The sequence below is a fragment of the Papaver somniferum genome, chromosome 10 (genome assembly GCF_003573695.1).
Source record: "Papaver somniferum cultivar HN1 chromosome 10, ASM357369v1, whole genome shotgun sequence".
Taxonomy (NCBI): domain Eukaryota; kingdom Viridiplantae; phylum Streptophyta; class Magnoliopsida; order Ranunculales; family Papaveraceae; genus Papaver; species Papaver somniferum.
Window position 1 is genome coordinate 147,140,418 of NC_039367.1, and position 72,089 is coordinate 147,212,506.

The 72,089-nt window shown below is 36.5% G+C and overlaps 3 protein-coding genes, 1 long non-coding RNA gene and 1 pseudogene across 9 annotated transcripts in view; 2 read left to right on the plus strand and 3 right to left on the minus strand.

Moving 5' to 3' along the window:
• LOC113316451 overlaps positions 1-782 on the minus strand; it is a 7,743-nt gene extending 6,961 nt beyond the window's left edge. The window contains exon 1 of the mRNA XM_026564628.1: positions 722-782. Within this exon, the coding sequence (XP_026420413.1) occupies positions 722-782 (61 nt within the window). The remainder of the gene's footprint in view (positions 1-721) is intronic.
• A 9,456-nt stretch (positions 783-10,238) lies between these two features.
• On the plus strand, positions 10,239-11,761 carry LOC113319645 (peroxidase 11-like). The gene is made up of 4 exons (XM_026567891.1): positions 10,239-10,539; positions 10,644-10,835; positions 10,928-11,093; positions 11,181-11,761. The coding sequence occupies exons 1-4, from the start codon at positions 10,303-10,305 to the stop codon at positions 11,612-11,614; spliced, it is 1,029 nt and encodes a 342-aa protein (XP_026423676.1). The 5' UTR covers positions 10,239-10,302; the 3' UTR covers positions 11,615-11,761.
• A 9,746-nt stretch (positions 11,762-21,507) lies between these two features.
• LOC113318874 lies at positions 21,508-28,299 on the minus strand (annotated as a pseudogene).
• A 10,928-nt stretch (positions 28,300-39,227) lies between these two features.
• LOC113316452 lies at positions 39,228-39,785 on the plus strand. The gene has a single exon (XM_026564629.1). It carries the CDS (start codon positions 39,228-39,230, stop codon positions 39,783-39,785), a length of 558 nt encoding a protein of 185 aa, XP_026420414.1.
• Positions 39,786-50,639: 10,854 nt separating this feature from the next.
• Positions 50,640-55,120, minus strand: LOC113317171. Of its 6 annotated transcripts, none has more exons than XR_003343303.1 (8): positions 54,850-55,120; positions 53,562-53,655; positions 53,418-53,468; positions 52,740-53,270; positions 52,380-52,638; positions 51,938-52,265; positions 51,322-51,851; positions 50,640-51,226 (listed from the first exon to the last, which is right to left on the minus strand). It is a non-coding gene; the product is annotated as an uncharacterized LOC113317171 (long non-coding RNA). The 6 variants fall into 6 exon arrangements; XR_003343306.1 differs by having other exon boundaries at positions 51,322-51,652; positions 51,758-51,851; positions 51,938-52,638; XR_003343304.1 differs by having other exon boundaries at positions 51,322-51,652; positions 51,743-51,851; positions 51,938-52,638.
• Positions 55,121-72,089: the final 16,969 nt, after the last annotated feature.

The window sequence follows — 72,089 nt, forward strand, 5'->3', positions numbered from 1 at the left end:
CTCAGTCAAACACCGGTTCCAGGGGAACACTGCAAGGGGCATATAAATTTCCTATCCATATTTATACTATATTCCCTTAATATTACTGCATCAAAGTACATAGTTCATCTTCGTTTAGATGTTTTACATTCTCACACAATCCAGAATTATGTCAAATGAAAAAAAGAGCACAAAATAATTGAATGCTGAGAAGGTACCAGCAGCAACACTGTTTTTCTTTTCCCGAGTTTGCAAATTCAGGGCAACAACAATCACATATCCCTGTTACCTGCTCAGCATATGTATAATCACAACAACCATTGAATGAAATGAAGTAAAAAAGAATTGCAAACTCTAGCACAAGTCTACATGTTAGAGCTAGTACATATAAATATGTACTGAGTGAAAACCTAGGACATATTAATATGTACCGAGTTAGATCATTTCCCTGCATCGTCAAATGTAAATGTTACCCATGGCCTCCAAATAGGAAAAGTGAATCCAACCTCAATACCATTTTTCATCAGATTGGTGAATTATAAATTTACTATGGAGTGTTTTATATAAGATAAATCATGAAAGAAAAATGTGTTGAATTCCTATTCATATTTATATACGCGTCATATTACTGCCTCAAAGTACATAGTGCAACTTCATTTAGATGTTTTACTTTCTCACACAGAATCCAGAATTACGTCAAATAAAAAAAACACCACATAATAATAGATCGCTTCGAAGGTACCTGCAGCAACAATGCTTTTCCTTTCCCGAGGTTGCAAAGTTAGGACAATGTATGTATCCATGTTACTTGCTCGACAAACAGTTAAATCTTATAACCACAACAACCATTGAATGATAAATGAAGTACAAAAAATTACAATACAAATCTACATGTTAGAGCTAGTGAAAACCTAGGACATATTAATATGTACTGAATCAAAGCCTAGTACATAACGATATATCTTACTTAACCATTGGTCTCAACTCGCATAATTAGCAAAAAATCACTTCACACACACAGTAGGTTCAACATACAAATAAAGAAAAAAAATAATTCAATAACATCATATAGTATATACCTTGAGAAACTTCTGCATTTTACACATGCATGGTGTAACAACTTGATTTCACACGTATTGACACTAAAAATGTTACTTACATCTAAGAATACAAAAACAACATAAACATCTATAAAACTTAAAAGATCTTAAACCAAAATCAGTTCAACCCAATTTATAACGAACTAAATTCCGAATATTCAATCAAATCAACAATTAATAATAGTACCTGAACAATTTTACCCAATTCTAAATCCCTTACTAATCCATGGCTAATTAGTTGTCTACGGACTCATATTCTTCACATTTCATATGTTTGTTACTATCAGATTATAAAAATGATGAAAAACCTAGTTCTCGCGTCATGAAAAGAAAAATCAGGAAAATCAATCAATAAGAAATCGACGAGGAGCCGCCAATTAAACCTAAAAATATAAAATTAAAGATGAGGAAAACAAACATTCACAATTATCATCGTCACTGATTTTGGTTTGCAGAGAATTAGATTTCCTTGGCTTTTCTCCATCAATCGCCATGACAAAGCTCTTCGTCGGAGAAGAAACTGAAAAAATGAACTAGATCCAGAATGTTATCATCGTACGAGGGCACTTTAGGCATTTAGGAAAAAACGCTTCATAACTCTCACACGTATTTGGACTGGGGGTTAATTCTTTTGGTCCAAAAACTTAAAATCGGACTACCGCTTAAAAGATATCTAATGATGGACTACACATTAAGCGGGTTCTAGTAAACAGGATTAACCAGTAATTCCTAGATTCCATTTTCGTCTCGGAAAGGAAGCCGTTTGTATTAAATAATTATTTTCAAATTGAAGGGTATTTTTGGAATCATCATAATACTTATTAACAGAAATTATTTAATATAAAATTATTCTAATCCTAAGGAAAAGATTGGCAACCCAAAATAAAAGGACATAATTAATGTTGTTGTGTAAAGATATTGGTGGCTGATCCACTGACAAGAAGATAAACATTAACTGACCTTAACCATTAAGGATCATTTGTAATAATGACACATAAGATTATGACGTGTCATCAAACTATTCTCAATGAATGACTATAAATAGTCATCATACATTTTGTAAAATTCAATTAAGAGAAAGTAACAAAACACCCTTCCCATTTCTCTTTAGTTGTACGACATGAAGTACTATACATGCAATACTTTAACCCAAGTTAGTTAATTAGCCGTAGTCAATTAAGCAAGATCTTATTATTACATAAAACGTTATCAGCACGAATAGCTGGATGCCGCCAATTGATAAACCAGTGTTCGACGATGTTTATACCAAGCTGCCGGGGACGATACCCACAAAGCCATATAATCAACTTCATAATTTAAATTTGTGTTTTGAGTTGAATTTGTGTTTTTGATTATATATGTGGATAGTAGTACTGACTTTGTTGCTTCTATTGATCAGGGTAGTAACACTATTAATGGAGGCAAGTTGTTCTACAAGTATTGCAAACTTGTACGAATGTTTTTGGGTAAGTGCGGGATGGTGAGAACCACGACTCTGTAAACTTTAATAATTTTCCGCTATATTATTTTTGTTATGGTACTTACGGTTTTAATACCGGCGAAGCGAGAAATTGTTGTATCCCTAAAGGATAACATAAATTTAATTTCTCTTGCTCTAAATAATCTCCAGAGATTTTGAAACAATTCCACCAGAAGCTGGACTTTCGTTTAGCATAGTATGGATGCATAAGGCACGGTCTGCTAGCCCTTCGGTCCCAGAAGTGACCCGTTATAAAAGTGTTAGTCGTTCCTATTTGCGGTCCCTGAAGTGACCAAGTAGGAAACTTTTCCATAAAAGAGTGTATCCATTTGTACACTTGTAAATTAATATTCCGTTGACTATGAAAGTGACGAAGTTGGAGATTTATTGTTATTGTATTAGTACCATATGTGTTTTGATGTTTATCCTTTGTTTTAAGTTTTGGTTGTTTTCTTTGCTTATTTTTTGTAAGTAATGGATTCCAGAAGCAATCCATGAGATGTTGCCGACTCCAGAAGCAGTCCAACATGTAATTTGTGGTTTCCTGTAAAAATCATATTAGACTCCAGAAGTGGTCTTTGGGTTCCCGAAGTAGCCCATGGTTACATAATGATATTGTTAATGACTTATTAATGTATGTCTCTCGTCCAACTGTGACATCGGATATGGATTCCTGAAACAATCTATCCATTTTAAATAGACGATAGAGATATTTGTCTCTAAACAAGGGAACAACAATACAAATTTTTCGAACAATTTCTGTAACCTTGTAGAGGTTTTGGGAAATGTGAAATGTCATTTCGGGTTCGAATAATATGATAAACGGCTCCGGAAGAGCGTGTATCATTTTGGTGGTATAACAGTCATCTTTATTAACGCCTTATAATATTCCGGATTCCTGAAGAATCTGTTGAGTTTTTGAGAATATTTGGCGTTACCACCTTGAAACGACAAACGAGCATTTTTACGGAGTATTTTGTTACTTCATTTGTTTTTGTGCCAGAAACACATCTTAAAGAAACATAAGGCTTTCTTTTATGGGGTGTGCCATAGGAGAATTCGAATAGTCGAGTTCCATGTTGTCATTAGCCAGAAGTTTAATGACCCTTGAATTATTCATGCTCAGGCATGATCAGTATGGACACCAAAGTTCTACCAAGATGAGTAGACGATTCAAAATGCTCATGGACATCCTTTACAGAATCTGAAGCTTCTATTAGATAAGGATGTAAATTGTGTTATTGGTCCCTGAGACAATTGGTTGTTAAATTGCATTAACATTAACATTATGTAACCCATTACTGAATCACCAACATTAACTCCTAGAAAGGATTCAAGGTGGAAATTGCAGGACTTATTCACCCTGCAATATGGACAATTATTTCAATACTTTAATGTATTGATAGACACGTCTACTAAATGGTCTCTTGTTATATTAACACGTAATGTTAGATTTTGCCGAACTGTTTGTGCAAATTTTGTGGTTGCGTATCCATTTTGGACTTTCCACTTAAGTCCGTTTATCTTGGTGGTAAATTGATAGGCTTTGATGCTTTGCCTTCAGTTGGTGTTATATCGAGCATATAGTTAGCACATGTGTGCACTCGACATGATCTAGTTGAGTTCTTTATTAAAAGCATCTTTAGTTTATTGCTCGACCAACTATTTACCATCAATTATATCTTTGGAAGCAACCTTACAACTCACTTATTTGTTCCATAGCGTCACCTAGCTATATATGTTGGTTTCGATTCAGAAGACATTTAAAACCATGTGCTAGTAATGTCTTATTGAAGATGAGACTGTATTCCCGCCGTTAGGGGGAGGAAGTAAGCCGTTACAAGGAACGGCGTGAAATGGATCATCTTTTGCCGAGCCTGCAGTTGTTTTTGGGACACTTATTGTGTGGTTTAATTAACACCCAAAATCTATCATGAGCAGAATTTCCTTTGAAAATCAGGCAATTATGGAGCCAGAAGTTACCAGAAATGAGATAGTAATGTTTCCGCCATGATCAGGAAAACTAAAATGCCACCAGAAGTTGGCATGACAACCCGCCACCAGAAGTTCGGCAAGAGTAGGTTTGATAACCTTTAAGGTTCTCCCACTTTAGTCAGGGGGAGAAACATCACCATAAAAGGATGGTGCAAATTATGATAACCTAAAAGGTTTTCCCTCCCTAACCAGGGGAGAAAGAATTCCACCTGAAGATGGCAAGTATTGTGTCGACAAATTTAAGGGCTTTCCCTTGAAGTCATGGAGATAACATGAACCACCTAAAGGTTGCAGTAAGCAATGTCGACATTTAAATAGGTTATCCGATTAAGTTTTTATCCTGATCAAAGAAAGTTCGGCTGCCACTAGAATTGGCGTGAAACATCTCATTTGTTTTCTCACACCAAGATATTGGATGTAATTGAGGTGTTAGATATTACTCATGATTAAAACAAATAACTGCAGTAGCCCTTGGAAACTTTTGTTTGTCACTTGCTTGAGGATGAAGACACAAGAAGTTGTCACAGCAGGTTAAATCATGCATCTCCCAATGACCAAGTCGTGTATTCAAACACGCTTGAGGCCTGAATAACTGCCTCATATATATGCCTCTCAAAAGAGAGTCCAATCACTTTTCTAATATGTAGTACTCTTGAAGAGAGACTACAGATAGTTCTCGTGGAGACTATTAAAATACGATCCGCATTCTCTAAGTTTGAAATCCCTCATTGAAAATGAGGAGATGATAATGCCCCTGAAGTGGCGCTGGTACCAGTCTGTGAAACTTTTATTAAGTGTGCATGCACTAGAGAATGTGTTAGATTGTATATGATTGTCGATTATCTATTTACAATGGTGGTTATGTACCCCTCTGCAGAGGAACATCGACGTCGTGATTGGTAGGCATATAGTCTATTCCCCTCAAAATAAGGTAGAGGATGGAATCTCTCCAAAAAGCGCAAAAGATCGGATCCGACTCACACCGTAAAAATCATGAGGCCTGAATATTACAGGTTGGTGTTTGAGATGAAGCGCATAGAGAGTAATACAATCGCTCAAGGTGCGATTTAAGGGTTTTTCCTGCTGAACCCCCCAGGATTGATTCTGTAAAACAAACAGTATTCTCCTAATATAGATGCACTTTAGCGTGGTATTCCATGAAGGACTCATATTGCATCTTGTTATGACTAGTGAATGTAATGAATCCCTGAAGGATTCGAGTTTCCAACTCAGGCAGCCACCTGACTTTATGAACTATGTGAGGCTTGAAATCAAGTCATAATCACCAGTTAGAAGAGGAGAATTTTGTGAACAACCATTTGTGTGTTTTGAGTTGTTGAAAAATGACTAAAGTCCGGATAAGTTGATGGTATCATCCTTGGCCTCTTAACGAGCACCTAATAGCGCTAAAATCCACGCTTGAACTAAATTTTGAGATCTCGTTGAAATTAAAATATTTCTCGGCCAGAAGTTCGAGAGTATGTTAGCACAGACTAAAGTATCTAATTTTTGATACTAGTAATACTTATTGTGCTACTAACATTAGCACCATTACAATGTGATTCCCAAAATTGGGAAGTGATTGATCAATCTGATACGTACGTAGAAATAATACTTTATGGTCCAGAAGTGCCATATACAAATATAATGCATGCATTATCTTGTTATGTTTCTAACTTTTGTTTTGCAGGTTATACTTTTTGAGGCTGAAATTGATTCTACGGTATTTATGAGTTTACAAAAGGCCTTTCATTGTTATGCCTGAAGTTGAAGCGGAAAAATGAATTTGGTGTGCAACGATGGAGGATTTATATGCGAGGTGTACAATGGCGATTGTTCACCCGGCGCAAAATCTGGCAGTCAATCCTCCATAAACTGAACTTAGTAAAGCAGATTTTCTAAAGGCTGTAAAATGTCCACACCACCAACCGCTTTAAGAAGTCATGCTTCAGGGGGAGTAGACTCGTAGAATCATAGGCTGGACTTAAACGCGCTGTACTCTTTTTCCTTCACCAAGGTTTTGTCCCCAGAGGTTTTTCTTGTCAAGGTTTTAACGAGGCAGCATATGCGTATCCAGCACTGTCATTGGGCGACGTCCGTTGTACTCTTTTCCTTTGGTCTGGTTTTGTCCCACGTGATTTTCCAGACAAGGTTTTTAACGAGGCAACATGCTCTTCGACGTCGGCATTATTCTGAATTTTGGTGGTCAGGTTTTGTCCCAAGCGGTTTTCCTGGCACAAGCATTCAGGTTTTGTCCCCAAGTGTTTTTCCTGACGCAGGCGTTCAGGTTTTGTCCCAAGTGGTTTTCCTAACGCAATTTTTGATGATGGAAGTATTTCTCGGCGCTAAGGTTTTATCCCAAGTGGTTTTCCTGGTGTCGGTGTTCAGGTTTTGTCCTAAATGGTTTTCCTGACGCAACTTTGACAGAGGAAGCACTTCATGACGGTGACCAACCTCACTCTAAGTTCAGGTTTTTCCTAAATGGTTTTCCTGACGCGATTTCGACGACGGGAGAAAATGTGCAACTAGCATCATCACTTTGAAGATACCGATGTCGTACTCTTCGAATGAATTTTGTCCCAATGGGTTTTACCGACAAGGTTTTTAATGAGGCAACGTTCTAGAAGGCGGATCATCCAAGGGGGAGTGTTGTGTAAAGATATTGGTGGCTGATCCACTGACAAGAAGATAAACATTAACTGACCTTAACCATTAAGGATCATTTGTAATAATGACACATAAGATTATGACGTGTCATCAAACTATTCTCAATGAATGACTATAAATAGTCATCATACATTTTGTAAAATTCAATTAAGAGAAAGTAACAGAACACTCTCCCCATTTCTCTTTAGTTGTACGACATGAAGTACTATACATACAGTACTTTAACCCAAGTTAGTTAATTAGCCTTAGTCAATTAAGCAAGATCTTATTATTACATAAATTATCCTCTCCATGGAATATGGATGCATAGGATTACAAGACCCTAAAAATTTAGTCCCCAAACAAACTACAACATTAGTAGAAGCCAATAATAAAACATGGGTCCTCTTAACTTGTATACCCAATATTAAAAACAACAAATCATGTTCCCAATGCAAAGAATTTTTTTTTTCATTGCAATAAAACAAACAAATCTTATTTCCAATGCAAAAAGAATGTTAATTTAATGCACCTTAACATGTATACGGGTATACAAGTTAAGAGGACCACAAAAAAAAAATATGAATATAATTAAGTATGGTCTGAGCACCCACTAAAATACATCCTCTCTATTTTAGATATGGACAACGCTGTGTAACATGTTTTTTTTTTTAGTAATGACGGAAATATGTACCAGCTTGGGTTATGATGTATATTAGAATGAAAGAATAAGAAGGATTACAAGTTGTTGGATACACCACCAATGCAGCCAAAGAAAAAGAAAGGGAGCACTATCTTCGCACAAGTTCTGCCCGTTTTAAGACCAAATTATATACGTCTAAGAGCAACCACAGTGGACGATCAAAACCAATTTTTGGTCTAGAAATAAACCACAGTCGAACGGACTAAAGACCAAATACCAGAATAAAATTAAAAATTAGACTATATTATGGGGTTCCTTAAAAAAATTACACCAGAATATAGTACTCAAATGGAGAGGTTCCTCAAAAAAAAAATTGCATCTTTTTCTTGGATGAGACTTAGGAAAAATAAGGATGAAAAAAAATAAAACCTTAAGAAAAGTAATTATTCTCCTATATTGTTAATTATGTTATTCCTTAGTCGGTATATTTATTGATTGGCAAAATCAAATCATTTTCGTTTTCATATTATTTTTTTATTTTTACACCAGCACAACTAAAATTACATTTACACTTTTTTTTTAGAAAAAGAAAATTACGTTTACACTAAAATTACATTTACAAAAAGAACAAATACAGGCATGGAAAATGTAACATGAGGTGCAACATTTCACAGGCCACACGCAAACTTTCAACAGCTAATATAACTTTAACATGATAAATGTTTTAGCAAATAGAATAATGATGGTGATGAAGATCTTTGTTTATAGTTTCCTCCGACACCCTAATTTTCAGGTGACAGAGTACAAAAGAAAATACATAAGCTCCAAATAACTATCCTTCGTAGATACGAAACCAAGACGCACTTGTATTGTATTTATAGGGCGATCACTGAACATAACTATAGCAAAATAAGATAATAAACAATATATCACGTCTTTTAGACGTTTGTCGAAGTAAACAAAGGATTACGCACGAGTGTTTTAATGCATTGGCCATTGGATCATGCCTACTGTACCTTGTGCACAGTGTAGTATGTTCATCCATAGGCCGCTGTAATGACCATACCGGGGAATCTAACTCATGCATCTACTACTCTAGTGTCTAGAACGCAAACACATCTTAGCAACTTTAGGCTGTGTGGTTTGATGCCTCTCCCATTCTGCTCGGTCACCTATGTAGAAGTAAATGCCTATTATCAGATAGTCAAATAGATGGAGCCTAAGAAACCATGGCTACACTTTGGGAGGCGTGTCCCACTCCATCGAAACCAGATCATACGAGTGGGATGGTTTCAATGGGGCTAAAAAATTTGCATTTCTTAACTTGGTAAATGTGTTTTCTTATGGGTCTGACGCATATGGTTGTTGGTCTCGTAATGGGCCTGTCACAATTTTTATCATCACCGACATACGAGCCATCCACGAGAAACTTGGTCCAATTTCTAGAGAGAATTGTCAAATTATAATAGTTAGCAGTACTGTGGATGCTCATGAATTACTCTAATTTTTCAAATGTTTGAGACCTAGGAGATTAGGAAACGTGTAGTACTCCTCATTTTCATTACTGGGATTTCTCATTTTCCTTTGGAGTTTGACATAATAAGCCATGCAATTTCCAAAATCAGTACAAGAAATTAACCAAATATGCTTGGAAGAAACTTTGAAAAGTCATGCAAACGTATATTTTCTTTAATATGGGTAAACAAATTCAGACTAACCAAGTATATGTCCAAAGTGATACATGGTATTTACCCATGTTTTCATTGTTGATTCTTCTTTTCGTTCCAAAAAATATAATAAAAATCTTGATTCTTTTTTCTCTTAATTAAGATACTTAAATGGTGATTATGCATGCATTACAGTAGTCGAGATGAATGTTCAGACGAAACTAGATTAAATGTAATTCATATTTAAGATGACCGGTTGTGAATGCTGCTAGATAAAAAGTGTTCGAATATGATTAGTCCAAGTTTGAGTATGATTAGTCAATTATTGACTCGGTCCAGCTTCCCTGGTTCATGTCATGTTCCCCTCTATTCAAACTATCTTAAAGTCCCCATGAGAAAAGGTAGTAATCTAGCTAATTCATCAACTAATCTTGCAAAAAACAAAGCAAATGAAAACAAAGTGAAACATAAATAAAACAAATAAAGTATCTTATTGATTGATTGATTCATATTTCAACTGATGCATGGAGTGTAAAGTTGTGTTAATTAGGTTTGGTAACTTAGTTAGCTAGATGGGAGCAACCCACCAAAGTCTAAACCAAACAATATTAGTTGCATCCTCTATTGACAAAAATCCTTACCTTCTTACATAGTACAACTTACAATCTTATTCTTGCTTGTATAAAAATACATCAACTCCATTTAGAATCTCATCCAATTCAGCTACCTATCATCATCACTCTCTTTCTCTTTTAAGAATAGCTCTCTATCTTCGTCAAGAGGAGATTCATTATGGCAAAACCCCATAGTATGGAGAATCCTCTATTCTTTCCGTTGGCTTTGCTTATTAACATTTTCACCATTGGCATAACTGCAAATGCGAACCCGTCATTAACGTTAGACTATTATTTGACGTCGTGTCCTAATGCTTTAGACATCGTGAGGAAAGAGATGGAATGTATTGTACAATCCGAACCACGTATGGCTGCTTCCATATTGAGGTTACATTTTCATGATTGTTTTGTTCAGGTAAGTTCTTTATCCATGGTACTTAAGCTTATTGACTAATTACATTTCCTAAGGTAGTAAATGTATTAATACTATATCACCGTAATTTATATGTGTACCTATAGGGATGTGATGCTTCGATTTTGCTCGACGAAACAATTACACTACAAGGTGAAAAGAAAGCACCACAAAGCAAGAACTCTCTGAGAGGATTCGACGTTATCGACAGGATAAAAAACAAGCTAGAATCTGAGTGCCCGGGAATTGTATCGTGTGCAGATTTATTAACCATTGCTGCTAGAGATGCTGTAATCCTGGTATATCTACTATTTACTAACCTTTGAAAACATAACATCTCCTAAATAACACAATGCAAACATTATCTGACATCTCAAATGTTTTGTTGTAGGTTGGTGGACCATACTGGCATGTGCCATTGGGAAGAAAAGATTCAATATCTGCAAGTTATATTAAAGCCAAAACTAATCTTCCTACCTCCGATCAAAACCTAGTCCCTCTCATGGCCAAGTTCATGTTTCACGGTTTCTCGGTCACAGATATGATTGCTCTTATTGGTATATACAAAATGAAGCTCTAAACTTTAAACTATACTAGGATTTTTAAATAATCACTAAACTTGATGAATGTTTAATAACATGCAGGTGCCCATACAATTGGCTTAGCGCGATGCAAAAACTTCCGTGAAAGAATTTATGGAGATTTTGAAGGAACTATAGACCAGAGTAATCCCATAAGTCAGATCTACCTTGAAAAACTACAATCTGGTTGCTCAGTAGTTCCAACAGCAATAGATGAAAATAATACAACTGCAATGGATTATGTTACACCATATATTTTTGACAATTCTTTTTATCAAATACTACTAAGAGGAGAAGGATTACTGAACTCGGACCAAGAAATGTATTCAAGTCTTTTCGGGATTCAAACAAAGAAGATCGTTCGTAAATTCGCAGAAGATGGGATTGCTTTCTTTAATCAGTTCTCTGATTCTATGGTGAAGATGGGAAATATCATTAATCCTGATACTATTGAGACTGGGGAAGTAAGAAAGAACTGTAGATTTGTCAATACTTGATTGGGATGATTATATTCAGTATATTGATCAAATTGGGATACCATTTTTATTTATAATATTATATACTGTATGTATGAGATTATTTATTATTATTATTAAAATTTGTAATACAGTTACCAAGAATTTATATAAGTACATTTATATGAACGAAAAATGATAACTTTCTGTGGTCATTTCAGTAATCTATTTTTGTTATTTCAAAATTCAAACATTGTTCATAAGAAAATGAAAATTAGAGCTCAAGCAGTGAAAGCATGTGAGAGAGGTTGCACCTACTCTGCAAATAATTATTAACTGCAATCTTGATAGTCAATTAAGTCTAGTTTTCTGAGCGTTTATGATAAAGAAATAAAGAATATTCAACAGCTAAATTTACCAGAGCCTTGCTTAATTAAGATTGACGCAAATTTAGAAAACTATAGTCGTGATGCTTTTTTTAGGCCATACAATGAATTATTGAAACGGCATACATGATGCTCCCGCTGTAGAGGGAAACTTGGAGGCGAAGAGACAGGGACGGACCCAGGAAAAATAAATTTTCTTTTAAGATCCGGGTTAGAAACTTTGATCGAGCAAAAAAAAGAAAAAAATTGGCTTGTGGACTGGGAAGCCTACCCGGACTAAAGCCCCCTTTAACCCAGTTGTAGGTCCGTCGTTGCGAAGAGATATAAACTTCTTCATCTAAGTCATTCTTGACATCGACTCCCATGAAAGCTCCAAGCCTCAAGTACAACAAGCAATAAAAAGTAGTGAAGGAACAATTAATAATTTAGCGGCAAGGGCAAAGGTGGCATGGTATTTAATCCTTCAGTTTGCATGTATTCCTTTGCAACAAGTCGTGCTTTGTAGCACTCTATTAATAATTTAGCGGCAAGAGCAAAGGTGGCATCGTATTTAATCCTTCAGTTTGCATGTATTCCTTTGCAACAAGTCGTGCTTTGTAGCACTCTATTAATAATTTAGCGGCAAGAGCAAAGGTGGCATGGTATTTAATCCTTCAGTTTGCATGTATTCCTTTGCAACAAGTCGCGCTTCGTAGCACTCTATTGAGTAATCAGGGTGATATATATTTTGTTGGAAACAATTTTTATTAATTATTATTTTAAGGTTTTTAACTAAGTAAAATTAATTTATTGTTTTCTTTGTGAATGAAACTTATTAGACTCACATTATGGAGTTTCCGTTTTTTAGTAGTTTTAAGAGACTATATAAACCTTTAGTCCCACATAGTTCCTCTTTTTAAGTTGTATTTGTCAATTATATAAACAAACTTATTACTTTTGTAAAATCTATGAGAAAGGGGTTTCTCTATATTTAGAGGGACCCCAAGGGAAAAAATATTTTATATTGTTTTCTCAAGCGTTCGCGATTTTCCTTTATGGTTTTTCGGAGTTGTCAAGCTCAAGTTGAGCATCTACTACATATGCTAGTAGTAGGTGTAGTAGGGTGTTTTATCCTGGAGATATCCGTCTTGTGAGGGCTATAGCATCACTCTTGAGTGTTGCAGGACGCTAATGTCTTAAGGGCAACGTGTTGAACACGTGACTGACTCTGTTTTTCAAAAGTTTTGCCTTGTTGCTGTTGCGGAGATTTGGGGAGCTCGTCTGTTTCATCAAATCGATCACTTCCATTATAAAGGAGCTAAGTATCAATAATTTTTGCTTATTTGATTTTTTCCTTGTTTTTGATTATTGCACCCTACAATCTTAAGACATTAAAATTTGTAATAATCATGGATGTTAATTGTGGTGTGAAAACCAAAAAAACGATTTTTTTGGTCAGCTGTAGAGTTTCGAATTTATCTCTCAACCTAGAAGGAATTTCGTTGAACCATTTTGGCACAACGTAGTGGACATCCTGATAGTTACGCACGTAAAATTTCAGAATTTTTGGAGTTGTAAAAGTTTTTTTTTTTTTTTATATTTTACAAAACAGAGAAACGTTCCTGAAAAATTCTGACGGGCCGAAATTTGTTGTTAACTAAAGTAGTTTTTAAAGGTTAACCATGAGTTTTTTTACATGGTGGTTCAAACGAAGTTTGTAAATCTAGATATTATCTTCAAAACTCATATTTTATCTTCCGTTTTGGAACTAAGGTTTGTGAGATGTGGTGTATTAGGTGATTGGGAAATTACCATGTCTGTGGTCAAAGTATAAACGAAGGTTGTTACATGAAATTGAAAAGGAACATGGCTACCAGGCACATGTGGATGAACACAAGTCTTCCAAAGCTGACAAAGGTGAGAACATCAAACACAACTCTAAGCGTATTCTTCATAAGAAAGGTATGTTTCGTAAAACTGAATCCGGCATTACTTTAATTAAAGGTGATTGTTATGTTTGTAAAATTTATGGCCATACGGCAGTAAAGTGTAGACAACATAAAACCTTAATAAGTAGAAAGTTAATGCTAATTTAGATGAAACAAATTAGAACGAGTTCATTGACATGACTGGTGTGTGGACTCTGGATCCACTAAGTATGTTTGTTGAAACAGAGACATGTTCACCTCTTATCAGAGGATAAGGGATGTCGAGAAACTCTATATGAGTAACTCATCTGCGACGGAGGTTGCATAAAAGGGAAAGGTCGAGAAGAAGCTCATATCTGTAATGTTCTCACATTGAATGAAGTTTTCATGTTCCGAGCATATTCAAGAATCTTGTATCTTGTTCTGTTGTAGATGGTAAAAGAATTAAGATATTAATATAATCTTGAAAACTTGTTGTAACTAAGGGCAAAGATTTTTTTTTAGGCAAGGGTCATAAGACTTTGGGTCTTTATAAGCTTATAAGCTTAATGGAAAATCTGATGAAGTGAACATAGTTGTTTCTTGTGCTTTCTTTGTGTGATTGAATGTTTTGCATGGTAGACTTGGAACCGATATAAGTCATTGCTTAAACTGGAGAGCGTAGGATGCATACGCAAATTTAGTTTGGATATTGAACACAAAAGTGAAATCTGTGTAGAATCAGAATATGCTATAAAACCTTTTAGCACTAGTGTTCAGAGTAATTCTAAGCCCTTAGAATTAATTCAGTTAGGCTTAGTTGACATGATTTCAACCCAAAACCACCGTGGTAAAAGAAGGTTATAACTTCCGTAGATGATTGTACGAGGTACTATCTTGTATAATTTCTTAGGGATAAGGATGATGTCTTAGAAGCCTTAAGATGTATAAACTTGAAGGTGAAAACCGATTAGAAGCCTTGAACATAACAATTGTATCCTTAAGAAGATGATAAATACCATGTTGATTAGTCAGGATTATCTGCGGCCTTGTGGGGGGAGGAAGTCCTCTTAACTAGTATATCCTGAATAGAGTACCCTTTTAAGGATCAGATGAAACTCCATATGATTTATGGAAAGATAGTCAACCTTCTTATGCATACGTCAAAGTGTGGGGGTGTTTGACTAAGATTGTAATTCCTCTTCCTAAAAGAACTAGATAGAAACCAAAAATGTTGATTGTGTGTTCATATAGGGTATGTTGAGTATTACTTCTACATATGGATTTTTGGTTGTGTGTTCTGATTTTTCAGACGTTGGTGTGCTTTTTCTGACTTTGTTGTGAATATTATTACATAATTTAGGGATGCTGAGTTCTTTGAACATGTTTATTCTTAAACATGTACCTCATTAGAGATGTGTTGTTGATCCCCTATATTTATTTTCAATTAGTCAAAATTTACGTTCAAAGGAAGATGGAGTAGAGTTGATTCTAGGAGAAGTAAAAGGATTAGAACTGAGACTTCTTATGGACCTGACTTCATAATATGCCTATCTTAGTATGTGTTCCAGACTCGTAAATAAGTGAAATGGACTCAGTCCGTCAAAATCAGAATTGGGAGCTTGCTAGTTTACCTCCAAGGAGTAAGACCATAAGATGTAAATGAGTCTTTAAGAGGAAACGTAGGGTAGATGGAACTCTGGAAAATTATGAGGCTAGGTGGATAGCTAAAGGCTATAGACTAAAAGAAAGTGTAAATTTGCTTGATTCTTATTCACCTGTGACGAGAATTACTTCCGTTGAGATGCTAATTGTTATTGCTTCCATAAAGAACTTAGAAATACATCAGATGGATGTTAAGACAACTTTTCTAAAACCGTGAATTAGATAAAGAAATTTACATAGACCAACCTGAGGAATTTTTAGTGAAAGGTTATGAAGAAAAAGTTTGTAAGTTGAATAAATCTTTGTATGGTTTATAAAAGAAGCACGTAAACAGTGACATGGAAAATTTGATCATGTGATTATGTGTAGTGAATTTAAGTTAATGAATCTGACAAGTATATTTACAAGTAACTTGTTAAGGATGCTTGTGTGATTGTATGCTTGTATGTTGTTGATATGCTTAAACTTGATACAAACGTAGATGTGATTAATTCCACTATAAACATGCACTGAATGAGAACGTTGACTTGAAAGACATAGGGCCTTTTGATGTAGTCTTGGGGATAAGGATTAGAAGATAATCAAACTTTTATAGTCTTAGTCATTTTCATTATGTTAAATTTGTGCTTAAGAGATAGAATCGATATGATTGTAAGCCTGCTTGTACTCCGTACAATTATTCTTGTAGACTCAAGAAAAATAAGGGTAGTGGAGTATCTTAACTTGAATACTTAAGAGCTATAGGATGTCTGATGAATTTAATGAACTGTAAGAGTCCATACATTGCCTATATTGTGAGTAAGTTAAGTAGATATAATTGTAGTCCGGAGCAAGACCATGCAGATGCACTGAGTAGAGTATTATGGTACTTGAAATACTCTATTACCTTTTGTTTGATTTATGAAAGGTATCTTGCTGTCCTTGAGGGACTTTTTTATGCAAAATGGATAATTGACTCAGAGGAGTCTAAGTCTACGAGTGGATATGTTTTCACTCTAGCAGGAGGGTTTGTTTTTGGAAGATTTTTAAACAAACATATATTGCTCAATTCATTATGGAATCTTAGAGTATTGCGTTAGATAAAGCACGACAGGGGGCCGAGTGCCTAAGATGCTTTTTAGAAGACATTCCTCTCTGGCATAGGCATGTGCCAGCTATATCTATACATTGTATTAGCCAAGCTGTATTAGCTAAAGCTAAAGATAACTAATCTCAATTGGCGTTATTTCCATTGGTTGGATAAATTCCAAGGAGAATATCGTGAAACCTTTGACGAAAGGTTTATCCAAAGAGATAGTTAGAAATGCATCGAGGGGGATGGGGCTTAAGCTCATAAATTAAACTTGCCATGAATGATACTCAACCTTGCTGACTGGAGATCCCAAGATCAAGTTTTCGAATGAGACAACTAATTTGTGGTGGGTAAAGGTAAACACTATCATAGAATTTCATTCTCTGTCTCTTCCCTATGGTTTAGACGTGATAGTGTGATTGCATGTGAAGGATGACTTTTAAGAAGTCTTAATGAGTTATATAGTTTCAATTTAAGTTTGAAGTAGGGTGTAGCAGTAACACTCTTTAAGGAAACTCACCTATCTGAATGAGGAAGTGGAGTCGCTTCCTATGAGAATATGAGCTTTGATTCTCTAGAGTATTCTGAGAAACAGGATATGTCCAGGGCCAAATTGGACAAAACAGCACAAGCTTGGCAGCACCCTTGGAGATATCATATGTGGTTGTTATCGCGAATTACATCAAACGCTAGCAGTTCAAGACATAGTTCACTGTCTCTAGCAAGTGATTCCGGTAATATCTCACTAAGCAAAGGTTCAAGACCTCATGGACACCTCTGCCTAAAATGGTATTTCCTGCGCTTTTTATGTGATTTTCGTTTTGATGGTTTTGGTATTACTGTAACTTAGGACCTAAGGGTCACTAAGGGTTCACTAGTTCATGCTTTTTCACTTTGGTGAAAGAACCTTTAGTCTCACTTGTGAGGTGATGTAGTTTTGAAAGTGGTGGTAAAGTTCGTTCAACTCGGACTTGATAAGATTGGGTTCTAGACTTAAAATAAAAATAGAAAATATATATACAAAAGGTTTGTCACAATGTCGAGAGAGACTGAGACTTAGGATTTCACCACTAATCACATTCAATTGGTTCATATAATGACTCATAACAATTCTAACTCTTTTGTTGACTCTTTTCTTTACCAAAAGTAGATTTTATAAAGCATTAGATGTAAATAACAAGCATGACGCATCAAAAGTTCCTAAAACCCAGCATGCGACATCAAACAAAATCACAACTAATCAAGAAAAATCATAAATCGATTAAAACAAGTGCAAAAGTCATAAAGAATCAATTATAGTTACCAAGTGATTATGAAATAGGGTTTCCTCCATCGTCCCAGTGCTGGGGTTTAGCTCCTCATATTAATCAATTTCTCAAAATACATGTTTATAGCCCAAAAGTTGATTAAAAGAGTGAAAAGAATAAAATCAGTGAATCTGCGACGCACAGAAAGCGTACAGAGAACAACGATATGAAAGAAGTGCGTCTGTTGCTGTTGTTTTAAGACTGACGAGCGTCTGTCCTTGTCACAGTCGAAGAACGACTGTCTTTGGGAGTTTGTTCTTCGTGTTCTTCGTGCTCTTCAATGGCAGCAGCAGCAATAGTTTCTGAAATCTCTTGATTCACGCCTCCTGAGCTCTCCTATTGACCCCAAACTCCTCGTCACCTTTCTTAGGACTCTCAGCAACCTATTTATACACCACAAGACGATTAAATCTCTTCCAAACCGCTTCGAAATCTCTTCTTTCCTTCCTTGGCAGTCACGGAAATAATCTCTTCCCTAATTTGTTTCACGTGTTTTTGAGTATTCTCACTTATATCAAACTCTTCCTTAGATATATATGTATCTTTGGAAAGAGTTTTAGGTCTTTAGTCTCTCTGAATTTCCTGATACAAGCTTGACACGGACCGTGTTTCCTTATTTGCTTTGTTTCCTTTTTCCGGCAATTCCAGCCCAATTTGATCGATCCAAACACATGTATTAACCCTGTCTAGCCATGAGAAGTCCAGCCCACTCGAGCTTAGCAATTAAATCTCCATAAAACAGCTCCAATAATCGAGTCCAAAATTTGCCAGGCGCTGCACATAGTTTCCCGCCAAAATTTCTAATTTGAAACGTGAAGAAGGTGACCTCCCCCTTATCCATTCCGGGGGTGCGAATAGCAAGTGGGGTTGAAATAAAATTCTTGGGTGGAAATAACCAAAACTTGGGTGCCTTTAGTAATTTTTCTGGGTTACTTCGGGTACACTTCTTGGGCGCTTCCGGTACACTTCTGGGGCGCTTCCGGTACGTTATCAACGGAGGTCCAAATGCCATGTTTTTAGCCAATTTCGCCGCAAAACCTTATTTTTCCAAAAACACCTACAAATAAATAAAATAACCAAATAAGTATAAAATCGAGCACTAACACTATATACAATTGAGATACATTAGACACGTAAATGCGTCTATCATGAGGAACTAAAGATGAAAGCTCTCTATACTATATGTTTTTTTTTTTGCAATCCATGGTATGATCATGGGGTCAACACACTTTTTGTGTGAGTGAGAGAACGTAGAAAATGACTAGTATGATTTCAACACTTGCACGATCCGTCTGTCTGTTCAGTCCGTTCGGGTCGTGAGATTGGGATGTTGATTTACCAAGATCTATCTGTGTTTTCATGTTTTATTGAGGTTTTCATTCATGTGGGGGATTGTTGGAAACAATTTTTATTAATTATTATTTTAAGGTTTTTAACTAAGTAAAATTAATTTATTGTTTTCTTTGTGAATGAAACTTATTAGTCGCACATTGTGGAGTTTCCGCTTTTTAGTAGTTTTAAGAGATTATATAAACCTTTAGTCCCACATCGGGGAGTTCCTCTTCTTAAGTTGTATTTGTCAATTATATAAACAAATTTACTATTTTCGTAAAATCAATTATATAAACAAATTTATTACTTTTGTAAAATCTATGGGAAAGGGGTTTCTCTATATTTAGAGGACCCCAAGGGAAAAAATATTTTATATTGTTTTCTCAAGCGTTTGCGATTTTCCTTTATGGTTTTTCGGAGTTGCCAAGCTCAAGTTGAGCATCTACTACATATGCTAGTAGTAGGTGTAGTATGGTGTTTTATCCTGGAGATATCCGTCCTGTGAGGGCTATAGCATCACTGTTGAGTGTAGCCGGGCGCTAATGTCTTAAGGGAACGTGTTGAACACGTGACTCACTCTGTTTTTCAAAAGTTTTGCCTTGTTGTTGTTGCGGAGATTTGGGGAGCTCGTCCGTTTCATCAAATCGATCACTTCCATTATAAAGGAGCTAAGTATCAATAACTTTTGCTTATTTGATTTTTTCCTTGTTTTTGATTATTGCACATAACATAATTAATGCGAAATCCCAACGACTAGCAACCTACCAGTAAGTGTTCGGGTATTGTTGGCCTCAAGAGCGTTAACTCGACTGATGTTAGTATTGTTGTCTATAAATTTAATTCATCTAATGTTTTTCTTGAAATCAAAAAAGATTAAAATTTAATTTCAAATAAAACCAACTTGAGCCAAAAACTCGAGCTGAACACCATAAGAATCGTTACAGAGATAGTTCTTAAACTCCCCTTTCTCACCTACTATCTGTTGGAAAATGGGTTCAAAATAGAGGATGGAATAAACAGAAAAGAAATTGTTGTACTCCTGACTTTCAAGGCTCGAATAGATTTCTTTTAGACGATTATTTCTACCCTCCAAATATCAATTGGCGATTGCAACAGGTATGTGAAATAATGCCTTCAGGATACAATGAAAGCCCTACAACAGAGAAATTGGATTCAAGGTTTGCACCCCTTGACCCAACCAAGAACACACGAGAGATGTTTCTGATGATGCTTTAGAAAGAGAGAAAACAAGTTGAATTGATTGTGAAGAATGAGAGAACATCTTCGCTACTTATAGTGATATTCATGCATGTTGGTTATGTCGTTTCATCACCAACAGACGCTTCCAAAAGGCATTAATGGTGACTTATGGGAAGATACGAGTTTGTTCAAGTTTGAAAGGAAACTCTGCGTAGTGGCAAACAATATTTTCAAAATCTAACACTATCTATAATTGCTTTCCAATTCATAATCACTATACAAAAATCAGATTTATTGTTGTCTACAAATTTAACTCATTCAAGAATTTAGAAGGAAAAAAATCATCTCAGCTTCTTAAGGAAAACAAAAGCCAGAGGATGCACCAAACTCGGTCTCATTATCATTTTTAGTTCTCTCCTACAACTCAACTTTCAACTAAGCAGTTGCTGTATTTTATTTTTCCAATCTAACTTTAATCCGTCCAATTGAGCGATCGTTACAGGAATCTGAGAATAGTATATACTATGCATGCTTAGAAAGAGAGCTCTATAGCTTCTATTCATTTGCCTCTGTTACAACTTGGACGATAAGTACTGTATTTTTTGGCTTTTTATTTTCATACATCCCGTGAGTGCGCATGAATAAAACGGATAGAGCATATATTGTGTGAATGTCTCGTTTAATTTTGACTACTCGGCATTAATTTTCCATCGTTTTGCTTGCTGATATTAAATTGTGCACTTGATTGAACCAGCGGAAGCCAGGCTCGGGAAAGCAAAGCCCAGGGGGACAAATGCCCACTTTTGAACGGAGCGATGTTGAATTTTTAGTTCACTTGGATTTTTTTTTGAAAATAATTATTAAATATAGGGGTGCTCTTGTATTTCTTGACACTTTAGACTTTCATTTTAATATATAATTTTTTTTATAAAGAACTAAGAAAACAAGTTTACATTGCTTGGAATGCAAAGTTTTTCTACCCAAATATCCTTCCTCAGACTATCAACTCCTAGAATCTACTACTACAAGTATTTTGCTAATCTGTCTGCTAAACCATTACATTTCCTTCTAATACAAGAGAAGGAAAAACTAGCTAATCTGTCTCCTACAAAGCTTTACGCAAAATAGCTCTGCATCTCCAGTTCAAAGCAAAATGTTTCATTTTCTGCATAATAAAAATCTAGTAGAACTTAAAGCAAATTCATGTGGATACACCAAGAGAACTATGCTTTCGATACAGATATGACAACATAAGTTTAAGATATTCTATTTCTTCAATTTAATTTGACGCCAGGGTCCAAAGAAGGTAAGATAAGTGGGAGTCATATCTCCATACAGATCTTTTGAGCAACGCCAGACCCGTTCATTTTTAGACCATTGTGACCTAGGCTGTGGTTGGTATTTCTTCCTAATCTCTCTTCTCTTGTGTATTTCTAACATCTCTTCTTCCTTCGAAATCGCCATCACTGGATGTTTCTCGAATTCCTTTTGCTCCTCTTTGTTACACTGTACAATGAAACAACAAACCGAACCCAAAATCAATCTCTGGAAACGCATTAAAAATTCTGAAAATAAATAAATATGGGAAAGGCCTTGCTCAGCCAATACTATTATCTTACATGGTACAACTCAAAATTCCTAGCATAAGTTAGGTCTTGTAAGCTGGGCTGTCTCTCGAAGAAGCCCACCATACGTCGTCCTTTCAGCGATTCCCGCCTCCACACAGTATAATCCTTGACATTCTTGTCCTCGGTTTCCGGTTTTAATGAGTCTCTTTCCTTGATTTTCTCGATCTTTATTTCGTTGTGTATAATAAACACAACATTAAGAAACACGCACACAAGTCAGATATGAAAGAATAAAACTCCACAAATAAAATCAAAAATTAGGCACTAACCCTATCTGATAAACTAGGTGTAGGCACCAACGGGCAGAAGAAACGAGGAACCTCAACTTCCTTCGACACACGCATGAAAACGGTATCCCTCATACAAATTTTGCGCTTAAACGTGCACTTAGCAATCCCTTCTCTAGCAAGACCGACTTTCTTCCTTCTCGGTCTATCCACGAACACTTTTTTTACAGCCTACACAAAACCAAGCCACATGAATACTGGATCTCAAGATACAATAGTTGAACGCAAGAGCGAATACAGTACTACCAACCAAAGATGCAACACTTACAATGCTAACCTTATTAACCTTCCCCTGAGTTCCGCTATCAGTCCAAATTTTTGCATCTTTAAACCTATTAATTTCATGATCCGATTTAAACAGGTCTCTAATTAGAGCAGCCTTCCCAGAGATCTTCCAGGGAGTTCCAGACCGTTTGAACTTCTTTGTGATCTTCGCAGCATGGTCCAAATCAACTACAACAGCAGTAGCTAAAATACGAAATGCTGCCTGAGGATTCAAACGAAGCCATTCAGAGAAAGTGGACTACAACACACTTATTACATGATGAAAAACAGTAAATCATAAATTCTCTTATGCATCGGGTATAGATTAATTACATCTGCTTAAATCGAGAGGCCACATCCCCCGTTTTTCATGAATTTAATGGTCTAGGATGGGAGGTATCAACTTATTGTTTTTCCTGATTTCCAACTAGATGCTTTCAGAAAATCAGGGGCATCCAAAATATGCAATTAAACACAGTAGGGTGTTTTAGTTTATAATAGAACATATCAAACCTTATTTTCTGGCAGACTCTGTACAGCAACAATTCTAGTACTGGGGGAAGCCAGAGGGCCCCAAAACATTGCAAGACACTGCGTGTCTACGGGGGTGTAATTGAGCATTCGAAGCCGCTTACTGCGATCCTCCATGGCATATATAGGGGTCGTCTGGTACCGCCTCCAACCAATGGAAACAATGATAGGGTCCTTTGTCTTCAACAATTTCCTGTGCCAAGTATGTCGCTTAAGTGTCGCCTGGAAGAACAACCGAAAACAGTCATGAGATGTAAACATGCAGTATAACATACTTCACAGTACGCTAGTAATATGAGCAGGCATTCTAACCTGCATATATCCAACATTTACTTCTGCAGGACTGATTCCTCCAACTAGAATCGGATGACAAGGATCAATGTTTCCAACCATCTCAAAAGGAACGTCTCGGACCTCCAACCTTAGATAAGTCCCTGGTCTGAAACCCTCGCTCTCATTCTGATCTTTTCCTGATATATGCAAGATTAGAGAATTTAAAAAATAATTGTGAGAATAGCATAAAGATTACTACAAAAGATCTATAGAAATCTGTGGCAATAACATGATGTTTCTTCTCTCTGATTAATCATTCTACAAATATTGCGTGAAAAAGAAATAAGACATCACCTTGCAGAGACCTCTTCGTTTTGGGAGCATCCAGTAAAGGGCAAGGATCGACGAAGCTAGTTACACCAACTAGAGGGAAATCACCAACACCTGCAATGTGCACCTGTCGCAATAAACCTCAAGTCATTATAGTAAAACTCATGATATTACTTGGAGCCAAAATTCACTAATACGGGCAACCGACAATATATTGGCCATCCAATAGTTAAAAATCAACACAATAAAGTAGTGAATCCGTGAATGAGACAAAAAATAATAAAAAACACTAGCCCAAAACTGTCAAATTACTATGGCATATTAAAGAACAAAATAAAAAACAACATCGACCTAAAATTTTGAGTTGCATATCTCTACAGAACTGAGAGAAAAGAAGAAAGCAGATGATATTGATACTCGATGGAAGTCTTGACCCTCTACCAGTGACGATTCCCTTTTTTCATAATATCATATACTACAAGAGTAAAATGACATCAACACAAAATTTTCCAGAAACATTGTCCTGTTATGATCTAATAAGAGAATCGGGAATGAGTCAAAAATATCAACCAACAAAGGAAACGGACCCAGGCAACTTAGCATCAGATGACACGAGTCTCCTACCACTGTAAATCTCTGTAAGCTACTGAGCTCTAACAGTTAGCAAAATTTCTAAAAACAGTCCCTACTTATTCCCACTTTATCAAATATACATGAGTTTATATAATATGAAGAAAATAGACTAATTTAAAAGGGTTTCAGATAATTAGATGATTCTAATCACGCATAATTACGAGCAATATGTGATTCCGGAGTATGTTATAACAATTGGATATGCAAATGTGGATGTGGCTGATTTTAGAAGGATGTATTTACAGAAGTCGGCTATAGTTCCATAAAGTGACAGAATAAAAAGCAAGATTGGCGTCGTTTAGCATCGCTAAAAGAAGTACCTTGGTTCCTTTCTTGATATCACGACCTCGAAGATAACCATACAAAACAATGTCCCTATTGCATCTGTTATCCATGAGCACACTTTCTGGCTGAGTAACGTCTTCAAAACGGTCTACCAACACATAAGGTTGTGCAGCTCGCCAAGACGAAGGATGGAATTCCATAACCGAGATGAAGCCAGCCAGATCAAGAATTTCATGCTTTGGGTACCTGTTAGAATAGACAAGAAACCTTGATGGAATATTCTTAAATCTATTTTACTTTTAGTAAGTCCCTTAAATCTTACAACATGGTATACTCGCATGAAATATACGAAGCTAATTTGCAATATTATTAAATCATAAGAAACTTACATCCCATGTTCGAGTCCAGATAAACAGAATAGTCTTGCTCCTTCACATATTTCACTACAGAAATGATTCATGAGATATTCTTTCGTTCTTGATAGTTTCTCAACATTTTCGCACAAATCAAGAGATGTCAGCACTCCCATGATCTTCGGCATGCCATGAACTCGTAAAATGTTCACAAACTCGAACGTTTCCTGGAATCAGCAAAAACATCTTACAATTAAAATACCACAGTAACTTACTGTGACCTAGCTCTAATTGTTGTACGAATCAATAAAAATGGTAGCAATGATAACTCAAAATTGTTGCTGAAGGAAAGGCTACTAAAAATATATATTCCGGCCTTTCAAACAATTACATACCATTTCAAAACCGATATATACGTCAATGAGCAATATGACAGCGTCAGCATACTTTGCAGCATCAAGCATACCATTAATATTATTAGGGCATTCCACAAACTGTATTCGTCTTTGCTCACCTAACAAAAAACCAAAACACATAGTGAGACCACCAAACCAAACCAATCTGTCTAAGGTGGTAAGAAACATACCTGATATGATCGTAACTGGGCCATGCATGTAGAATAGATTTTCCTTGGCGTAATGGTCGACTATTGACCTAATCAATAGGGACTTCCCAACCTAGAACAGAATACAATGTCAGTTGGAAGCACCAAACTTGGCTAATTATCTGTCATCAAATTTTAATACGTAAAATTACCTTGTGAGTTCCGTGGACAACAACAACATATGGTGGTCGTTCTTCTTCCACCGTAAAATCAATAGCAGCTGTATCTTGCTGTTCATATGCAGCAACATCGATATTAAGTTATACTTGCATTCCACGAGCACAATTAAAGTGCAGCAAACTTTACGATAGTAAAATGAGAAGGCTTATTAACCTGCATGTATCCAACATTCTTTTCTGCAGGACTGAACGCTCCCACAAGAATAGGATGATAAGGATCATAATTTTCAACCATCTCGAATGGAACGTCTTGAACCTCCAACCTTAGATAAGTCCCAGGTCTGAAACCCTCTCTCTCATCATGCTCTTTTCCTAATATATACAAATATATATCCATAGAAATACGTGTTCAGAAAGATAGTGATGTTTCTTCTGTGATTCGGGTAATCATACAACAAACACTGTGGGGAAAAAATACAGCTCGTTAGATTGAGAAAATGGAGCTAGGATATCACCTTTTTGAGATCTCTTCCTTCTGGGACCAGCCAGTAAAGGGCAGGGATCGAGTATGCTTGTTACACTAGATAGAGAGAAATCACCAACACCAGCAATGTGCACCTGGCATAATATTCGTCAAGTCAGTTTTCATATTAGCATGACAATATTCAAGTAAATCTCATGGTAGAAAAAGTGAAATTTCAGGTACTGATCAACACAGAAGAAAACGGGACAAACAAACAACGTTTATTGTGTTTACAGTAAACAAAGTGACTGGTGCAATTACAGCTCTATTTCCAAAAAGTGACAGGATAAAAAGCAAGATTGGCATCAATTAGCATCTCTAAGAGAAGTACCTTAGTTCCTTTCTTAATATCACAACCTCGAAGATAACCGTACAAAACAATGTCCCTACTGCATCTGTTATCCAGCAGCACTCTTTCTGGCCTAGTAACATCTTCAAAACGGTCTACCAACACATAAGGTTGTGCAGCTCGCCTTGGCAACGGATGAAATTCCATAACAGATATGAAGCTTGCCAGATCAAGAATTTCATGCTTTGGGTACCTGTTAAAATAGATAAGAAACCTTGATGGACTATTCTTGAATCTATTTTACTTTCAGTGAGTCCCTTGAATTTTGAAAATTGGTATAAGATACACGCATGAAATATATGAAGCTAATTTGCAATATCATTAAATCATAAGAAACTTACATCCCACGTTTGAGTCCAGATAAACAGAATAGTCTTGCTCCTTCATATATTTGAGTACAGAAACGACTCATGAGGCATTCTTTGGTTTTTGTTAGTATTTCAACATTTTCGAACATATCAAGACTTGTCAGCACCCCCATAACTTTCGGCATGCCGTGAACTCGTAACATGTTAACAAACTCAAATGTTTCCTGAAATAAACAAAAGCATCTTGCAATTAGAATTATCATACCAACCTGCTTCTTTTAAAAATCGATCACAAAGAATTAAAAATACATTCCAAAGTTTCAAATGTTACCATCAAATCGATATTAGGGCTATTTGGAAGCAAACCAAACAAGTTATATATCAACTCCTAATCGTTGTTCCGGGGATTCCAATGGATCTATACATACTACGATATATCAACGACACATACTAACTTTTTATGTTGAGGTACCATTTGGGATATTTGTAACAAACAGTATATTCTATTCACATTGTCTCCGAGAAGAAACAAATGCACAAAAGATGACGAACTGCAGAGGACATCCAAATTCTTAAAAGAAAATGTATCGAAATAAAACTAGACTAGTCCCGATTGTTATCAAGTATGAACCTAAAGCGAATGGTAGCAAATTATAACTCGCAATCATTGGAATTACTTACCAGTTGAAACCCAACATATGCATCAATGAGCAATATTACCGCGTCAGCATACTTTGCAGCATCACGCATACCATTAACATTATTGGGACACTCCACAAATTGTATTCTTCTTCTCCCCCCTGACCAAAAGAAAACAAAATTTAATGAAAATAGGTTCTACCAAAATACATAATGAGACCATGACACCAATTTGTCTAGAAATAACTCAATATACCTGATGTGATGGTAACAGGGCTTCGCATGAAAATTAAGATTTTCCTCGGTATAATGCTCAATTAGTGAGCTAATCAATAGGGACTTCCCAACCTAGTAGAACAGAATACCCAATTAGAATCACTAATTATACCAATCCATTATCAATTTTAATAAGTTAAATTACCTTTGGAGGACCATGGACAACGATAACATATGGAGGTCGTTCATCTTCTTCCACTTCAGCCGTAGCTGCTTGAGATTGAGATAACTCTGGATCGTTGCAGTTGTTGTTGGCGGTGGTGGTTTTATATATTTTGAGAAAATTTAGACCACATCGAACATATTGTTGATTACCAGAAGAAGAAGAAGAAGAAAACGCCATAATCACTTCGAACCCAGTAACACAAGAATTTCCGATTATCTTCTCGAGTCAGGGTTTGTCTATGAGAGGCGGAATTGCTACTTAGGGTTTTTCTTTCGAACCCGATTTTTTTCTTTCTGAAGCAAATAAATATATTGAACCCGATCTCATGAGGTATATATATATACCTAAACGGAATAAATAGCAAATAAAGATCCGGTATAACTAGGGCTGTGAATGAAACTTACCTAAACGGAAACTGGCTCATCGGATTCCGTTATGATAAGGCTTATCGAATATCCGATATCCGATAATTTTTGACGGGATATTAAAAATCAATTCTGATTCTGTTATAATAAGGTTATCAGATATTTTTCCGATAACTTCGACGGAATATTAAAAATCAATTCTGATTCTGTTATAATAAGGTTATTAGATATTTTTCCGATAACTTCGACGGGATATTAAAAATCAATTCTAATATCTACTCATGATCCGAAAGTTTCCAATAAACTCCGATAATTTCTGATAATTTTCAATATCTACTTAGGAGAGATGAAATCAAATATCCTAAGAGTAAACATAAAGGGTATTACGTAGATAATTTTCCGATCTAGTTATATACTAAAGGTATCGGATATTAACCTAACGGAAACTGGCACATCATGTTCTGTTACGATAACATTAAAAGCTCCGATAAGCTTTCCGAATCTGATATTCGTTAACCGTTACGTTGGAAATTAATCTGTCGGAGGATATTCAGAAACGGCTATTGGGTATTGAATTCACATTGACAATTCTAGGTATCACCGCAAGGCTGCTAATGGGGGTACCGGATTCCACGGGAGTGTACCAAACCCCAAATCAAACGAGTAAGACATGGTATTACTAAATCCAATAAGGTTGTCTCTGATCATATATAATTTTAAACCCTTAAATACCCCAGACCTTGTACAAATTATTTATATAAGTTACTTTCCCAAATGATATATTTTAAGCTTAAAATCATCGAGGAAACAGTCGTTTCCATCGTCAGAATTTGTATACTAATAGTGTGTTCGGTTGGGGGAATCCAGATCTTTATAATAAGATTACAAGGTAATCTGACCAATTCCACCCAACCGAATAAAGAAATATACTCGGAATTGGATTCTGAGTGAATTCGATTCCCTTCAAATCCTCCATCGGTTAGAGACTGCAATGTAATCGGATTACAAGGAATCAATATTTATTTTATTTAAAATGACTAAATTATCCTGTTCTACCATATTAAATCCTACCAAGAATTAATAACTCAATTAGGTCTTGTTTTACTTTTTCCGTTCAGGAAACCACGATGTTGGTGAATCAATCACTTTATTTCACATCATCATAATAATGGAGATTTAAAGTTGTGATATATATGTCGATAAAATGAATAGATAATCGAGGAAAAATAGGCTTATTAAAGGAATCTAATTTTTAATAAATTTATTTTCTGAGACTTCGACTAAATTCCGTCAACCGAACACGTATATTTGTAGCCAAGAAAACATTAATTATCGTATAATTCAATTCCCACGAATCCAACTACTAGTAATTACATTATTGGTCTTCAAATTATCCCAACCGAACACGTTGTAACTATCATCTGTTTGATATATTTGTACGTTGGATGACTTTTGAAGTTCCAAAAGCAATATATGCATGTTATTATCTAACGAACATGGGTTAAAGATACTATATTATTGCTGGTTGGACGACGTTTCCAACTACCACGGCGATATATCGGTATATTTGTTTCATATGTCTCTTTTGTTTGTTTATTATTTCACAATTATCATCCAAGCTACGTTGTTTATTTTTCGGAAAATCAACATATTTCAATTAATTCAAATCAAAATCGTGATTATATGTTGGCTTACAAAAATAAAAAAAAACATCATTAGTACAAACACAAAGCTAGGCTAAGTTAGCATTTGTTAGTGGTGGTCAGGATTTGTCCGGACAAAGATAAATCAAGGGTTGTGGTTCTCCTAACCACCCCCTATAACTCGCACGTGTGGCATTAATTCCAATATTATGAATGAAAAATGAATACTCAACTCAAGATATGGATTTTCAAAAATTATAACGGGGAGGTTCGAACTCATGACCTATTGTGTCATAAGAGTGGCCTCTAACCAGTGTTCCACCTTGGTTGGAATTAATAGAAAATATAAATCAACGGTGGTGGTTTGTTCAACTTAAATATCATAATTGCTTTATTAATTAGTCTTTCACTAATTGCACATAATAAATAATATATTCATTATAAAGTGTTTTATTAATTAGTGTTTCACTTATTGCTCCTAATAAATGACTAATCATTTTTTAATTATAAATGTTTTCTTAATTAATCATAATATTTATTTCTATTAATAAGTAATTTTGATAAATAATATCAATAGACATTTTTGGCGACAATGAGTAGTAGAAGAGGTGGAGGCCGAAAGATTAGTGGTGGTTAAGGGCGGCGCCAAGCACAATTATATTTATTTTTGTTCTTTTATCATAAAATGGGATATAAAGTCCATTTTTCACAAGTATCCAACTTGCCAAGAGTTTTTTCTCCCTCTTTCCTCAAAATCCTGGCTCCGCCCCTGGTTTGTGGTGGAAGAAGTAGTGATGGTGAGTGCTGGTGAGTAGTGATGGACAATATTAATTTTATGTTATCGTTACAACATCGATAATATTGTAGTGTGGAAGACGTGGTTGGTTGTTTTTAACACTTTTGATAAAGGAAGGTACCATATATTTCATACAAGATGATATCATACAAGATAATATTTGCATGATCGTAGTTGGATCACCCAAATGGTACCCCTGTTAACTTTGGTACTATATCGTACAAATCATGATTTTTTAATGTTAAAATAAAATTGATTGCAATACAAAAAAGAATATATACACGAAAAAATAATAATGAAACTAATCAATTGACGACATTTTGTTTAATCTAAACCTCATACATGGAATTTGTGATTGAAAATTAGAATTGCATCCAACAACCTACATGGGGTGGGCGGCAGTGATAGTGGCAGTGGTGGAGTGAAAAATTGACATTGAGGAGGCCTATTTTTTTTAAAATAAGAAACATGTAAACTTTGGTGGACTAAACCAGAAATATATATGGACAAAGTACTATTTATAAAATAAACTAAAAAATTTATGTAGTTATTAGTAGAAATTTAAGGGGTCAGAGTCAGGTTAGTAAACCCTTGGCTCTGCCACTAGGTGGTGGTGGATAAAACACGATTTAATTAGAAAATTATCTTGTACTATTTTGACATTGTTTAAATTGTTAAACACAGTAATGGTCATACGTCTATTTGGACACCCAAAAACATATAAACTTTGGTGGATTAAACCATAAATATATATGGACAAAGTAATATTTATAAAATAAACTAAAAAATTTATGTAGTTATTAAAAATTTAAGGGGTTAGAGCCAGGTTAGTCAACCCTTGGCTCTGTCACTAGGTGGTGGTGGATAAAAAAAATGGATTCATATGGTTTTATAGTGGTGGCGGGTATTGGTGAACAAAAACATATTATGCTGATTTCGTAACGCCACAAAATATGTAACGTTATATTATAAAGTATAAAACGTGGTTGATCATTCTAATGTTGAAATAAACTCGATAAAAGACATGTCCATTTTAAAAAATTGGCGCAATCAATTTCCATGTTATGTAATAACTAAATGAGCGACAAGAATCAAGATCAGAACATATGAAATTATTTATTATTGATTTGTCTATTAAAGAGTGGTCAGGATTTGTCCTTGGAAAAGATAAATTTATCGCTGGGGTTTGTTTAACTTAACCATTTTTAAATATTTAATTAATTAGTGTCTCATTGATTGTTCAAAATGATTAATTAAATCTAACACAAATACATAATTTTATTAATAAAGAATTGTATTAAAATCTATATTAATTCTAATGGTGGTAGTGGAAGTAGGGTTAGTATAAACGGTGGCGGGTGTTTGTGAATGGTGGAGGCGGTAACATTACTACTGGTGGAAGAAATAGTGGCGGTGGATGGTTTTTATGGTGGTGGTGTTGGTAATAGTAGTGCATAATAATAGTTTTTGCTTTTTAGTGAGTTTTATTGACCGAGTAAAAAAATAATCTTCACAAAACATGCAATGTTGTATTGTGAAAGATGTAATTGGTTGTTTTTAGCACCATTGATAAGGACAAAAATCAAATATTTCGAAGATGATACCGGAACGTATAAGAAAATATGATCAGGACTGTTGGATCACCGAAACGATATCCGTATTATATAAAGGCAATTGGTGTATCCGCGTAAGAGAACATTATCGCTCTCTCCAGTACTATTATTTTTTTTCCTGAAAGACCATCAATGTCGAGTTGTTTCGCAACAACTACCTACAAAGACAACAACTTTCACTCAATTCCCGATATAAAACATTATTGACCGGGAAAATGTATTTGCATTCTAAAATATATGTTTGAAAATTATGTTTGTTCATCAAAATCATCATAAAAAACTCTAAATCATAAATTTAAATTTCGCCTCCGATGTTTATAGAATATTTTTTATATTTTATATTCTCAAATCATGCGACCTCTTGATTACGAATCGACAATATCAAATAACGGATCAATATGTATAGGTTTCATTCACTGGGTTAGAAGTTAGAGTAGATACATATGGGTAGATAATACAAACCAGAACATGGCTGAGAATACTTCAATAATTTGGTCAAGAAATAAGGTCAAAAATTTAACATTAACTTTCTATAGGACTAATTAGATGGGCTTCGATAGGAGCCTACTAAAATATGGATTAATAATAATTTCCACGTAAGACAATTTCAAAACATAGTTTGACTAACTCTACCTATGTAAAGAGTAGTCAAGATTTGTCCTTCCTCAATTGCTATGTTATGTGATAAGAAGGTGATATCTAAGATTGAGGTACAATTCAAATATATTAGATTCATACCATTTACAACTGGACGCCTTGAAAAAACTGGACGTGTTGTTATTATTATTACATGTAAGGGATACATTGACCACACTTGCGCAAATAGCTCACTTCGCAAATGATTGGTGTTGCATGTACTGTCTAGAATGCAACGATGAATTTGAGGAAACAAGGCACCAGAAGCAGTGTCGGGAGTATTTTGGATATAGTAACTTAGACCCGATGTAATACTTATGTTCTTCTTTTTTTTTTAGTTTTTCCACAATCTGTTTATTTAAGAAATGAACATTGCAAATACATAACATCAACAAAAATTAGACAGATTGCGTTTGATAATAAGTTACTGATGGTCCGAAAACGGCAAAAGAAAGGAATTTTTGTAGAAGAATTGTTGGGATATACGACGGATGATGTGAATGAAAGAGGTATAACTATTTCGATTCTTAAATCACATAAAGTTCACAGTAGAAGATGACATCAAGTTTAAAGTTAGTAACAAACATAATATGGCTAACTAAAATGTTAAAAACAAACAGGATATATAAACTTAGAAAGTCGTGGGACTTGAAGAGGCCAATTTTGAAAACTACAATCTTAGATAGCAACAATCCAGAATACCATATTTTTTAATAAATATTCAACGTAGAAGATGTCAACTTTTGGTAAAGGATCTATTGACAACCTATAAATTTGAAATAGGATCAGGGAGCACAATATGTGTTCAAGGTTCTTTATGAGGTAATGTGTCGCCAGATTGTATTCCAAGTGAAGGTAGGAACATATGGAAGTGATAAAATGTCCAAGACTTTTGAAGTTACCAAAGCCTTCGTTAATACGAACTGCTGGGCACAATACTTTGTTGAAGATTTAATGGCAGAGGTTTGCATATATACAATCCCTTCGAAAAGGTAATTGGTACACATTTTAAACATTTTCATCTAATGGGTGTTGAAAAATTACAGAAAATTAGGTCACATTGGAGAGTTTATATCATCCCTTCGATGCAAAAAAATATTATTCTCTGCCTATTTGGAGGATCGACAACATGACCATGATAGATGAGTCAGTTGGAGCGAAATATGAGCATGGAGAGACTTTAATGGACGATATTGATTAGTTGATTTCACTCAGATGAGCATTGCTGACGACGTATTTCCAAAAAAAATATTTAAACTTCCATGTTCATGTAGAGCATTATCTCACTACAAGCAATGAACCTAAATAAAAAAGTGTTTGGAAGTTAAGATTATATTTCTTTCGTTTGAGCAAATCTCAGGCGGTAAAATATTAAAGGAAAAAAAAAAAAAAAAAAAAAATCCCGACTATTTTTATGACAAACCCATATTAAATCATAAGGAGTTGATAAGTATTCGGGACTCAAATTATATGATATATTAAAAATAAACCAACATGACGGCCCGTGCCATTATGGCACGGGTTAAGGGCTAGTCAAAATACAAAATAATCAAAACCCTAGTACAAATAAGGACATCAATTAAAAGTAGATCGCGAAGAGAAAGAGCGATAAACAACAAAGATATCCAAAGGAATTTTATGTATAAGGGAGAGATGATGGTATACGCGGAAATAAAATACGACCATTTAATTTGAATGTAATCTTATTCTTCGATAAGAGATGCTCCTAATACAAAGAATTACTTTACCCATAAATTTGTCGAACCACACGAACATGGAAGCGATGTCATGATGAATCACTGATGTTTTTGATTCAAGAATAGTAAGCCACGAATCAACCATTAAAATTTGAAGAACTCGCCCCACAATGACAAACAAAAATCGTCCCAAAACGATGAAGAAATGTGTCAAAAGACACCAAAAACGATATAAAAATGTTGTGAAACTAGAAAATAAAGAAGGAAAGACACCAAATAGAGACGAAGAACGAGAAAAAATCTTATTAGATGTGCACAATAGATTTACATTAGAGCCTTTATTTATAGGGATAGACATAAGGGCATCCTAGTAATAAACGGGATTTTCCCTAGATATTCTTAACATAATTGCACGTTTATAACACTCACCCTGATGACATTGTGTCTAAGCTAATTGCCTCGTTAAAACCTTGTCAGGAAACCCCAAAGGGACAAAACCTGATCGAAGGTAAATGAGTATAATTGTGAGTAAACTTAGAATTGAGCTGGACATGCATATCTTACCTCACTAAAACCTTGACAAGGAAAACCCAGTGGGAAAAACCTTGATGAAGGAAAAATAGTACAACGTGACTGTCGAGTAAAATACCTTTTAATTTGATGCTCCCCATGATAAGTACTTATGTTAAGTCTTTTCTTGCAAGTCTTAGAGTCCAGATTTTCCAATTTCGGTAAACGAATTTCTTGAGTGCTGGAGATAGCACTGCTTTTGTGAGAAATTTGTCAGTTGATGAAGTCTTCTTTTGTGTTTAGTCTTTTAATGGTAGTGTTCTCGAGTCTTCATGCTTCTTTAAATACACTTTGGACTTGGTTATGGATTGCTAGCTTCTCGACATTTCGTTGATGGAGTTTTCTTCAACAAAAGAGATATATTACTGTAAGTGAACAAAATGGTATTTGTGTTCATACCTTATGCGGTTCTGAAGAACATCCAAATTTTCTAGGGGATTGTTACGTTGATATGTTCTGACAAAATGACCTAGTCAATGGTGGTGTTCGTAGGTGAAAACTGTTTCTGCCGGTTTTGGTAAATTTGTGTGTGGGGATGAGAAACAAGTCTAGACCCTAAACAATGCACTGCACGGGAGTACTTTTGATTCGAGAGATCAATCTGTACAATCCTGGCATAAACCAAGAAATGGACGTTGTAGGCTTGCTTCGGTCACAAAGTGAAGGAGAAGGGTTGGTCTTAGGGATGGAAGCGAAGAAAGTGTTGAGACCAGAATCGTTAATTCTGAAGGTGTGGTTGTTTATGACTTGTATCAGAAAGTAGAACTGGCTAGTAGAATGAAAAGCTATCAGGTGATTTCTAGATATTGTGTTGTTCTCGAACCAAAACTTGTTGTCTGGTGGAAATAGGTGAAACCTATTTATACAAGTTGTAATAAAACGTACCCAGGTCTCGTAGGAAGTGGAAATGATTGAGTGGTGAAAAAGTGGAGTAGCGTGTAACGTCAGAATTTATGCTTCCATAATGAAGGAAGTGGATCCGTTTACACCATATTTCTTGCCATCACTAATCGTCCCGCTTCATGACACTTTATTGTAACGGGCATATTGTACGCCACACGTTGTAAACCGCCAGACCAATACCTTGATGAGTATCCCCCAGTTTGTGACATGTTTGATGTCTCGAGTGTTTTCGTGGAAAACATGTAGCACTTTGCTACGTGTGGAAAGTCAAAATCAAGAGACTTGCCGCAGGAAAATAGCATGTGATGCTATTAGGCTCGTCTTTGTGTGGGTAAAATACCCGACGGCCACGTGTCAACATCCCAAGGGATGAATATATGATGAGATGATGAGGTTGGAGCACCGAATCATTCGTAGAGAGAAGGATTTGTCTCAGTCGAGGCAACTGAACAAACGCCACATGAATGACGCGTGTGTATAAAGGTCTAATCTGCTCAGACGATCAAGTCTAAAAAGCAAGACTGCATTTAATGAAGGATAAGAACAGAACTTGGGTAGTTGGGCATCGTGACGGAAGACTCGGACGATCTATACTACGACCCAGAGGCGATGGAGAACGAGGATCTCCACAGAAGGACAGCACGATCCAATGGGGAGAGAGACAACTCGGAGGGAGGACCAAGTATGCCATCGCGAGGGACGGTATAGAACGAGTCCGATGGATCCAGGACGATGGAAGACAACTCACCCAACTCGGACGATCAAGCGACTACGAGTTCGTTCTGTCTATAAATACCAATCCATGTACCAGGAGATGGATAACTTATGTAATCCTAGATGGTCTTTCTACAGAGAATTCCCGAGAGAGATTTAGATAGAGAGAAAGTGAGAAATCTATAAGAGATCTGTAACACTTTCAAGGGTAAGACCTTATAATCAATAAGAAAACATCTTCTTCTCCGTGGACGTAGGTCTTCATGGTCAAACCACGTTATATTCTTGTTTCAATCTTTACATTTCATGTTATTTACATCTTGTTCATGTTGAATCTTGTATGTTTAAGTAGTTTTTAGTCCTTAATCTTACTTGGTGTAGTAGTCAGAAAAGATGCAGCTACATTTTGGCGTTAGAAACAGGGAGGTATGAAGATCTAATCTACCTCCCTAACAACATCTCTATATTGTTTTCATAACCTCTGTAAGAGAAGTGTTTTCACACTGCAAAGTAGATTTCTGTTGAGATGAATGAGTAGAGCTCGGACTCAAAAAGGATCTTCACGATCTGAGAAGTCTAGAAGAACCTCAAGATCAACAGATCTACGTTTTTTTCACTAATTTTCTTTAAAGATTTCTTGTTATTTTCGAGATTTTTAAAGTCTTCCTCAAGTATCTCAGGAGAGTTGTAGATCGGAGTAAACATGGAGTTTTAAACGCTTCGGTGCTCAAACGATCTCCTCCATGAAAGGGATGGGAAGAGATGCTAGTCAGTAGGCTACATAAGGAAGCAATCACCTTATGGGAGTTGAAAAAGACGGGCCTTTCATGATATTCATCATCAAACTCACCATAATCTTAGAATCTCCTTCTTAAAAATTTAAATTTAAGTCAATGGGAGGAATTAATGAGTATATAATCAGTTATCAAACTCAAAGTTTGTTTGAAATCATAAGTTAAAAGATGATGAGATATATTTCCTAGAATGGGAAAAACGTACTCGATCGTCATAACTAGATTCTTTCCCTGTAGGGGTATGGCGTGTTGAAGGAGATATTTTCTCGAAAAAAGAGGACTGGAAAAACACCTTTTCTCCATCATCAACACCTCATGAAAACAGGGATGTTTTGACAGTTTCACATATCTCCAAAATCTACTGCAAATTCTTCTTGTACTAAACTGTTCAGTCTGAATTATGACTTAGTAATTGCATGTGACCTGTAAATTTAAGGTCCCACTTTTCTAAAACAAAAGACAAATTAAGTATTATTGCATATGTTGCACGTAAGGTAATGGTGACGCGGCGATCTACTCGTGCGAGCCAAGGAGTAAATGGTGGAGCCCAAACAGAAGGACTCGATGATATGGAGCCAGGCGAGGCTCTGATCCCAGGCGACGGATAACCCGATGACCAATATCGGGAAGGACTAACTGATAATTCTAGCTCCGAAGGTGAGGGAAACCCCTTCGAGAAGCATGATGACATTCATCTTACTTATCCAGGAGGGTTGAGTTGCTTGCCGAGACAAGCAACAAACTGTGAGGCCAAGAAGGACAACCCAAGAGGCACAGAATAAAAGAATGATGAAATTATAAAGGCGTAATAGAAGGCTGAAACGGAGAAACCGCAGGCTAAAACGCAAAGTAGCCAAGAAGGTACCACCCACCACCATTGACGAAATCTCAGAGGAGGAAAACCCTTTCGAGCATCTGCAAGACGATGAACGAATTAACATCCCTAACACCTCGAACGCGGAAACAACGGATCGATTTCCTAAGGGAATTAGAGGTGTGCCCGACCACGAGGATAGCCTACCCGAGGGGTCATCAGATGTTGATCCCAAACACATACGAAACAAGAACTAAATCGACGAAGTAAATATTAACTACGAGACCGAGAATCTCGCAGTCACAAACCTTAAGCGAGGGGAGGGCTCGAGGTCAACTCTCTCTAGATTGTGTCATATGTTGAACAATCGGACGATGACTTGGAGCGACCAAGACATCACCCTCATGAACCATATTTCTCGCCCTAAAGAGCTCTGGGAAGAAGAAAGAAGGTCGAAACCAGGCGAGATGAGGATGAACTCCAAGCCCGAGTCAACCGACTCGAGGCGATGTATAGAGAAGCTACAGGGAAGCAGGAGAATAAGAAGTTGGCAGTAGTCATGCAAGAATAAGGACAATCTCCCTTATCGGAAAGTCTATTAAGATTGCCATTTCCAAGGAAATGCTCCCTACCGGTGTTCACACCCCCGTTCACAGGAACAAGGGATGCAATTGAGCACCTTAGGACCTATCGTATGACACTGACCCAATGGGATCACTACGATGTGGTGTTGTGTAAATTTTTCCCGGCTAGTCTAAGAGATGAATCCCTATTATGGTATAACAATCTACCCAAAGGCTCAATCAAGTCGTTTGCTCGCCTATTCGAGCTATTTTTAGAAACATATATTCATAACAGTCGAATTCGACCAGAAGTTGATGCGTTGTTTCAAATATCTAGAGGACCGAACGAGTCGCTTCGTTCCTTGGTGACACGATGGAGAAAACTATGTGCTGAGATCGGAAAGGTCCCTGAAGACTATGCAATCTTAGGTTTCAAGAATAGTCTTAGAAAGACAGACCCCATAGCCTTGGAGGAACTCCAGGATGGAACTTATGACAAGATGGCAAAAGGAACTAGTAGAGGAGAAAATGTGGTAGAACCACAGAACCCTCCAGTGCCATCCCAAGGAGCAGGGCGATCCAACAATGGGTCAACCCAGCTCGACAAACATCGGACTGGAGGATGGAAGGAAGAGACCAGGCCCAACAGAAGAAGGGAAAGTTCATTGATCCAGTCTATACAAAACTGAATACCCCCATATCCGAGATCCTCAAGAAGATCGACGGACATCATAAAATCACTTATCCATGGAACAAAGGTCAGCAACCAGAACGAACTAAAAATAAGACTGACTTCTGCGAATTCCACCAATTTCACATCCACACGACAGACTCGTGTAGGGACTTAAATAAAGTATTGCAAGACATGATTAACGAGGGAGAGCTCTAAGAATACATTGCACAACAAACAGCTCCACCCACCACTGGGGCACCCATACGTCGTGTGGAGATCCTTCGCGAGGCACAATACTCAGGATGAAATACCATTTCACACTCGGCGATAACCACCCCCGTACGAGAAGGAAATATTACTGGAAGAATTCACAAACGAAATTTCAAAGGCGATGAAGTTTTCAGTGTAACCAGAGAACCCCCAATCGAAGAATGGATGAAACTACCCATCAGCCTTTCAGCTTCGGAGGCACCAGAAGGAGGAAAAAGCCATAACGACCCACTAGTGGTCACGATGGCCATCGCACTCCCCGAGAACGATGGCGAGGAAGCAAAGACTAAAGCACTACCCTGGGCAATGCCCAAAATCTTGATCGATGGTGGTCGTTCTTGTTGAAATCTTATTCTATGAAACGTTCAAACAAATGGGCCTCAAAGACTAGTGCCTCATACCCTCGACTTATAACATATTTGGTTTCAACGGGTCATCAACCTGTCCAAGAGGAGAGATAACATTAGATATCCGGGTTGGAAGAATCCTCACTAGTAAAAAAATGATGTTCGGTGACAGTTAAAAACTGTTATTGTATTATTTCTGTAACAGTGTTAGTTTTTTCTGCGGTGTTACTAAAGCCGCTGTTACGGAAAGTTTATAAAACATGTTACGGAATGACTTCTGTAACAGTGCTAGTTTTTCTGCGGTGTTACTAAAGCCCCTGTTACGGAAAGTTTATAGAACCTGTTACGGAATGACTATTGAAAAATGACTTATGAATTCTAAAACTGTCACTGTTAATAGTTTTTGGTAACAGTTTAGTCAATATGTGTTACTAAATAATTTGCTATGGTATCTGTTTTTCATAAAACTGTTGCTATTATTTGAGTAACCGTAACAGTTTTTATAAAAACTGTCATCAAAAACAGTATAAAGGTAAAAATTTATAATGAAACTACCACCAACTCCACCACTAGCGCCGCCACCACCTCCACCACCAGCATCGCCGCAACCATCACCACCATACCCGCCACCATTCCACAACCACAAGTTGGGATTCTTGAGCTTGAAATATAAATTCTATAAAATTGCTCTTCACAGGATTCGACCTTGAGACCTATTACACCTAACTATAACTTTTGAACCGCTATTTCATACTTTGTTTTTGGTTAATATTATCTATATAAAATACTTATTCTCGTTAAACAATAAACTATCGACCTCCACCACAACCTTCGTTGTCACCGCCCAACTACAACACATTTATATTGTAGTATTTCTACATACTGTACCACTTGTTTATTATTTTTATTAGATTTTAATTTCTGTTAAACCTCAGATAACCATCCATGAGCCATGGCTAGATCTTATTGCATGAAATTAAATCAACAAATAAATTGTGACATGTCGGTCTAGAGCTAGGTAATCTTTTTGAAATGGATTTCCAGATAACTAGTTATGTAGATAAATAGTAACGGTTTTTTTTTATAGAAATGTCATGATAAGGTCAACTATGGTGACTTATTAAATATGTTACGGTACCATGGGTATATCGTAACAGTTGGTCTAAAAAATGTCACGATAATGTCAACTATGGTGACATATTAAATGTGTTACAGTAACATGAGTATATAGTAACAGTTGGTCTAAATAAATATCATGATAATGTCAACTATAGTAACATATTAAATATGTTACAGTAACATGGGTATATAGTAACACTTATTATAAAAAAATTTATAATATACAACCTAGATGACACTATGTAACATTTCTTACAAAAAATGTTACCATTATTTAACAACTTAACATTTAGTAACAGGTAATTTACGAACTGTTACCTTACAAAAGCTTGAACTGTTACTAAATGTCACTTTTCTACTAGTGCCTTACCTTAACCACTTTCTGCATGGTAGATGTATTGTCACCCTACACAGCTATTGTCGGACGGTCCTGGGTCCACGGAATCAAAGGAGTGGCTTCAAATTACCATCAAAGACTAAGATTTCCTACGCCTGATGGAGTGTCAGAAATTATTGGAGACTCTGGCGAAGCAAAGTATTGCTACAAAATGGACGTCCAAAACGGCGAGAACAAAGTAAACTCTGCAAAAACACAGGCAAGGAGGGCTAGAAATATTGATAACTCGAGTGAATCCCGCGACTACATTGCAATAAGAGATGCACCAACACGCTTGTCTGACGCCTCAGCCTCATGTAACACCATAACCTCGAGATCGACCACACGACCCTTATAGCAATCACAGAACCTCCCCGATGAGGGAGAAATCGAACCTCGTCCCCATAACAAGGTTCGAGACATCCCTAAGAAGAGTCATGGAGAGTATCACACAGGAATCAACCTAGAATGGAGAATGTCGCCACCCAACCAACGAGCAACCTTTAAGGAGATAACTTTTCCAAGCTCACGGCATATCATACTACAGCCACCACCATCTGGAAACAACAAGTCGTCAACAGGATCCATGGGAATATCTTCCCAAAAACTGGCTACTGATTGGATTATAGACGTTGCGTCCACAGGCTCTTTACTATCCTTATTGGACAGTTACTCGGGTTATAGCCCTTGCCTCGAACAAAGATGCCCACCTCAGTCAGGAACAACATACAAAAGGCGAGAGTACACCCTCTCCCAAGTCCTCGGAGATACATTAAGTCCTTGGACATCCATCAAGAAGGCACAAACGTTGCCAAGCCCAATTAGGCTACTAAGAAAGCTTACTTCACAAAGTAGGACGTAAGCAAAGCCCAAAATATTACTTCAAACTGATGAGAAGCATTAACGCAATTACAACTTATCTCTCACTAAGTACAATATACATCCCATGATGGTTGATATCTAGAAGTTAGAGCTTCGAGCCCCTACTTGTAAGCAGGTCATGCGACCCCCTCGAAATGTCCTAAGGGCTCACACCCTCTTTTGAAATTAATAAAACTACTCCTTTTGTATATTGCTTGTTTATGTTATGTATATTTCAATTCCTGTCATCGCATGTGTTTACTTTTCCTTTCTGATTTATATATGCACGTAGGATAGTTGCATCATACTTGCATTTCCAATAAAACACACAAATACACTGAACAACTATGGCACGGTGCTGGCCGCACCTCCTATTCTACAACAAAACAACGCGGGTAAAACCACCCCAAGTTACCTTACACAGGAAACAAACCTAAGGTAACGTCGTCCCGATCATGATATCGGACGATGTCCTGATATGACAGGAGATACCCAGATTTGACAACCCTACCTTACGCCACAGTAAGGATTGATCAACCAAGGTATCACCCTTGACAATATGCTCCGACATCAAGCTCAAGGAACAAGTGCTCCTATAATTGGAACTAAACAAAACATACAAGGCTAAATGAAAGTTGCTACAATCCTAGTCTAACACCATAAGAGATAGCATGTCCAGTTAAGGAATTGATCACTCCTTGGATATGTTACCCAAGGTTGGACCACCAATGTACAATCGAAACTCTTTCAAAGCCAAATCATGATGCAAATATCATGCGATTAAAACGAAGGCAGTCGCCAAACGGCACTGTCAAAAGCAATTAGTAACAATGTTAAAAGCGCCTCCCACATACGAGGACTTACCGCAAAATAACAACAAAGTCATGCCTCCCACAATTGAGGACTTTCCAATAAAGACGAAAATGTTTCGACAAAGGTGCATATAAATCTACTAACTTATTTTCAACATGAGAAACTAATAAACAGAGGCTAAAACAAACAGACATCGCTTGCACAAAACAATGGGAAAGCTCAAGTCTGTGCACCATCAGGAGCCCCTTGATCGTCGTCCCCTTCATCCTCGACGTCATTAACATTCTTCACAGGCTCGGACTCGACAACCGGGGGAGGGACCACGATGTTCGCAGCAGCAGCGATGGCGACTCGTTGACGCTCTCGAAGGACGACAACTTTACAAGCTTTTGTTATCAAAACCTTATACTCCGCATGAAGGTTATTCAACTTCTCATCCTTCTCCGCTTGAGCAAAAACTAATTCTTCCTCATGACTGCTCACCAACTCGTTAAGCTCCTGATCAAGGCCCCGCCTAGCCACCCTCTCTTTCTCCAATTGACGCTCCAACTCAGCCTTTTGCTTGCAAGCCTCTGCAAGAACAAAGCAAAAAGATTAACTCGTGCGAAGTATCATGGAAAAAAAATACACAAGCTGATGCATAAGTAACCTTCGTTTTCAAACAAAATAGCGGCTAAATTATGTTATAATCGAATCTTTTCAGCATCTAGAGCACTAAGCCGGGCTTCCACAGGAGTTACTCCATATCACCATGAGGACAAGATCGCATATGTCTATCCCTCTCCTTCTCCAGGGAAACATAATCCCGCTTAATCCTTCTCACTTCTTCCCTATCACCTTCGGCTTGTGCTATGATGGGTATATGATCGCATTGCCAATTAATAAGCCCATATTTCGCGCTCGAAGCACCTTGATCTCATCTGAACGCTCCACATCTGTTCTCTTCGCTTTCTCAAGCAAGTCCCGTAACTCCACAGTGCGTCTCCGATGTACCTCAACGTCCTCACGCAACTTCACATTCTCTTGCTCTAAGGAGTCAATCTTACACTGGCGCACGCTGACATCAAGTCTAAGACAACTGCGCTCTCTAGCATGTCTATGACCAACATTATCTAACTGTTCCTCCAATCGTTTGACCACAACTACCAATACAGGGATTATTTCAGAAGTTTCATCCCTATCAAGAAGGTGCAATATTAAGGATATAGAGCAGATAAATACCTTCTAATTCCTTCTTATCCTGGTGAAAGGCCAATGCTTCATCCTTCGCCAAAGCCAATGTAGTACGAAGTAGTTGAATTTCTTGCTCAGCAGCTTTAGCCTTCCTCATAGCAACACGAGCCTCGGCTAGGATACCAATCCTCAAATTGTTTCTCTAAAAATACAACAATACCAGTCAAGACTGGGGCAAAAAAAAATAATCATACAATGATGAAAAACGGAAACAAGTTAAACACCGCATACCGATAGCACCAGCTGTTGCTGTGCAGACCTGTCCAAATACGCCATGACGCGAGCTTGCTCGTCATCGCTCAGCTGAGCATACCTATCCGAGTGTATGATATTCATCGCCTCGGATCCGCCACTAAACCAGGGCGTAAAAGAAGAAGCACCAGACGGACCCGCTGGAGCAGAAGGAAAACCACTATCAAATTTTCTTGGTACACTCGGGGTACCACCACCAACATTCAGAGTCACAACAAGACCATCGCTACCTCGCCATCAACACCTGCACCCCTTCCAGCGATATCCCTCGCCTGGGGAAGAGTTATCTCCGATCCAAAGGCAGCACCAGGATCGGACGGATCATCCAACAGAGTTTGATCAAGGTCTTCGAAGAATGAATCGGAAAATCCAACATTTCATTCTCACCAAACAAAGAATCCACTTCCAGGGCATGTTCAATAGCAGCAGCAGGAGCATTCGATGGCCCAGCACCATCAGCTAATCTTCTCCTCTGCCAAACCACACAAACACATTGGCTGCTAGGGCAAAAAACAGGGGAACGGTATATATATACATCAAAAAACCAGGACAAGTATTTTTTTACCTTAGCATCCTCACTAGCTCAGGATGACTGAGACAAACGCCTACGAGGGATAACCTACTTAAGCTCCCAGGGACTATAGGCAGGCAGATGGGCGTGCTTCTCAGGAATACAAGGAAGAACATTACCAATATCATCCCAAACATAAATTTAAGGGCCCATAATTCGGATAGGAGCAACAGGACACTTGGGATCGTGAGTCTTACGACTAGTACGTTGAGTAGCAACAGGAGGATCCAAATCGGAGAGATACTGAGAATCTCGAGCGCTCTTCGAGACCTAGAAATCCCAACTCCAAAGCCATCATAAGTATCGTATTGGTGACACCAGTAGTTCTCCACAAAAGTATCAGAGTTATATAGATCCTTCTGATCGGGAGTAAATCGATTCAACTCGTGCTGGGTAACCTTGCCTTGACTTCGGCGATTACACTCTCGGGCGATCCGATATAAATTACCATTGGGCTGATAAATGGTTCGTTGGGGATCAAGCTTACATAATACCTCGTACTGGAAGGGATTCAACGGACAGTACAGAGGAAGACGAAGGCCGACGTCAAGTTGACCCACTGAAACTATGATCTCGTTAGGACCACAGGGGTTCTTCTCGAAGAGATCCTTAGAAATAATACCAAACTTCCCCTTAGGAGTGGCAAAACAAATATTGAACCGCTGGAGACGATGCCTAACCCTCACTGATTCCAGAAACGCCTCATCAGACAGGCCGGAAAAACGCTCAGAACTAGGGGTTCTCATCGAAGCTTTTCCAAGACTAGTAAAAAATCAAACGGAAGCAAAGAAGTGAGAAAAATTGCTAACATGGCAAAGAAAAACCAGACTAAAACAAACGTACACTGAAAAGAACTGCCGGAAAAATGGCGGCAAAGCTTCACAGTCGGAGCAAAAGAGGGAAGTTACCAGCCAAAATGACTGTAATAACCACATAACCAAAAAAGGGAAGGAAGCAATGACAAGAATCATTGATACTAACAAAACCGGATGATTACATCGGAGAAAAAAAAGTAAAGAGAAAAAGAAAGGGACCATACCGTCTTGAGGAGCGAGATGGGGAGTTCCTCCCAGACATTATAAATCTCTTTATAGGACACAAGCAGTTAAGAAGAAACAACAAGAGACAAAGGAGAAAAAGAATGAAAAGGCTTTGAACTCTGAAAAGAGATATTAAAGGCGACATTCTCTCTTCCCAATAGATTTTATAAGAAATCAAAGGACTTCCAACCGGCGCGTCAAGTCCAACGGGTAAAAGCGTATTAAAAATGCAGACGTGACGTAAGCCAGGGATGTGGCGGAAGGTTGCGACGGTTACATAGTTTTCTTCCCATCATGCCCTCGGAAAGTTGCAAAGAAAAGGAGCAAAATGTGTGGGTAAAATACCCGACGGCCACGTGTCAACATCCCAAGGGATGAATATATGATGAGATGATGAGGTTGGAGCACCGAATCATTCGTAGAGAGAAGGATTTGTCTCAGTCGAGGCAACTGAACAAACGCCACATGAATGACGCGTGTGTATAAAGGTCTAATCTGCTCAGACGATCAAGTCTAAAAAGCAAGACTGCATTTAATGAAGGATAAGAACAGAACTTGGGTAGTTGGGCATCGTGACGGAAGACTCGGACGATCTATACTACGACCCAGAGGCGATGGAGCACGAGGATCTCCACAGAAGGACAGCACGATCCAAGGGGGAGAGAGACAACTCGGAGGGAGGACCAAGTATGCCATCGCGAGGGACGGTATAGAACGAGTCCGATGGATCCAGGACGATGGAAGACAGCTCACCCAACTCGGACGATCAAGCGACTACGAGTTCGTTCTGTCTATAAATACCAATCCATGTACCAGGAGATGGATAACTTATGTAATCCTAGATGGTCTTTCTACAGAGAATTCCCGAGAGAGATTTAGATAGAGAGAAAGTGAGAAATCTAGAAGAGAACTTTCAAGGGTAAGACCTTATAATCAATAAGAAAACATCTTCTTCCCCGTGGAAGTAGGTCTTCATGGCCGAACTACGTTATATGCTTGTGTAAATCTTTACATTTAATGTTATTTACATCTTGTTCATGTTGAATCTTGTATGTTTAAGTAGTTTTTAGTCTTTAATATTACTTGGGGGTAGTAGTCAGAAAAGATGCAGCTACAGTCTTGGATGATCACCTAAAACTTTCCACAAGTCTGTCAGTTCGGTGGCGAACTTGGATGGCTGAGATTGCATCTCATGAGGAAGGGTAGTCGTTGATTATAGCTACCTTCTGTTTGTGCCTGATAATGTCACAGTGACGTTTTTGGTGTATGCCAGTGGCACTGCGGCATGAATGGCATATCTCGTGCATGCCAGTGGCACGGTAATGCAAGTGGCGCCTGGCGTAGCCATGGCCACTGGATTTAGGCGGCTGGTCGCCTAAAAGTTTCCACAAGTCTGTAAGTTTAGTGGAAAACTTGGATGGATGAGATTGCATCTCATGAGGAAGAGTATTCGTTGATTATGCATACCTTATGCTGGCGCCTAACAATGGTACAATGGCGCCTTTAGTGCATGCCAGTGGCATTGCGGCACGACTGGCATAGTGCGTGCATGCTAACGACACGATGGTTCAAGAAGTGCATGGCGTAGCCATGGCCACTACTTTTTGGCACATTGGTGTTAGACTCAAATGTGGTATGGAAACATCAGTTTTAGTGGCCAAAATGATCCCAATGTTTTGTGGAACATTGTTTGGCGCAACAACTTTACCTAAATTAGGGTTTGGCATGCCGAAACCCTAATTAGCACATATGGCATGTAGTAGGTTTCTGTGGCATGGTGTTTTATACAAACGATGCCAGAGTCATGTCGGAGGAGCCATGGGCAGGCCACCATGTAGAAACGGCTATAAGAGCAAATATTTCCACGAGTGGCTATGGTGAGGTGCCTTTTTTAAGGTTTCCTAAGTCCGTACGACATGTGGCATGTTGCGTACCCGAGGTGGCATAATTTTGTGCCACAATTAGAAATTAGGGTTTCATCCACCGCGACTAGAGCATGGCCGCGCCTACGGTTTAGGCTAGCCAAATTGAAGTCCGTTGTGAAGCTGGTCACGCACGGAGAGTGGGTTGGAAAGTTTTGGCATGTTGTCGTGGTAAGCAACACGTTTGGCATGTGCACTTGGCATGCCCGTTTGGCGTGTGAGATTGGCATGCTTTTTGGAATGTTCGGCATGCCGTTTGGCATGTGCGCCTGACATGCTTGTTTTTTGCATGTTTGGCATGTCGTTTGGCATGTGCGCCCGGCATGCTGGTTTTGGCATGTTTGGCATGTGCACCTGGCATGCTTGTTTTGGTATGTTTGGTATGTCGTTTGGCATGTGCGCATGACATGCTTGTTTTGGCATGTTTGGCATGCCGTTAGTATGTTGGCGCGGTTTTGGGAAGCCAACTTAGTATGGCTCCCTCTTGACACAATATCCACCTCCTTTAAAACTGTGGAAGGTTTAGAGTAACCTGATTGGTCAATGAAAGTAGGGGGCCGACCAAGCTAGGGCGTGACTATCCTTTTGGTGCGCGTGGCGGGTTTAAACCGACCTTATTGGTCGACAAAGGAATAAGGGCTGGTTGGGTAGCATGGGGCGTGGCCAAGTGGCGTTGGCTAGCCTATGGCGTGGCCACGCTCCCTCTTATTGCTTCTCCTACTTCGCGACTTCTTTATTCTTTGTTTTCGGATTTCAGGTAGGACTTTACACCTACTAATCCACGACGGATCAATTTCTTAATTGTTTAAGTATAATTTCGACCAACAGGGCCTAATATACTGCGCAGGGCGCAACACCCTAATTCTTGCAAATTAGTTAGATTCACTAATATTGTGATTATCAAAAAATTGATTGAATTCTATGTGTTGACACATAATTCTTTATTTATAGAGAACAATATGCTTTCTGACTTAGTGTTCCGTGTAAGGACCTTAATTTTGATACTTGGAATTTTGCGCTGCTCTGCTGCGAGTGAACACAAATCCGTCATGCCATACCAATGTTGAGAGTTCTGTTGGGGAAATGAACACGGAAAAGTACTCAGGGGGTCTTACATTAGGGAATAATATAAGCAAGGTGTTGAAATTTACAGATTATCTGGGATTGTTGCTACATGCGCCAGTCTGGATAAATTTCATGTGAATATATTGAACGGCTCAATAAATGTGCCAGTGGAGAGGTTGACACTCATGGATCAGTTTCTTCGCAGAGTGACGTCACATCAGATGCAAGGTTTTACAAATTGAACCCTGAGCTAAAAACCACCATCAACAGGTGGGAATCCACATTACGGGAAAAACAGTGATCAACTACTTCCGAAAAGAGTTTTCATACATCTACGGCGACGTTTATCGATAGGTTGCACAATGGGGGGTGGGGGGTGTAGAAAATCCTCAAATCTTTACAAGCCTTCAGTTATAGTCATAAATATAGTTGTCGATTAGTTTTTTTATAATGCTTGCTTCAATTGTAAATGTCTTTCAAAATTTCCTCTTAATGCCTAACAAAACTCATATCTGGGTTGTGAAAATAACTCCTACACTACACTTGTTATTACTGCAGAAATTTTGTTGACAACTACGGTCATAGTTGTATGTCTTTTTTTTTGACAACAATTACTATAGTTGTACGTTACTTTACTTGACAAATTATGTATGAGTTGTATCTCAAGTATTTGACAACAAAAGAAAGAGTTGCAAGTTATTTTCTTGACAACTTATGTATGAGTTGTGTCTCAATTATTTGACAACAGAAGGAAGAGTTGCAAGTTATTTTGTTGACAACCTATGTATGAGTTGTATCTCCAGTATGTCGCAATAATAGGAAGAGTTGCAAGTTATTTTCTTGACAACTTATGTATGAGTTGTATGTCGGATCTTTGATAAGTATTGTTAGATTTGTATTCCAAATATTTGACAACCAAGTAGCAAAAACATGTATTACAATCCACTTACAAGCTTCTATAATAGTTGTGGTACTTTATCATTTGTGGAAAAAAAATGAAATTGGCTACATCATTTAAATATACCAGCATTATTCATCCAAATGTACCAGCATTCACTAAAATGTACCAGCATTAATTCAAACACTTCAACCCCTCACACAGTTAACCATTTTTAGATCATTCAAGCATTAACCTATTCCACAATTCAAAATATCCAGTGACACAAAAAAAGAGCAACAAAAGAAGAAAGTTTCTTGAAACACTCCCAAAGAAGATTAAGAAGTCAGATGGCTAGTCAAGCAATATCAAATCCTTGGCCCATGAGATGCAAGTTCCTATAGCATCATGGATACACTTCAACTAATTGGTTTTCCTGTAGAGAAGAGCATCATCCACACGAGAAGTTTTCACAGATACCTTGTAAGCTCCAAAACCTATTGGCATTCCATGGATAAACTTCTTTGGATCAGTTTCAGCAATAAATGCATCAGCCACAATCTCGACCTCAACGTACCAACTTAGTACCCTGCAAGCTCTATTCTTCTCTGCAACTCCCACTGGCTTTTGCACCACGTCTGTTCTACTCAATGGAATGCCATTTTCACGGACAATGCTAGCGCTCGCATGGTTGTTACTGGCATTTTCATACTACAGAAAACATGCCACAGTTACAAGAGAAATTTACATAAATCAAAGAGAAAAAAATGCCATACTGCAAAGAAGAAACATGTAAACAGACTTACATTTGGACTGGGCTTTTGTAACAGTGATCCATCATGGCAACAGACACATCTCGAGCTCCTTTCCTATATAAAGACCAAACCACATCAATAATAAAATTTTCACCTCTAACATCATAAATCTCTCATTCAATTCCATCAGACTTTCTCGACACTCGTTAATGATCTTCTTATAATGGGACTTGACAACCATCTTTGTCTTTGTCTATCCAAACCCTATTCCTTTGAGTCGACCTGGTTTGTCACCACCAAGAGCTTTGACAAGAAGATCATCTGTGACAGATGATCCACCAACATCGGCACCACCATGTTCTTTAGCTCTTGCAAGTTTCTCCTGTATTAGTGTGAAACATATTACTGAAATTTATGAATTGAATCATTCAAACACATAAACAAAGAAATAATAAGTTTCTTGGGTCCTCACAAAAGCCTCAAATACCCCTGGATTTGGTTCCTTTCCTTCTTTTTGCTCGTGACCCCTTTTTTCACAATCGAACTCTATCAATCTCTTCAGTTGTATTCTGCTCATTTTGCTGCAAGAAAAATGTAAATCCAGTTAGTTAAAAAATCCACAAATAGTTCTTAAACATTCATACTAGCAAACACATAATGAACATACCATTTTCGCCTCCAGTCGAGCATAACCTTGCCTACTGAGCGTGTGTGAGGTGGTATGCTTTTGTCGAATTTCCTGCATTTTGAGTCTTTTTGCGTGACAAAGTAATGGAATGTCATTAAATAATAATACATAACCAACTCTGAATTTCTCCGGGCAAATAGTTTTTACGAAATCTTCCCACTCATTGTATGACATGTTCTGTGGTTTAAGTGTTTTAATCCTATTCTCTCTTTATTCTTCTTCCAACTCATCAAGGGCGAGTATCTTACATGCTTTCCTAGACCTAGCCTCCTTAAGATAACAACCCATCTTCCCATAATAGTAATCTCTGTAAAAATCATCAACAATGAACCTCATATGCAAATAACAGTAAAGGAGTTGAAATTAATATTGAAGGTTAAAATAGCTAAAGAGGTAAAGAGTCGAAGATTTAAGAAATTACCTGGACAATCTTCCATATACTATATTTGGATTCTTTAGGGACCACTTTCCAATCCTTGCAAGTTAATGAAATGTTTCGCCTTACCAAAACTCCTAACACACTTGCAAGTTGCACGGAAGGGTCACCAACAGGCCGATCTTTATTGTTAAAGCTAACAATGGCCTTGTATGGATTTTTTGTTGTCCTATGTTAGCCCTAGTGAAGCCATCCGTGTTGGGCCACGAGGAACATGCTTTCTCTTTTGTTCTCCTTGTACAACCTAAGTGTTATCGCAGTTATCAAGCAAAATAGTTAAAAAAGGACTAAAAAACTACTATAAAGAAACAATTTAACTTAAGTCAACGACACAAAGATTTATACCTCATCTCCTTTTTCATTTTCATTTGTTGCGATGTCATTCTCTCTATCATTCTCCATTTCATTGTCTTCACCTTCCCTCTCTTCAGTAGCAACAACATTCTCCAGTTACGCTTCCTCTTCATCTTCTTCAAGAATATCATAGAAGGTATTATTTGGATTCCTGACTTGGACATTCGGACATGGGAATGATTGGTACAATTTCCGCTTTACTGTCGTTTCCTTCACAGTAACTTCCTTGGAGCGTGCAATTTGAGATGTTGCTGATGTGAACTGGACTGGTTCAGATTGTGTGGCGCTTTCCGGTTCAACTAAACTTTTCCTTTTCCTAAGTGATAATCGTGTTGTAGTACTCTTTTCAGCAGTATGTTCTCGTTCCTCTGACCTGTTCTTAAATCTATGTGATGTACGTCTTGGTGTCTTTTCATGTTCAGTTGGTGAATGACTTGGAGATTTTTGGATTGCAGGTTTCTATGAAATCTTCTTCTTCTTAGGAGTTGTTTGTTTGATTTCAGACTTTGAAGGCTGCGAACTCTGCTTGTTTTTCAAAATGATATGCAACTTAAATAAGTTAATAACAAGAGTTTGGTAAATAAATTGAGTTATACAAATAAAAGAAACTGAATCAAGATAGTTTGGTTAACTATATAATAGGTTAATCAAGATAAAATGTTTTAGTACCTTATTCTTTTGTAATGGGACAGACTGGACAGTTCTGTCTTGCTTGCTAATCTGCAACATAAACTAGAATAGGTCAAACAAAACAAGATGGTAAATAAATCATTACACTTAACAAAGAATGATATGCTCATGATAAGTCTTTACCTTCTTCTTGGGAGTTGCAACAGACTTTTTTGTCGTGGCTTCCTTGCCCAAATTGTTCTTCACCATTCTTTCACGCGTACAAATACTACAAAAACTAAATTAAAAAGTCCAAAATTGGAAACCAAAACCACCAGATCACCAAGATTGTACAAGTTTAAACAACACATGTGAAACATGACTGACACTTGGAATCAACCACATATTGCATTCAAACATCAACAAAATATTGTAAGTAAGTCGATCGCTTATGAGTAAATGAGGATAAAGAGTAAGTCGATCACTTAAAAAGAAGCAATTGTCTCGCTCATAAAAAAAAGAGTGCACTATCTCTAATCAATCTTTAACAACCAAATTTATCATACATGTATCTATAAAAAAAAAAAAAAAAAATCAAGAACCATGTAACCACCAAGCAACTGAGAACATGAGGTTGGAATACCGAAGCCCTGGGAAATTCTCAGTTGAGAATGAGCCAGGGGTTCGGGACTCCAACCACCTAGTCTTACTTGATAGCTACATACTGCTGCTGCAAGAACATGAATAACTTTATGCAGAGATGATGAAATCAATCAATGAAACTTGCAAGAAGATTATAGACTTTATCAAAATCAATCCACATATACATTAACCTACAATAGCTATCACGTTACAAAATCAAGCAACCTATAACCACCAAGAAACTCACACATGTTGGTTGGAATACTGAAGCCCTACACAATTCTCAGTTGAGAATGAGCCAGGGGTTCAATAATCCCACCAGCAGGTCTTGCAGATTCACTTAATAGTTTTCATGTTAAAAAAATAGTCATTCTTAAACCTGAATCAACCCAATCATATTGCAAACAAGCATGGATATCAAACAAAATTGGAAATGAGAACACAAAAAGATAAATCATCAATTTCTGTATATAACTCTAACTCTAAAACCCTAAATCAATCCACATATATTCGGTTCATCACAAATCAAACTATAAATCAATTATCATGTGAATCGGAACTGTACAAACCCTAACTCGGGTCAGAAAATAACTCTAAATCAAACCCAATGAAATATAAAAGATACTAAATCTATCTCTAAATCAATCCATATATGAATCGGTTTTGTAAAGATCCCTAACTCGGTAACAAAATAAAACCCTAATAAATCAAACCCTAAATTGAACACAAAGAAAGTTAAAAACTCTAAATTTAACTCTCAATAAACCCACAATTCAAAGGCTAACAAGAAATCAAACAGAAAATGGAAAAAAAAAATAAAAAAAAAAACCTAATCAGGTGAGATTTATACCTGAGGTTGAAGATGAGATTTATGAGTTTCCGATCGATTACTGTTTGAGTTTGAGTTGAAGTTTTTCTAAGTTTCTGATTGATTAGAGTTTGAGGTGAAGTTTTTCTCTTTGATTTCCTTAAACTTGACATGAAAAAATGAGTTGCAGAGACGGAGAGAAAGAAAGAGGAAGAGAAACAAATGAGTTGTGTGGCGGAGGAAACAAAGTTTTGGAGGATGTTCCCAAAGTTAGGGTTTATTTTCTGTTTGGGTGGGAAAAAAGTTTAGGCGGGATGTTTGGGTGAGAAACACACAATCCGCATGATATTGTTTATATCCATCAAATAAGTAGAGGTTGATACGTTTTTTATGCTGAGAAGGTGTCAGTACACTTGTGATGTGACTTTGCAGAACAGGCATGTCTACTTAGTTGTGTCGTTTTATGCTGATCTTGTTCGTATCCGACGAAAGGGAGAACCGAATATTCTCCAACAAGAAGATCAATTGACAACCACCATGAAATAGAAGAAACAAAAATAAGATTCCAAGTGTCCACCGAATGCCAACGGAGAATACGAAGTTGAAAAAGTTTTAGGGTTCTTCTTCGTTCGTGTTTGGGTTATTATAACAGATCCCTATAACCTTTTCAATTTCATATTCCCCGTTGGCATCAACACACTTTTTAGGCACATCTTCAGTTTCTTCTATCTCATTCTTCTCTGTTGATCTTCTACAAAGAACTACGAAGCTTTTGCATATAATTGCTAAGACAGCGGGTGAGTTGATTTTCAAGGAGGTGTGAATCCGTAATGATACTAAAACACTTCGTAAATAAAAACACAAAAACTTATCTATAAATTAAGTGAGTTGATTTTCAAGGAGGTGTTGGAGACTGGGTTTAGGTAACAGATATGTCATTGTGAAGTTCTAGTTATGGGTTTTCTCAGAGAAAAATGTCACCCCTAAAATCTATCTGAAGGTTATAATTAATCCCAAATTTTGTTTGTTTAATGTTCCTGCTGATATCTTCAATCTTGTAAAGGAAGATTACAAAGTTGTAACTTGATTTGCATAAAGGACATTTGCTTTTAGAATAAACCGAAATGCCGCAGTATCCTACGTGTGCCCGTTGCTTGGAATGTCATCAGTGTTGCCTAGAAATTGAACCTGACTGATAATAAAACATCAGGATTATCATCCTAAAAAGAGCTGCCAGTAAATTTTTTGTTCAACAAAAAATATGGATTTGACTGGGTTTGATTTTGGTTTGTATAAATATCAATTAGGCATGATTTACTAAGTAATGGTATAAGACTGACCGACTTCATCTCTACTACATCCATAATTTCAGCTTTCTGTCGTTGCCTCCTGAGGCTACCTTCTCACCATCCGGACTCCAATCCACGTCAAAAACCTTGTCAGATAACAGTAAATTCAAAATAGTGTTGGGGTTCTGAAGTTATGAATGATGGCAGAAAGATAAAAATTTAAGGGTCAAAATCTTAGAAGTTATTTACGAAGTGTTTTAGTATCATTACGGATTCACACCTCCTTGAAAATCAACTCACCCGCTGTCTTAGCAATTATATGCAAAAGCTTCGTAGTTCTTTGTAGAAGATCAACAGAGAAGAATGAGATAGAAGAAACTGAAGATGTGCCTAAAAAGTGTGTTGATGCCAACGGGGAATATGAAATTGAAAAGGTTATAGGGATCTGTTATAATAACCCAAACACGAACGAAGAAGAACCCTAAAACTTTTTCAACTTCGTATTCTCCGTTGGCATTCGGTGGACACTTGGAATCTTATTTTTGTTTCTTCTATTTCATGGTGGTTGTCAATTGATCTTCTTGTTGGAGAATATTCGGTTCTCCCTTTCGTCGGATACGAACAAGATCAGCATAAAACGACACAACTAAGTAGACATGCCTGTTCTGCAAAGTCACATCACAAGTGTACTGACACCTTCTCAGATTAAAATTTGGAGAATCCCATTGGTTTAAGAAAAGCATACGGATTGAGAAGAAAACACAAAATTTAGTAAACCAAACAAGGCTACTAACCGTTAGATTGGGTTGTGATTTGTTTTCCTTAAATTTGTTCGTCGGATTACCAAAAATTACAATTACAATAAAACCATTATAGGGATAAACTCAAAATTCTAGTGACTTCGGCTTGCAACTGGGTCCGAGATCGAAACATGGCGGTGAGTGGACTAGCGTAAGTCGGAAACTTTGTTAGGACGACGAATCTGAGCCTCTCCATGTAAAATTTCTCCGGAATATTCCCCCGAAACCTTGAAAACCCCTAATTACGTCAACTTCGAGAAAGAAAGGTGACTCCGAGATCGAAACCTGGCGGTGAGTGGACTAGCTAGTGTAAGTCGGAAACTTCTTCAGAACGACGAATCTGAGCCTCTCCAGGTAAGATTTCGCCGGAATATTCACCTGAAACCTTAAAAAACCCTAATTCCTTTGACTTCGAGAAAGAAAGGTGACTCCGAGATCGAAACCTGGCGGTGAGTGGACTAACGTAAGTCGGAAACTTCGTCAGGACGGCGAATCTGAGCCCCTCCAGGTAAGATTCCGTTGGAATATTCCCCCGAAACCTTGAAAAACCCTAATTCTTAGTCCCTAGTGATAATGCTTATCTACTCAACCTACCAAGCTCAATTCGTACGCCCGACATCTGTAATGTTATGCACTTGGTTCCATATTGGGCTGAGAATGCTATGGATGGAGAGATAGACAATTCGAGGGAGAATTTTACTTAAGGAGGCAATGATGATGCATAATGGTATTTCATACATACCATTTATGCCCTTTTATTTCTTAATTACTAATTTATCCTCTTCTTTCCCTTATTTCCCATCTTTGTCCTTTTAATTTACTACTTATTGTCTAAACACTAGCTATTCTAGTTTCGAAGTTTTGCTTGTTTATAAAAATGGTGTAAGAACCCTAAATCCTTCCTAAGAGAAGAGCCTCCAACACTTTGTTATTTCCAATTTTCAATTGGGTAGAAATTTCAATTTGTTAGAGATGCATCTATTATCTTCTAGTTTCCAATCTTACAATTGGGTAGGAATTTAAAGATTATTAGAGAAGAACCTCAGGTCTTGTATCTTCCTTGTTCCAAGGGTAGAAGAAGCATCATTTGAAGGTTGGTTACTTTTGTTTCATGGTATCTTGTTACAATTTATCATTCCAATGTCAATTATAAGTATTACTTTACATTAATATTTTACCTTTGTATTTTTCCATCTTCTATGTCGCAGAGAAACAAATTAATAGTTTTAAACTTCTAATGTCGTATTTGGTACTAGGAATTTCCCAAGACACATTTAACCTACAAAGAGGATGGATTAGGATTGCGCTGTAGTCCGCTTGCTCATGTACGCTAATACAAAAATGACAAGATTAAGCAATTTACAAGATTCAACTATTTATAACGTGCATGTTATTGTAGAAGGTCCGTTTATTATCTATAAAATACTAAACATGGTAGTTACAATTAGCTTGCATTTGTAATATTAAGATGTGAATAAAATTTACGTGGGTGGCTGTTTGTAAATCACCAATATTACAAGTGTAAGTATGTAAAATATGTTGTGATATCTTAAGATTTTCAAGCCATTTCTGTACAAAAACAAAAACAATATTTTTGCGTATTTCATTTCATTACTTGGTTTCGATTTCAAAAAAATAATAGACTCCATCATATTAATATGTAATGTATGTCGTATTTAACCGAGACTTCTAACTTGGGAATCTGGACTGCAATATTTGGATCGAGGGTTCAAACTGTTATACTTAGTTGATATTAATAATTGTTATAGTATTTTTTTTATCGAGAAAATCATACATGTTTGTAGAACAGTGATAAAAAAATATCATCGAAAACTTACAGCAGCTTGCGCCATGATTGCTTAAATTTTTATTTTTTCTTTTTCTTATATAACTCAATTACATCAGTATGTAATTTATGTCGCATTTCATCAGTTTTTAGAATTATAAGTTTCATTCTGAAAGTACATGTTTGTACGACTCTTTGTTTGTCATCTATGTTGATATTGTATATTTGATTATATAAATTGCAATTTCAGCTATGTTGATATGAAATTTTCATGTTTCTCTTTCTATTCTTTGTCTATAATAAACTAGTTGCTATTTGTGAATGAGATTGAGGTTGAGGTTGTTGTATTTGTTGATGACTATATGTTATACCAAACTATTGGTTTATCATTTTGTGTCTGATGGCAACTTCGGCAAGATGCTTACATTCTATGAGGAAGTGATTAATAACTGAAGAGAATTGTGTGGTGATTAATAAATTATTTAATTTCTTATAGTGTAAGTGACAAGGTGTAGTATCCAAATATGTTTAAGGAGGTTGTGAAACGTTTAAGAAGGTTCCAAAGCCTAAACGTGACCTCATGGCTAGGAATGGTACGTGATGCAACTAATCCATATAAAGTCCGTGTATCTAATGTGGAGGGATACTTTTACCGTTATTTTTTACGTATTCTTTTTTTTTTTGATGAGAAGTGAAAGATTTATTAAAAGGAGGAGAATATACAAAAGTCTACAAAAGGTAGACAAAACAAAGAAAGGAAGCAAAACAAGAAGAACTAGAGACTCAGTCGAACACTGTCTCCCAGTTATAAACAGAGTTTGAAAAATTCAGATGAACCCTGTTTCCAGCAGCACTAGCCCAGGACAGCACAAGAGCCTTGACATCCACTGCAATTTCAGAATCAGTCTTGAAACTATACTTGTCCTCAAAGATGCGACAATTTATTTCTCTCCACAGGATCCAGACTATTGCAGAGGGAATAAGATCCCAGACTACCTTACCGTTACTTGATAGAGAACTATGAGACCAAGAATGAGCCAGCGAATACATAGTCTCTGGGAACACCCACGCCCAATGCGTTTTAGGCATAACAACCATCCAAGTTTTATATGCCACTTTACAGTTGTATGTGTAGAGATGTTCCTGATACTCTTACTTACCACGAAGAGCGCAATAAACTTATCCCTTTCGATTTAATATATCTAAGGAGTTTAATTTACCCTGACACACCCATAAGAGGAACGAGACTTTTGGTGGAACTCCATTCTTATTTACGAAATGATGTGGCATTATCACCCAGCCCAACAGTGAGCGTATGATAAAGAGATTTAACTGAAAAAACCGCCTGAGTTGTGAAGTGCCAACGCCTTATCGGGAAGAAGTGTTATAACAGGGGATCACTACCAATAACGTTCGTAACCCTGATAACTGAGTCACTTCCAAGTTATTAAGAATTCTCTTGAAATCAAATCTCCATGCACCGTCAGGAGTAATGTGATCAGCCAGACTACCGAATTGATGTCTATCCAACTTGCAAAGATGGTTAAAACAAATTGCCAGGGAAGAAGTACCTATCCACTTATCATACCAGAAGGACACTCTAGTACCAGAATGAATGCACAAAGAGGAGTTATTAGTAATCATATCTCTTGTTTCAGAGATCATTTTCCAGCAGGAGACTCCATGAGAAAAAAAACTGGACCTGGAACCCAATTTGAGTAGTCGCAACCATATTTCTCTACTATGAGCTTATACCATAAACTGGTTTTCTCTACACCAAACCTCCAACTCCACTTCGCTAAAAGAGCCATATTCATAAGCTTCAAGTTAAGAACTCCTAACCCTCCTCTATCTTTATCAGCATAAATCATTTCCCATTTTATCAAGTGAGAACAACTATTATTTCCCCAAAGAAAATTCCTCATTTTCTTTTCTAAAATTTTGATCACAGAAATTGGAGCCTTGAACAGGGAGAAGTAGTACATTGGAAGAGAAGTTAGAATACATTTTAAGAGAGCTAACCTACCTCCTTTGGATAGAGAGATGTGTTTCCAGGTAGAAAGACGTGCATCAAACTTCTCCAGAATAGGCACCCAAATTTCTTTAGACTTAGACTTAGCTCCCAGAGGCATGCCTATGTATAAGAAGGGCAAAATATCAGGTGCGCATCCCAGCTCTGCAGCCCAAATATTCATTAGAGGAACATCTCCAATTGCAATCAGTCGAGTTTTAGATTTATTAACTTTCAAACCTGAGATATACTCAAAACAGTGCAAAATTGAGAACAAGTTTGTGAGCTCTTCTTTACTGTTGTCGACGAAAAAGATAGTATCATCCACATAATGCAAATGATTTACCACAGAGCCATTTTCCACCATAGAAAAACCATTGAATAAACCAGCATTAGCTGCCCTATCAATATAGTTAGAGAAACCTTCCATAGCAATGTTAAATAAAAGAGGTGACATGGGACAACCTTGTCTAACTCCCCTTGAAATTTTGAAAAAACCAAAAGGAGAACCATTAATGAGGACAGAAAATGTAGCTGTAGAATAACAAAACTTTGTCCAGTTAATCCATTTAATACTAAACCCAATTTTTCTCAACATAAACTCCAAATAACTCCAGTTGATTCTATCAAAGGCCTTCTCCAAATCGATTTTACAGATTACTCCTGGCTTTTCGGCTTTTAATCTTGAATAAACCAACTCGTTTGCAATCAGAATACCATCTGTAATTTGTCTACCCTCTATATAAGCACATTGAACCTGGGAAATGAGTTTTGGCAGAACTAATTTCATCCTAGTAGCAAGTACCTTGGATAGGATTTTGTAGACACTAGTAAGAAGGCAAATAGGCCTGCAGTCTTTAATAGTTTCTATATGATCTTTCTTAGGAACTAAAGTAATAAAAGTGGAGTTGTGTTTGGTATCTATACAACCTGTATTGCAGAATTCCTGCATGGTTCCCATGATGTCAGATTTAATGAAACTCCAGCATTTGTGGAAGAACATAATGGGAAAGCCGTCTGGACCAGGAGCCTTATCATGTCCTAACTCCTGAATTGCATGTAACACTTCAGCTTCAGAAAAGTCAGCATCCAAAATATCAGATTCAATAGAACTTATGCTCTCAAAATCAATACCTTCCAGAACCGGCCTAATAATCTCCTCTTCTTTAAAAAGATCCTCATAAAAACTTACAATATGCTCTGTAAGCTGTAGCCTGTACTCAATCAAGACCCCATCAATGTATAATTGTTTGATTCTATTATATTTTCTCCTTGCACTAGCCTTCCTGATAAAAAAAACAGTATTCTTGTCTCCTTCTTGCATCCACTTAATATTTGATTTAATCCTCCAGGAAACCTCCTCCATTCTTGTAACTTTTTCAAAGTCCTTTTTTACGTATTCGCGTCAATAATTTTCCTGAACTAGAAACTTTAAACATGAGGATAAACGAATCTTTATAATATCAAAATGTGTATGTGATAAATAATTTTAAAGCGATGATGATAGAAAGGAGATCAATTGTTTGAGATTTCTAAAAAAGTCTTCAGTATGTTTAGTGTGACTTAATAATTCTTTAACTTTTATGTTAATTAATTGTGAAGTTTTTCCAAAGGTTTTCTTTTATTCATCTGGGATGGTCCAGTTCCAGGACCTCTCCTACTAAATTTCTTTCCAAGATGATACATGTCAAAGGAAATGACAGTCTGTGTGTCGGTACAATGGGTATAGTCTGATCAAGAATTCTTTTGTAAATGTTTATTATGGTAACCAATGATTTGATCATCGTGGGGCTTAAATCGATTTTTTTTAATTCAACTTTGTATTTTGATGCATCATAATTGATGCAATTAAGTGCGTACAAATGAAACTTCATAAATTATTTTTACTATGGTTGTGCATATTAGAAGAATCAAATTCAGTCAGTGGAAATTTTGTGAAGGAGAGAACATCATTCATCCAATTTTAATTATAAAAACGCACCGATCACTTGCATAGTTAGTGGATGAGATCAGCGAATGATCAATGCAGTCATGTACTACGTCATGGAAAAATCATCAAATGGTCAGTACAGTCTGCACACAATAGCCATGTACTGCGGAAATGAATACTATGATCAACGCTAACATAACTTCACCCTTTATTTAGTCTTTTTCTTTGTTGTTAAGTACGTGTTTGACAATTTCTTTTCCCATGCCATACATAGTGTCAGCGATGATAAAAGCAATAATTTTACTTTTAGTATTAATTGTATTTATAATGATACAAGAATGGTGGTTCTTTGGTATTATTTAATGGTAACTCGGTATAGCAAAAATTACAATTGTCTCTCTTCCACTAAAATGATGAGTTGAGTAACCGAATGCCTGTTACTGAGTGTCCATTGAGAAAATTATACAATGGAAATAACCATGATGATCGATTTTGTTAGATGTATTAAGAAAAAAATGTATTCTTTGTTTGGGTAACATGGAATTTTTTTTTTCAATTACAATGAACTCAATATTTCTTCTTCAATTTGAAATGGGAGGAATTTAAGTCAATCAACTAATGTTGTAACTTCAAGTTTCTGTGTACAGAAATCAACTTCAGCAACTTGTATGAAACAGGTCATTAGATATTTTTTAGCGGTTTCAATGGTGCACTGCGAATTATGGTTTTCTTCTTTGATCAATTAGTATCACCTCATCGTTTTTTTTTTTTGGTTTTGTTTGTATGAATTTTTATCTGCTAAAATCGTAGGAAGGATGAAAAAAAGGTTTGCAATTCCTCAAACAGAATGTTTTAAAGGTAAATGGTATTATTTATCTTCCTCATCAGAATTTCACTAATGAGTTTAAATGGTATTATTTCTTTTCCTTATTAGAATTTCACTAATGAGTATAAGGTTTATCATAATTTTAAGAATTAATTATTCTGTTGTGGTTGCTACAAATCCAATACAATTTTCTAGAATTGAAGACTTGTTATTGGCAAACAAAAATAACTTATGTGATCGCTTTCATGGTAAGGTAAGCTCTCCATTGTAAAGAAACTTGAGAATCCAAATTATACTCTTATCTATGTGCGGACATGGTCGGTTTGATCTTCATGCATACGATGAGAATATATAAAGAAAAATTATTGGCTTATCTTTTGGCGACGAGAGCGTACAAGCATCACATGGTAATGTTCCTGTAATAAATCTGAATTGTCAAAATGATAAATGGTAATGATTATGGTAGTGCTCAGTAAATCAAGGATGAAACAGGATAACATATTGTTCTATAATAAAAAGAGGAAGCATCATACGCCATGATATTTCCAAATAAAATTGTTTGTGATTATTTCTATTTGATTATAAATTTAGTATTTAGGATGAATCCTACCCTACTTGGAATTTGGAATTGATAAAATGATGGTTATCAAGAAAAGGATTAGCAGGGTTGTCAATGGATGCTGAAAACATTTCCAATGACATGTAAAAAGCACTCAAATATGGTGGTTTTTGTGGTTCAATTCATAGCTCGACCTTGAATATACAAAATGATAGTTTTTAGTTAATCAAACCTAAATAAATTTGATCGGTTTGTATTGTGAAAAGAAAGATTGAGACCGATGATTGTTTTTTTGTTCCAGTGAAAGTTTTATCGTTTCTATGTGTTAATTATCTAGAAAATGTTTTATTAATGTGATTGTGTGCATATAAAAGAATAAGAAATTACATAAGAGAATATATTATTGATAAATCAATTAAATATGGACCTGACATAACTTAATTTTTTTCTCTTCAACCAACGTACCAATTTCAAACAACAATGCAAACTGGTCCCCACAAAGAAGGTTGGTCCAATAATTCAAACTCCTCAATCCCAACAGTCCAACTGAAATTTTGAATCGCACGCACAATCATGTTCCTTATTACAAGTGTTAGAGCATGGCCCGGTTGAACCCACAAAGCGTTGGTGTGTCAAGTTTGGTTGTCATATTTTAGTGAATCAAAACTCATGTTAAGAGTCGTTTGATTATGTACTAGAGTTAAACTTCGTATAGGTTAGCTTGAAAGTATTAGGATATGAGACATTACAAGTATTGTGAAGACTTGAAGATGTGAAGAAGCAAGGAGCTACAACGACAACAGTCATCCTTCCACTTGAGGTTAGTGATATTTGACTTGAACTGTTTCATTCCCTAACGTGTCTTTAAAGTCGTGCATATTGAAAACATAACTGCGAAGCATATTTGAACTCTATATAGACATAGTATTAAGGAATACAATACGAGGTTTATTGTTTAACCATTAAACTTTGTAGATAAGACATCGCCATAATCATTTGAATGCTATTGTGATTATGTATGGGTATGAGGTGAGGATTTCATCCTAGGGAACAATGTTTACATGTGTTCTAAGGAAGTAAGTTCATAAACTTGTTTGTGAACCAAAAAGGAAATTGTCAGATGTTATTGGTTTTGTTATTCATTGCTTATCTTATGAAAAACCAATATGTATGATATAGTATAACTGCTCACAACTTGTTGTGTTCTTGGTAGAACTGTTCACAAAGGCCTGACTTATGTATTGGATAACTTTTATTAGTAAAACCAATCTTAAGTAATCACCTGTGGTATGATCGGGTTTTGTATGTCTGACCTTGTAAGGGAAAGGGAATTGTTCCTTGTAAGGGAATGGGAACAGATCATAGTAATGGAAAGGGAACCGATCCTAGTAAGGGGTGCAATACATCAAAGGGAACCGATCCTTGTATGGGGTGCAACGAGGTTTATAGCAGAAAGGGGAACCGATCTTATGGACATGTGCAACACATATAAGTTAGATACCAACATATGTGAGGAACCGATCCTAGTACCTAGTCAACTGAACTTTTGGGAAGCTAGTGTGACTATGCACAATACTCACATGGAGGTAGAACCGTAAACCCATGATTGTGATTGAATGTTGGTTTGATCAATCACATAGTTCTTGAAAGCCAGACCAACCAATTCTAAACTTGTTTGGAAGTGTGGAAAATCGGTTTCAAGGTTGTAAGTGTGAAAGAGAACTTATAAAGTAAAGATGTCGACAAACTTTGAACACGTGCTATGAATATTTATTTCTATAATTGGTCAAAGATATTCCTTAACGGCTAAGGGAAGAGAATCCCAGGATCGAAACATAAGTAAGTTAAGAATCTTTTAATTAAGGTTATTAATTTCATTTTGTAGGGAAATTTCAGAATTAGTAATGTGCATTTACTAATTATATTTTCCGAGAGATTTGGATCGTTATTTTTGGACAGAGAATTTCCAGGAATTATGGAAACCGAATTTGTTCTTTAATGAATATCTTGAGAATATTTTCGGTTTTGGAAATTCCTTGGTATCCAAACTTCCTTGTCTATAAATACATGAAGTTTGCCTTTCTAGCAAACTAATCCTTCGTAACAACAGACTTCATGTTTTGTCTTTTTACTGGTGTAGTCGCCTATCGGAGAGGAGAGTAATCTAATTAGGTGAAATTTCTTACGACCGCTCGTTTTAAAGTCTTCTTTGGGATTGAGAAGCTCTAGCGCGACCCGTTGGTGGGAAACTAGATAATTGCGGTTTACCTTTGTTTTCGATTGATTTGATTGACTAACGGTGGTTGAAATCTGATTGCACCTGGTTTGTTTATTCTTGAGAATCTTCTCTTCTGATATAAGATTCACTCAAACTAGTTCAGAGTTTCGAAAGGGATCTTTAGACTGTTGTTAGTTCTAAAGACGATCTTGTGATAATCCATTGTTAACAGACTCCATTCTGTCTGTGATTGATCATAAGAGATTAAAGTTATTGTGTGCAGGTTTTTATTGAAGATTTAAGAAGATTTGAAGAAAAGAAGATATTGAAGATCTGAGTTGGGTTTTATAATCTTTGGTGTGCACAATACTTGTTTCGGTAAAAGAGGATCCAATTAATAATCGGTTTATCCTTGTGGTAGATTGGATTGATTAATTGAGTAGATCGGCATCAACACGGTTCTTCGGATTAAATGTGTTGTTGGCTTAATCTTAAACGATTACCTTTGGGTGATTGAACATAAGATAGATATAAGGACCCAACGAAGGAGTTTATGTTGAGATAAACGGAAGAGCCTTTGTCTGACTCATATCAATTGGTTGAATAAAGTTAATACCAAACAAATTTGTTGTTCCTTTACTGTTTGGAATACGAACTAAAGGAATTTTTCTAAGTACGTGACTTATTCACAAGTCGAAGGCGTGGGAATACAGACGGAACTAAGTTAACTATAGGGTTAGTTACTTGGTCTCAATTATACGAAGTTAGGTGTAATTTTTAGTAGCGGCTTAATCCTGAGAGTATTCAATTCTGGACAAGGTCCTGGGGTTTTTCTGCATTTGCGGTTTCCTCGTTAACAAAATATTGTTGTGTCATTTACTTTTATTTTCCGCATTATAATTGTTTTATTATAATTAAAGTAAATCACACAAACGTTAATTCCTATTAACTTGATAAGCAATCCTATTGTGTTTGGTTAAGTCCGAACCTTTGTATCAAGTAAACATACTTCGTTGTTGTATTGTCTCTATCTCGTATCCATAAAAGATCACACGAAGTGTGAACCGATTAGTTGTATTGTATCGACTCAGTCCATAGACAATCACTTTTGGAGAAAGGACTTATAGGTAGGAAAAGTTTTAGCTTGAGTTATATTTGGGTACCCTCTCCTTTTCAATTGGTACCAGAGCAGGAAAACGCGAAAAGATCTAACAATCTGTGTTTGGTGCGATCTAACCTATAAGAATGAACTCGAGTTCTCATTAATCGACTTCAATTAACGTACAACCAAGATTTGACGGAACAAACTATCTATGGTGGAAATCTGCTATGAGATCTTTTCTTCAATCAGGAGACTTTAATACTTGGCTATTAGTCTTCGATGGTTATACTCTTCCAAAGAGATAAAATTCAGAAACTGAGTTTAAATGCTTAGCAGAGTTTTAGAACGAAGAAAAGGCACTTGCAAAGCAGAATTCAGATGGTTTGAATGCTATTATCCATGCTGTAAGTCGCGACCTAAAACATCATGTGTCAACATGTCAAACTTCGAAAGAAGCTTTGGATAATCTTCAGATCGTATTCGAAGGAAATTCGTTAGATAAAGAATCTATACTTCAAACCCTCACTCCCGAGTGGGAAAACCTACGAATGGATGACAACGACACGTTTGAGGAGTTCCATATTAAACTCTCTGAGATAATTAATGCCTCTTTCTCGTTAGGAAAGACTATTTCTTAAAAGGATATAATATGCAAAATTCTCAGATCGTTGCCATCTAGATACGATTCTAAGAAGCATGCAATCATAGAAGCAAACGATCTTTCAACTCTCACACGAAGCACGCTCGTTGGTAAGTTAAAGATCTTTGATCATGAATCACAGTCTATTCAAATTAAAGGAATTGCTTTCAAAGCAAATGTTCCAAAAGCTCCAATGGAAAGGAATAGACAGTTGGATGATTCAACTGAACAGGTTGCAGAAAATTCTGATGATGAGATTGAACAATCTTTGTCATTAATTACTAGACAGTTTTGAGATCTCTTAAAGAAAAGAAACAAGAGATTTGTTAAGGATATTATCGATCTTCTCGACCGCATGATCGAGTTCCTGTAAAAAAGGATCAAGAAGAAGAAAATGATGAATATCAGCCGCGGTGCTTCAAGTGTAAAGGGTTTTTTCATATTGTTAAAGATTGTCCCAATCTTAAGAAATACACTGGAAGAAAGGCATTGGTTGTAAGTCTAGATGAGTCCTCCGATTCATATAATTCTGAAAAAGATAAAACAGTTGATGTTGATTTAGTTGTCAATCTTATTCCTTCCCCCACCACTAGTGATTTACCCATTTTAAGATTGTACATGTCTTCCGATGTTTTTAAATCATCTAATGGTGAAAGGAGAAATAAGACAAGATGCAAAAACTGTCTTAAAAACAAAATTGCTAAAACTTGCGTTTGCAATTTCAGTCTATCTCAAGGTACTTCGTTGGTTCGAGGTAACAAAAAGAGGTTTTTTTCATACTATACTAGATCAAGAACACTTTCGTTGTTCCAAATTCCATAATGAGAGAAAATCTCATACTAATGCCACTTTATCGGTATTAGAATTCTTTCATCATCCTGTGTGCCAAATTTTGAGTGTGGAAGAAGAAAAACAAGGCACTTTTGTGTAGTTTAAGGAAATAATATCTAGTATTTGAAGATATTTGATATATTCGTATTTTTAGGAATATTATATTTTCGGAAGTATGAAAAATCTAAAAATATACTTCTCATTTTTTATCATTCCTTGTCCGAACTATGGGTCTGGATCAAATGATTTCTCTGGAGAAGATGCAAGATCAGAAAGATCATCCTAAAACTAAGTCCGAATTATCTCTTGACATTAAGGGTAAAATCAGAAAGGGAGATTGGCTTAGCAAGAAGGAAAGAGAGAACTCTGAACAAAGATTAGTGTATTGAGTCATTGACACACTTTTGTGTTCAATCGAAGACAGAATGACATGCTCTTGCAGAGTCCTTCACGAAAATTTCTCATCTGCAAGAGATTCAAGTCAAGCAACAAGGCTCTCTACCTAAAGAAATTCAAAAGATGAAAAGTAGTAATGCACCTTCATTCAGTTCTGACATGAAGGACTAGGTTGCAAGGAAAAATAGACATCAATTTTTGATTTATTTCATTGATTGTATTGGTCTATTATGAATAAAACTATTATGATTAAATTATTTGATTAGTAATTTTTCTTGTGATAGTTTTCGGTTTACATAGCCTGTGCTTAATTGTTTTTACCTTATTGCTATGTATGTTTATGGGATGTTTGATTTCGGTTTTACTACCTTAATATTCGATCTCATATATTGTGAACCCTCATGGTTTGGGTGACTTCTTGATTTAGCGTGATTAAGTTCTAGCCCTAGTAGGTAGGCTTTATCAAAGGATTATGAGGGGTTCTAATAGAAACAATATGTGAAAAAGTCACAATATGTTGAATCGGTTTTGGTTTAGCATAAAAGCATATGTGTTTCGACGGTTTTCAACTTTTGCTTGCAATTGTTAAAACCGGTTTTCAACCTTTCTCTGGTAAAGGTTGAGGTGTGTTGTTAGTCTTTTGTTCACGCATAAGGATGACAACGTGGTGATATTTAGATATCAATTCTCCCTGGATGAAGATGCAATCATATTGGATAAGTGGATGCGAAATTTGAGGTAACAATCTTGTTAGTTAATTGTTTTCCTGTTTAAAAAATGCTTGAGTTTATATTATATATATTTATTTCTTTTGCTTAACAAAATTTCGTTTCAATTGATATTTATTCCATGATGTGTGTGTGGATGTGTGTTTCCATTGGTTCATGTTAAGAAAAACTATTGTTATCTTGCTTTATTGTGTGGTATCAATTGTTTAGGATTACAAAATTTTGGTACAATTGATGTGTGTGTGATTCAATTGGTTCCGGTTAAGAAAAACTATTTTTATCTTGCTTTTGTATGGTATCAATCGTTTAGGCTTACAAAATTACGATGCAATTGCGGTGCTTATAATGTCTATGTTGTTTCAATTGCTTCGGTTGAGGTGAATAATTATGCCAGTTGAATTTATTTTGGTTTGTATGAATTATTTATGGCTTAACGAAATAATATGTGTACGGGATGAGTTGTTTAGTCCAATTCGATTCCGGATAAGAAACTAAGTTAATTCTGATCTTAGTTAGACTTATCGAAGTGAGGTTTCGGTTATTAAAGTCTAATTGAATGCCTAAACAAGGAAATGCTAGTTAACTAACCTAGTATTTGGCTTGTTTAAAATTGAAAGGTCTAAGTTTATGGATAATTAGAACTTGATGATAAAAATGGAGTTTATTCTTTATTTTGGTCTTCTCGAATTAAGCGGTTGTTTTTGAACAATCGGTTTAGCAAAGGAACTAATGTGCTTAGTTGTTTTTGGTTTGCTAAACTAATTTGGAAAAATTGTTTCGGACAATTATTTCCTTGATAACATATCAAAATAAGACTAGTTGTAGTTTCGGTTTTGATATTGGTTATCAGAACATGATGTGTGGAACCCTCATGCCTAACTCTACATGTTTGCAAGTCTATTATGAGATTTGTAAGATTCTTTTCGTGTTGTCCTTTATCTTTTAGTTTCTTTGTCATTTTTGTGAAAAAAAGGGGAGAAATATATGGATTAAATAGGTGATGCTGGCATTGATATTTTATATTGATTGGCATCGCTAGGGAAAAGAACATTGGTACTTAAATGTTTTTATCTAAATAAAGAGTGAAAGCACAGACTAAGGGGGAGTAACATGTCATATGATTGGTATAACAAAGACGTGTTGTTTAACAAAGCTATTACTCATTTTCTTTGTTATTATAATGTCAATAGAGACATTTTCAAGGATTGAATGTAAGCAGTTTCACTGTGCTGTTGAATCAGGAATCAAGCGGATGTGTAATGAATTATTGTAATTTGTTTATCCATATGATGTAAGAGTTTTGTCACTAAAATTGACAAAGGGGGAGACAAGGTAGTCAATATCGGTTGTACAGGCCGATATTAAAGGTTTTCATAGGATATCGGGAAAAACCTTTACGATACTTAAAATATCGGCGATATGAAGGAGAAACAATAGAAACGCGTGTATCGTCCTGTACGGATCGATATATCAGTTTCACTTGTACACTGATAATATTGGTTTCACTTGTACATTGTATATCACTAATGTATTTTGTCTTTTGCTTATAATTTCTTGAACTTTTAGTTCAAGAAAGTAACTCCACTAATTTTGCTAGCTTCATATATGATTATGGTGGATGTAATTACCGTAAATGTGATGTCGATGGGCTAACAAACATTCAATGCTTGGTTTCGTTGTTGATAGTATAAGGCTATAATCGAGCACCTCTTAGTTTGTAAGGTTGAAGTATGTTTACTACAATTATTATTTTCTATTATGGTTATATCAATATATTTTTTTTTGATAAATAATAAATATTAAAAAAATCCTAATTATGTATCGCCTATAAAAACAAATATTATCATCTGTATAGGTGTATAGGACCCGACCGATATGATACCGATACACGATATTAACTACCTTGGGGGGGAGATTGTTAGAGCATGGCTCGGTTGAACCCACCAAGCGTGGGTATGTCAAGTTTGGTTGTCATATTTTAGTGAATCAAAACTCATGTTAAGAGTCGCTTGATTATGTCATAGAGTTAAACTTCGTATAGGTTAGCTTGAAAGTATTAGGATATGAGACATTACAAGTATTGCGAAGACTTGAAGATGTGAAGAAGCAAGGAGCTACAACGACAACAATCATCATTCCACTTGAGGTTAGTGATATTTGACTTGA

Bases quoted from the DNA above. Each gene is read 5' to 3' on its own strand.
- LOC113316452 (XM_026564629.1), top strand. From the start codon at position 39,228: ATGACACTGACCCAATGGGATCACTACGATGTGGTGTTGTGTAAATTT.
- LOC113319645 (XM_026567891.1), top strand. From the start codon at position 10,303: ATGGCAAAACCCCATAGTATGGAGAATCCTCTATTCTTTCCGTTGGCT. The intron at 10,540-10,643 runs GTAAGTTCTTTA...GTGTACCTATAG, and splicing joins TTCATGATTGTTTTGTTCAG to GGATGTGATGCTTCGATTTT. The intron at 10,836-10,927 runs GTATATCTACTA...GTTTTGTTGTAG, and splicing joins CTAGAGATGCTGTAATCCTG to GTTGGTGGACCATACTGGCA.